The following is a 72,089-nucleotide window of genomic DNA, read 5'->3' on the forward strand; positions in this document are numbered from 1 at the left end:
GCCAAAATTTGGGAGCCACGTAAGAGAATTATATATATTAGATCAGAAACACATCATTAAAAGGCAGAATGCTTTGGTGTTTTCAAAACAAAGCAAGCATTGCCACCGGCGGAAAAGAAATACAGCCAAAATTTGGGAGCCACGTAAGAGAATTATATATAATAGATAGATAATTGTATATTATTTGCATATTTAAGGCCAGGCCTTGGGAAGCATTAGGATTAAGTCCTATTACGCGCAATTCCGACCATTAGATTTAAAGCTATTATTATTATTATTTTGCGCTCACGCTTTACTACCAAAGTCTCTCGATTAATTTTTCTTATGAAAGTTGCAATGTATATATTGATATTTATAGCTTTTATCACTTAAAGTTTTGTTTCGATTCTATGTCGAATAGTTCTTATGCAATAACTGAACGGATAAGAGAAGCATTGTCCAAACTTCTCTAGTTAATCAATATTGATTTGTTTTTACTTAATTCATGACTGAACAATGATATTGTTATCTGAGAGACAAATAAAAGATTATATAATAAGTAGAAGTAATTCCATCTGAAAATCAGTTTTAGTTGATACTGGTTTTTTCGGATATCATAAAAAATCTAAGATTGTCTCACAAGTAAGTTTCATGGATTTTTTATTACTAAAAAAGCAATGGTTGCAATTTCCTATAAAAATTTAAAAAGTTGTATCTTATTTATTTTAAAATAATCAACCAAAATTTTAATTTAACTGAAAGCTAACAAATTACTTAATTTTTAAGTTTCACTTCAATTTGAAAATTGTACTGTATCATAGTCATATAATTGTTCTAGGCTTTTAGGCCTCGTAAGGGCCTTTTACCTCACCATCACGTGTTACTTTATTTTGAAGTTGCTTCAATCATGAATTATTTAAAAGAAAGCAAAGGAAAATAAAGGGGATAAGAGTTGACTGGTAAAATCATAAAATAAGCACCGTATCTAGTTTTCGAGTTCAATATTATATCGTTAATAGTAAAAATGCCATGATGTATAAAATATTTCGTTTAACCAAAAAAATGAGCGAAAAATCTCATAATTATCTTACAACTATTTTTATTAAATAGGATTTGTAATAACCACCGAAATCACTAAATTTCAGTACAGAACGCTTCTAAGATGAATTTAAATTTAATTATTTTATATATGGGTAGGCCTGCCAATTACAACGCTTTTTGTCAAATATTTTATAGAGACATTTAAGAAAACCAAAGCTTAAAAAATTCGTGATAATTTTGCTAACATTTTAAAAGCCTTTTGCGAACGTTATAAAGTTTACAAATTGAGTTATTGGAAATGAGCAAAAGGAAATATTTAATTTAAACACTAGCTGTACTTTGCTTTAATGTAAGCGTATCTAATGTGGTATCTCCCTTGCCACTTCGTCGGATAATATTTGCCAGAGGCAACAAACGAATGGAATCGAAAGTTTGGTTAACTCTACTTTGTGCTTCGCGTCTTTTTAAATACATTTTCTCAAAACTGAGAAAGTGGTAGCATAATGACTTCATTCTTAGAATTTATCTCGCAGAGGTAAGGTATTTCTATCTACTATCAAGACTCAGCACGGTTTTATTGTAGCAAAGTGGCATATTACACAAGCCCTTAAATTATTTAGAAGTAGTAGTGTAGTAAGTCCTATAAATCGAATTTATTATAACAAGAAACATACATTAAAAGACTACCATCCGAAAATATTTATCCGCTGTCCAGAGCAAGTTGGTTAAGGCATGGGTAACGAATGGGTAATAGAAAAAAGTATCTACATGTCATCAAATATGCTTTACGACTTTTTACTTACTGGTGTTTTTCATACGTATATCACTTTTTATACGCCGGTTGTAAATGAGTTAATATACTATCATTTCTTTACATTATAACACTTTTCCCATTCTTGCTGTATAAAAAAAGAGCGTTGTGGATTAACTCTGTGGCTTGCGAGCCTCATATATGTTAGTTTTGTGATTTGGAAGCAACCTGTTTTTGGGATTAAATGTAGCCTATCAATATTTTGCAGCTGAGTTTATTAATTACTGGTTTCACAAATTAGAACTCGTTCTTAAAAACATAAGATGGGTAGTGAAAATAACGTACACTGTTAAAATCTAGACAAAATTTATAAGCACTCTGAAGTATACTGCTACTATCAAGAAATCTTAACTCAGCATCATATTTTAAATCACGAAGTCTTTCTCAACTCCATATTGTTAAACGGTATTGAAAATAGTAAGAGTAAGCTTAAACCTTTGCTTACGGTACCATCACATGTGGTCCACATGTTGCAGCGGCCGTAAGCAAAGGGTTGATTCATTTTGTTTTACCAGTATTTAAAAACTCTCCATGACAATCAGGTCTAGTACATATTAGCTAACTTAAACTAATTCCGAGCATAAATTTTCCAAGTTGTAGGAAAGTGTTTACCGAATTACGATTATAGGTCAACGTGATTATATATTTTGACAGAATTTAAAGAGATAACGTCATCATCATGAAAATTTATCTGGGAAACTGAGGGTGCTGCTGGATATCTTTTTAACTCGGCGTTTGGCGCGAAGCGCTATTTCTTGAGGGCGTTTACGGCGCTTTTCCCATATTTATTTTGAAGTTTTAACTTTAAAGTGGTTCTTTTTGGAAACTAGAATATGAATTGGAGTGAAAAGAAATTGAATATTTTGTATTCTAGATAAAGACGCGCCGCTACAAAAATAAGCAATCATTGACCTAAAGTTTAAAGAGCATTATGTGAGACACAGTGGGAAACAAAAGATGGTTACGAAAAGGTATCGGCCTAGCAGGCAAACCCTCGTACTGATGAAGTTGTAGGTGCATGGAAGATGCTGACTGCACTGATGTGAGATAATTCTGGAGGTGGAATTTTCCAAGAGCATTACCCGAAGGTAAGCAGCTGGAAAGAAGAGTAGAACCTCTGTATTCAGTCTTGTAATTCTGGTATTGAAGAAAAATTAAGGCAGAAGAGATCTAACGATCTCGACTACCTCAGGATTTGAAAAAAATACTTTTTATGTCCTGGCCAGTCTTGAAGCCTTATCCCGAGGAGAATTAGGCTTTTCCCGCAGTTTCTTCAGTTTGAGCTCTCAGCCAGTGAAGTTAGCTCGCAATTCCAGCACAAGGCAGACTCTGATTGACCCTTAATGGAGGTGTAGGAGAGGTGGGCTGGCGCACTTCATGCAACGTGATTGGCCGTTGCAGTTCCTTTGCACATGATCAAAAAGCAGGCAGTGGTAGCATAGAGTTTGCCCGCGGCCACCCCTGTGACTCTCCTTAGTGATGTTGTTTCCCTCGATGTTTCTCGAGGTCGTAGATTCTGCGATGATATTCTTCAAGATGACGCGGAAGATAGGCAAATTCACGTAGAATAATGTTTCGGAAGATTTGCTGACCCTTTTCCTAAATTGGACTAATTTTGTACAGTAAAACCCTGGTAAAATATTTCCCAGATCGTCAGTCTTGAATTCAGCATTTAACCCTTTGAAAATTACTTCCGATTCTCAGGATTTCTGCTCAGAAGTGGCCTTTACTGTAAAAATCTTCACCCACGTCGGTGGCAGAGTATCCTATCAATTATCGTAGAAGTCGCTGACTGGGAAGAAGGAGGCTGCGAATCTATGATGATGTCAGTTGATTCGGTGTTGGCCTTAGATTTCTTCTTCTTCTTACTCTTTCTCGCAGTAGATAATGTTTCAGTAGGCCCAGGTTCAGAATAAAGCTGAGGTTTTTCCTCAGACTTTCTATCAGGATTTTCAGGAATGGGAGTATCACCACTACTAAGCAGTATCCAGGGGTGAACGCGAGACGGAAAAGAGAAGAGGCTGGTAGTAAAACCATTTCACTTATTGATAGTTTCCGGGAGGAGTTCATTTATTCTTTTTTTCAAATTATTCAACAATATCTACTTTATCTAGGAAAAGTAGCTGTTTTATATATACGCTAAAATTATAAATGAAATCTTGATAGTTACAAAAAATTTATTTTTCTCTAAAAAAGTGCTAGAATGAAATGCCTTTCGTACCAGTTTTTTTTTCCATCTTGATGTACAATATAAGGGCTTTCAGCAATGACTGTATTACAGTAATAATTAATACTAAGAGTCCCGTCAGTCATTTCAGTCCCAAATCCTCAAGTCTTGCTTGATGAACCTGTTTCAAATCCTCAATAGAGAAATTCTCGAACAGTATGATAAGAGACCGTGCAACCGAGCTTCATATCTCATCTTTGGGATGGATATGCGGATGCCTCCGTGTCCGAAATATCTAGTCGTCATATCTCCGAGCTTGGTCATTACACAACCTTACCCGATTAAATCTAAGTCAGACTGTGAGGAACATTATGTGATAGTCTCACTCATTTATTTATATACTTTATTTACTTATGCGTAGTGGTGGGCGAAACCTTTTTAAATTAAATTTATAAATTCAAGAATTAAATGAAAAATATCAGATTTGCCACTACATTACGTCTTCCAGAAAATCCGGAAGAATTTGTGGCCAAGAAGATTTGTAGAAATTCGCGATCGCAACGCTCGAGTACGCCGTCTAGCGGGAGCCTGTAAATATCGGACATTAATTTATCACGTTTTCATTTAGTTCCATCGAAAGCATTGACTGAATCAGACGCCATTTTTTAGCAGCAAATAAGGAACAAAATTTCCCTAAGGAAAAGGCTGAGGAACTTGAAAAAAATCTCCAGAATATTAGTAAATCTTTCAGGAACAGAACACGCCAAACATTTGAAGAAAAATTCTTCAATAATTTATAACTTCTATTATCAACAAACTTGCAACTGATGACTTCCGATTTCGGATACTGTTACAGATGTGTGTATTAAGGTAAAATGCATTTCTTCTGTCTTCAATTCATTACGAAATTAAGTGAAGTCAACATTGCTTTCGTCATTCCAGTGAATAAATATGAATTCAGAACATACAGAATTGTAATAGTTATAGCATATTCTTCTTCGTTATAGAATAGTATATATTTCTGTATCCATATAATTCGGAAAACAACAATAAAAAATTATCCAAGTTACTTTAAATAGTGCCATTTGTGCTGATTCTTAATTAATTTTGATCGCTTTCTTGGTAAGTATTTTTTAGTTTTGAAAGAATAAGTTCAACTAGAATTCAGCTATTCTGTTTTTAGCTACATATTCAATTTCATATCTATTATAAAATTTTGCTGTGTAGTATGTTATCTAAAAGTAATGAAGGGATAAACTATGTATCTATTATTTGAGAATAAAGTTTTCAAACAAGGAACTTATCATTTTGGAATTCTCCGGCAATTATAAATCAGGTAAGTGCAATGATTTTTACAATAAAAAATTTGAGTGTAAATATTTTTTTTTCATTTGATGATGGTTCTCTACATAATGGTTTTTTACGTCTGATTAATGCCTCTATCACACGAGAGAAAAATATGTGCAACTGCAAGTGTAACTGCAAGTGTAAGTGAAACTCTAAGCGCAATTCCTCCGTTCGGAGTTGCCGAAAGGGTTGCTTAATTGCCTGAACGGTTGCATGTAATTGGGTTACCATATTTTGTTATTTATCTTTACTTTTGGCTCATATTTTATTTTATCATATTTTATTATATCATAGTTTCTGAACGATGTTCGTAAAGGGAGGAAAAAGAAATCACAGACGCTGTAGAATATTGATTGATTTTGATTTAATTTTTTACATTTGTATTTGTGTTAAGTCTTTTTTTCAGCAGCAAATTAAAATTCTAAAAAACTTTATTTCCCCAATATTTAAGTAGCATAGTATAAAAAGGATTATGATTTCTACCTCATAATATGAGATGATATTAAGATATCATTGAATTTCATGCTGCGTCCCTGAAAGGATAAGGGGGTGAAAGGGAGATGGACTTAAATACAGGCTGCGTCTCTAAAAGGATAAGGGGGTGAAAGGGGGATGGACTTAAATACTATCTAGAATTTTGACAATTTTTTTTATCTTGATTTGAGTGACTGAGGTATAAAACATGGTGCGTAGCGTTTTTAAAAAGTGCTTAAAGGTGCTTATTTTCGATTTTAATTTTTTGAAGACCCTTAAAGGTGCTTTTTTTAATGGATGTTTTTAAAAGGTGCTTTATTTTCCCTTTTCGAAAATGAAATTTATGAAAGGGAATGTCGATTTTCGCCACGTATTATGTAAAAACGTGTTTTTCACATTTTTCTATTTCACGTTTTCAGAATTCATTCAACCACGGTCAATTTCAGCGTACCGTCAGTCCATAGCGTATGAAAGCGCCAATCATTTCACAGGTTTGGTGAAGTACTTGCGAGTCCGCATGTGCGTCTAGTGAGCTGGGTTTGGTGAGATCCTTGCTTTCTCATGTGCAACTCTGCTGTATTTTGCATGATATTCTCAATTTCAGGCTTTATTTTTCACCCTCTGAAATCGAACCGAAAAATCTCTTGATCATTTTTTAATGGATAATATAATCAAGAAACGAGTTCTTTGTCAAATTCTAGTTATTTTATCATGATCATGTGAAGTCTGAGATTTATTTTGCATTTTGTCAATTTACATAGTGCTTAAAAATATTTTTTGAGTGCCTAAAATGTTCTTAAAAGTTGCTTATTTTTTGTTGAATTTGACTCCGCACCCTGTAAAAGCATAGTTTATTTATATATATTTACTATCTAACATGCTAGTTAGGCAAGTGCGGTATCGTTATCTATGTATACGCTAAATCGAATCAGAATAAAAACAAGCTGTCTGATTTAATAGTTTAGCTACTCGAAAATTTATAAAAGTTTCATGTGTAGAAAGGACAATTTTATGACTTATACCATTTTATGCAACTGACATTGCTATCTAAACAAGTAAGGCATTTCTTCAAATTTAATTTTTTAAGCTTAATTAAAAAACATAGTCCTTTGAAATAATTCTTTAGAAGAAATGAGGGTTTAATGTATGAAATATACAATTTTTGACTTTCCTTTTGCTCATAAAATATTTATAACATCAAAACAATTAGTTCTATCAAATCAATTCTATTTTTTTAATTTAATCTAAAAAATACATAATAAATAATGTCTATACTACTAATGTCTATACTTGTCTATACTACAATGTGATAGAACTAATAGTCAGAATTAGTGTGTCAGAATTTTATTGTCATCAAATTAATTTACATTGCATTAAGGAATCATCACGCCCGGTGGCTGAGCGGTAGCTCTTTGCGCTGTCGTGCCACAGGTCCCAGGTTCGATCGTCGGGCCGAGCAAGGTTGACTAAGCCTTTCATTCCTTCAGTGGGTCGATAAATGAGTACCAAGCATACTTGGGAGCTAAACACTGGGGGTTTCACGTATGTCTGACTACCTAACCGGAACAAATGCTCCTGCATTCCAGAGCCCAAAGGTCAAGAAAACTGAGATGGGCACAGAAGGCCTTGGCCCTCTGTGGGCTGTGCCGCTGAGTTTAGTTTAGTTTTTAAGGGATCATCAATTTTATTCATTTACACATTGCATATCAGGAGTATCACTTTTATGAAAATTATTTTTTCCAATTTCTTAGTAAAATTGTTTTTTAAATATTAGAGGATTTTCAATGTCATACTTACAATTTATTATTGCAAAATTTAAAACATTCCTTATTGATATGAGATAGTTTAATTAAAAATTATAAGATTTATTTTAGGACAAATTTATTGTAATATACAGTATATAAATTAAAATTTATTTATAACTATGAGAAAAAAAAACAATATTTTATTAAGAACATACTTTTTATGTATCATATTATTTTGTTACAGACTTTTACATGTTTTGTTTTGCATTTTAAATAATACAAGAATCAATTTAAAAAACAAAACATTTATTGTCAAGTGAAACATTTAGAACATTATTCATTTTCATTTCTTATTTTTTAATTTCTTTCATAAAAACAGTATTGCATCTCTTTCCTTCTTCACCGGACAAACCTTACAGGATTATACGAAATATCTGAAATAAAAGAAAGAAATCACTTTCATGATAAAATTTTACCAACACATTATTAGAATAAGAGAGATTAAATACCATTAATTTGAAATCATTTAAGTCCTGATCTACTGGGGGTAAAGGAGCGAAGGACCAGCTCAAGCCTTGCTAGAGACAAGACGTGTTTTTCTCTGCTCCGCAATTATGCCGTATCACCGAACTGCCCGCGGCGGAAAAGTTTTCCCTTCCGGCCGCATGCCAGCATCAGACTTATATGAGACATCTTCGATCGTCAAAAGGTTTTTACCGGCCAGATCTATGAACTACGCACTTTACTCAAAGTTTCTTCTAGAACAAACTACTGATATCGTGGAACTTCGTAAGCTGCGAGATTCCATTGGAGAGATTTCTACCTCAACACCAAGTAGATATTACAACGAACTCTTTAACGCAGCGGTGTCCGCAATTCAAACTGTTGAGTCGAGTCAAAAGAAGCCAACTGCCTCAACTACAATGGAGACAACTATCACTGAGACAGCGGAAATCCCTGTGACCATCCCAGAAAGTAGTGTTACTAATGAAATAGAGACTGAGCCCGTTTCCGAGCACAGTGTTCCGAATAATATCACAACTCCTTCCAGTAAAGATTTGAATATGGATATAGACGAAGAGACATCAGCCTCTGAACCTGAGATCCAAAATAGAAACAAAGAGCCACCAGCTAAAAAGAGAAAGAAGAGGAAGAAAAAGTCTGCCGCAGCTACAGAAAATGTTGACCCATCCAAGACCCAGAAAAGCTGCACTCCTCCGGAATCTCTTTTCATGCCGGAGCCCACCCCTATTACTGCATCAGAACCTACGGAGGAGACTACCAACAAAGCCACAGAGCCTTCCACTTCAGTAGAAAAAGCTCAGCCAGTTAAAAATGCTAAAGTCCTCATCCGTGGCCTTCTTGATGATTTTAGTACAGATGAAATATCCCTTGAATTAGGGAAGCGGAACATTGAAATCCTGAAAATAGTCCAGTTTAAGAAGAAAGTGGGTGAAGCCTTTAGGCCCCTCCCCCTGTACCTCATCGTTATGTCAATGCTAGCCAATCACGAGATGATCTACCATATTGAGAGCATCAAGCAGATCCCGATCAGCATAGAGAAATACCACGGCGGCCGGCGGCCGCTGCAGTGTTTTCGATGTCAGAGTTTCGGCCACACCCAACGTTCCTGCTCCTCCAGCCCAAGATGCATGAAATGTGCCGAAGGGCACTATTCATTCCAGTGCAGAAAGAGCCGAGACTCCCCAGCTAAATGCTGCAACTGCATGCAAAACCACACCTCAAATTTCACTGGGTGCGAGGCCCGTCCCAGTCGAAAGAGAAAAACGACCAAGGACACGACTACTTCTACAGCCCACAGACTTGTTAGCCTCATCAGTGAACTTAAAGACTTGCTGAAGGACCAAGACGTACTGCATCTTCTCACAACTTTAATCCAGGGGAATTCCCCATACAACTGATGTACTACTGAATCAACTCATGCCTCACCTCATCATGGACTTATTATCTGATCCTAACTTAGAACTATGAACTGTATATGACCTCTGGACTAAATGCCAAAACAGTATAGATGAATCGGTTAGAAGCGCTTCGCGCTTAACACCGAGATTCCACTCATATCAATCAATCAATCAATCATTTAAGTCCTTAGGTATCCCCTTTAAACTTATTTTAAGTTTGACAGATATTTTGATTAGAGTTCTAAGATTATTCTATACACTAATGAAAGATGGCAGGTATATTTGGTTTTGTAGTTCTTATGTTTGGATTGAAATTTGTTTTAAGAAAAATAGATTGTATTTATGATCGAAGACTATTAAAAATTTATGTATATTGAAAAATTAGTAAGGTACACTTACATACTTACTGTCATTGTAGAAAAGCTAAGTATCAAAATATAAATGTGAAGTATAAATAAAAAGTAAAGTATCATTAGTAAATCATCACACACACAAAAAAAAAAAGAATTGAGGGGATGAATGTAGAAACAGACAAGGTGATTGGAAATTTGCATTTTAGATTTTCAAAAATTAAAAGAATTCTTAGGGAAGAATAAAATAATTAATTCACAAATAATTATAATAATAAAAAAATTTCAAATAATCGGACACATGCTTTTACAATCAACAGTAATAAAGTTTAAAATTTGAAAATAAAGAAATATAATCATTATTATATTTTATGTTATAATAATGTAACAAAGTTTGGCGAGTTGCTTGGCGAATATTTCAAAGTAAAGCTTTTCGCCAGTATAAATCTTTACATATATAAAAATAGAAATTATTTCTATTTAAAGTAATTAAAACTTTGATCGGAACAAATTATAATAAGTTTTAATTTTATTAGCTTAAAATAAATAAATATTTTAAAAGAAAATTTATTTAGAAAAGAGTGTACTATACTCACCGATACTAAAATGATGTGCAGGTTCCTGTTATGGTAGTACATCAACTGCATTGAGATGATTGAGATGGTTATTTCATCGTGTGAAAGTATTTTTAATGCTTTGATTTTAAAGAAAATGTTATTATTAAACTAAAAAACTGTTCCTTTTCGTCTATAAAAAAATTTCATCCGATCATTCTTCACCAACGTCGCCGCCATTTTTATTTACATTTGTATACGTCATCACATAAAATTGAAACGTCATAAAAGCAAACGATCTGATTGGTTCATGAAAGAAATTGCCTGAACGGTTGCAGATATTTCGTGCAACCGTGATTTCTATATCACACGAGCAATTTTTGGAGAAATTTCACTTACAGTTGCACTTACACTTGCAGTTGCACATATTTTCTCTCGTGTGATATAGCCATAAGAACTATAAGAATAATAAAAAAAGAAACAATATGAAAGTTTTTATTTCAATGTAAAGAATTCTTGAAATCGTTTTTTTATCCTAAGAATTCTTTATTTTCCGTTTTTTAGTTTATAATTTTTTGATAAAAATTGTTCTCAAAATACTTTTTTTGAAAAATTAAATGGTATAACATTATGTGTTTATGTATACTTCTTGTATATTCCAATGTTTGAAGTAATATGATTCAGAAAAGTAAGGAATAAAAATTCGGTACTTACTTATTAACGCCACCGCCGCTACAGATTTGGCGGTTTTTAAGTGCCGCTAATCTACACTTAAAATTTTTGCGACAATTCATAAAATAAAACACTTTATTTAAAATCGAAATAGTCAATCGGATTTCGGTGGAAAATGAGCCGATATAGAGTTTAGCATAGATTCAAAACAATCATATCGCCATATGAACTCTGATAAATAAGATTCCAAATGAAATAACATTTCCACAACGTACGTTTACCAAGATAAAGTTTCATGTTGTGGGAATTGGTACATTTTCGTTTTTTCGGTAAAATATTTCCCTCCTAAAAAAATACAATTGCATCTTGTTTTGTTTTTGGCAAATCCCAAAGACGAATTTTTGTAGCACTAAAAATGGCGACAAAAAAGAATTGTTCATTTGTTTTTGTTTCGTCAGCATTCTTTATTTTACATTTCTTAGTTTCTAAATAATGATTTTTATTGAAACTTGAAATTTTTTGATAAAAATTGTTGTCTAAAAACTTTGTTTACAAAATTGAATTTCATAAAATTATGAGGCTTATGTATACTTTTTGTTCATTTTAATTTTTGAAGTAATATGATTCTTAAAACTATAGAATGTAAAGTTTAAATGGGCCTTTCATGTTATATCATTAAATTTAGTAAAACTATTTCTCGGGCATTAGGATTTAACTCTTATAAGAATATACATATTTTTTTCCGTTAATGTACAAATATTTTTCCGATGTGTTTTGGATATTCCTTCTCTAATAAAAAGAGATACCATTTTGTTTTCGTTTGCATAAGAAAGAATACCAAACATTTTTCTTTTTTAAATTTAATTAGCCACAATAAAGAAGGAACGTTGCAATGCTACGTGCTACATTAAAGACGTCTCTAGAGTAACTTAATCTCTGTTCATATGGAAATCGCAGGTATCCGTCTCATACAACAACGCCCCCTATAGTTCGTTGCGATCGCGAATTGTTTGTATAGTTGTAGTTAAAATTAGTGTTAATCAGATTTATAAAATATGAAAATTGGTAAACCATAAAAAATGTCGCATGCTGCACTAATATAGTGCTTGAATTAGCCTCAAAAAATTAGTTCAGGGGATTTTCACACTCCAATTTACGATATACTAAAAATTCAAAAAATATAAAAAAATTATTAATTCATCAATATGTTTAACCCTTTCGTGCCGACTGTCACAAATATGTGCCAGCATAAAACCGTATCAATCAGGGTAAAAAGATAAAACTGGTAATCAAAGTATTTCTTTAGCAGTTTATTTGTGGGCGGAGTTATAATTGTTTGATTTATTTAATTCACCATTACTTTGTTCAAAATAAAACTATTTAGTTATACTTTGAATTAACATTAATTATATATATGATTAAACTAACAATAATTAATGCAAAAGCAAAGTAAGTCTGTCAAATTAGCAACGACTACATTTAAATTACCGTTTTTTATTGAATTACAACTTGATTCTGATTTTGTACGAATGCTTTTCTGAATCACCCGTCTCCAAGGGGTTAAAATAAATTTTAAAAAGTTTTAGTTTATCATATAAACATAGAACAATTTTAACAGTGATGTTATCTGACCTAATTGTAAATTTCGAATATTATAACTTTATGCCTCGTTTAGGAATTCAGTTGGACAGTTGTGACGCAGATATTTAATTTGTTTTTTCGATCTTTTTCTACCAGTTGTTAAATCTTTCCGGAATGGGGTTAACCTGAAATCTACAAAAATTTTATAAAAAACTCTTATGATTCATGAAAATTGCACAATTTGTGTACAGCTTTGAAATTTTAAAATTTAACAGAGGGAATTTGAAAGAGTTATCGTCTGTGAGTATGATTATTTTTAATTTAGTATTTTTCATTTCAAGAAATTTTTCCATCACTAAATATTAAAAATACAAAGTATAATATGGAATGCAATTACTCTATTGTGTTGTTAGCTCTGATATCTTATTGGTCCAGCGATTCAGCCAATGAGGTTGCAATTTCAGCAAATTGTAACGGTATTGAAAAAGGGAATCATTTTTTAACTTCCTACACTCATTTAGGACAATGCAAATTTTGCATAGTTCAGGGATTTCCCAGAAGACTAAAAACGCTAAAAGTGGTAGAAATTTAATTAATTTTTGTTTATTTATTATGTTTTAAATTATTTATAATCTTTTTAATTATTCTAACGCAGCTACCATTACGACTTGCATTTCAAACTATTGATACTTAAAAACAGTCTTTGCATTTACTTTCCGCCAAAAGTTCCAGTCACCCTAGGGCATAATTTAGATTAAGAGGTCTAGTACCCGCTGAAGGGGGCAGGTACCTTACCAAGTGCAGATCGTCGTCGTCGCATTTACTTTCCAACGTAAACTGAAAAAATATGCAAGAAAAGTTATAATTTCTTTCAAATTTTTTTTTTTTGCATTAGTAACCATTTTTTGTATTTTTAGTCATTCGTGTTAACTCTGATAGTTACGAAGGACACCATTTCTAAAAGTTTTGAAGTCTGTTTCTAATTATACCAACAGTTTTGCTATGTGAAATCTTTCGAAAGATTTGTTGCTATAAAAAATAATTTCCATAGACTTATTATTGAAGTATTACCCTTATTTTGGTCAACTCCTGTTGCAACTTAATAATCAACGAGAATTAATTAAAGTAATTCCTTTTGGGCGCAACCACGTGTATTACATTTTTATAAGGTCACAAATTGCACTGTTTGTTACCTGCAATCCAGACCGATAATAACGCAAATAAAAAGAATTTAGTCAAACTAGCAAAAGATTGATTATAAAATGAGTAAATTAATAACTTAATTCTTTTTAAAAGCACCGGTTTTGTTTATACTTTATACGAGGTCGCATTCTCTTCATCTGATATTGCAATAACTTTCTGTAAAAAAGTTTAATTGTTAAAGAACTGCAGAGGTATTGTATTGAGATTTGACAAATATTAGTAACGATAATAATTAACACAATATAATCTCTAGATACATAATGTTATATAAAGAGATATAATGGAGAAGATAAACTACAGATAAGCAACAGAAATAATGCAAATTTAAATATCTCTTATCTCAAGCATGCAATTTTGTAAACAGACTGACTTCTAACGAAACAATCGATGCAGATTACGATTCATTGTCTTTGAAAGAAAAAATAAACTGGAAGTAATATGATTTGAGAAGTGGATATATTTTCATAGTTTTTACTGCTTCAGTAAAGAAACGGCACGTGGCAATAAGACAGATAAAATCATACTTTAACAGGCATTTTTATAATTAATGCGCTGTGATAATAACGGAAGTGTCATGCGGCTTCATTTGTTTCAGAAATTATCTGAACGCAATGTGATTTTACTACCCTTTTTTTATTTTCTTAATGACTTTGCGAAACCTGAAAAAATAAGAGGAATCAAACGACAGTGAAACCTCTCAGGAGCGACCACTCTCTGTTCCAGAGTAGAATGGCCGTTAATGAAGGTTGGTCGTTCTTCACTATCTCCAAAATGGCATCGAAGGTGCATGATTTTTAGAAAGCAATTTTAATCTTATTGAGTGCCTTTTTATTGGTGGGGAAATGCTACTTCTGTTGGCGTCATGAAAACCGGATGGATGAATTTAGCGTCAATAAAAATGACCTTTACTGATATAATTAAGCTAAAAACAAGTTTACCAATTACGAATGATAGAACAATTTTAAATAAATAAACAATTATGTTTTTCGTTTAAGTTTGCATTTAATTTTATTTCATAAAAGCTAAGTTAGCTTTAAAAAAAGAGAAGAGGTTCGTCTGTTTGAAATGCTTAGTTTTTTTCTGAATTTGGAGGCATAACCCGCCAAACGCTTTTCAAAGCGTGGAGGTAGTGGGTTCGAATCCCACTGTCACCCTGGATGTATCTTCGTGCAGTCCTTATATTTGATAAAGGTTTATGAGTCTAAATTGAGCACACAAGCCTTTAAATAAATGTAATTTCAGTAAACCAATTAAACAATCACTTTAAATTGTATGCTGGAAATATAAGCAATGAAATGTTGCTAAATTTAAGTTCTTTTTAATAAAATTTTGAATTTTAACAGTCATCACTTTTTTTAATTTTAGTCAGCCGTGACAAGCCTGTAAAAATAACTCCCCCTGCTTGAAATGTAGCGACTAGTTTTTGACGGAAGGGGAATATGCTTAAAAAAAAAGAGAACGCAAAATATTTTACTCAAGCTTCACTCTACGATAATAATTTCGGCAGATTACTAAGCGTCACGCATTGATAGCTCAATCCCATTCATCATGGAATTTTAGTCCAGTTTTAGATTGGACATTGAAGATAGCAGGCAGCGAGGTTGCTTTTAAAATGATTGCTCAAACAAAATAAATCGATCAGCTTTACCTTAAAACATTTATATCTTGAAGTGGTGGACTAAAAATTGCATAGTTTAAATGTTATAACTGTTTGAATTTAATTGGTTTAAATAACTGCCACAAACGAGTGGGGCAAATGTTTTGTCGCCACTTTTGAAAAGGTTGAAAGGATCGTACGCACATACTAAAAAGACAAAACTACGGCACAAGTCTTTTCAACTTTTGTTGCTGTTTGAAAAAAAAACTTCCGTAGTTGCTGTTAAAATTTACGAGCAGTTGAAAACTATACATAGCTCATAAGTAAACAAGCTATCTTTTTCATCCCAAAATCAACATTACCTTCCAAAAAAATAAAATGAATTTGTTTAATAATTCTTATCAGTAAAAGATACATTTAGAGCAAAGATTCACAACATTCATAAGTCAAAATTAAATTTTGTTGTTTTAGGAAATGGCACCAACAGCAGAAGCCAAAAAACCTACGCCACTCTATCAGGATGTAGATGGTTTTCGAATTCCAGGCATGTTTTCAGCCGATGCCTACAGATCAGCCATTGCTTATAAACCCCGCTCGGATGATCTGTTCATCGTAACCTACCCAAAATGTGGGACAACTTGGGTTCAACACATCATCGGCTGCATTTTCAGGAAGGGACAGACATTCACTTCATTTACTGAGTTTCTGATGGAGACCCCCTTTCTTGAGATGACGGGAGCTGAAGCTGCACATACCATGAAGAGACCAGGAGCCATAAAATTTCACCTGCCCTTTTATTTAACACCCTACTCACCAGAAGCGAAGTACATTTTCGTAGCGAGGAATCCGAAGGTATGACATTTGTAATGATGCGATGTGATTTCTTGATCATAAGTCAGACACGATTTAATTGAAACTGTAAATATGATTTTTTTTATTGTTTTATTTATTTTACATTAAAAGAGTCCAAAAAAGTATGAAAATAGTCAGACATCTCAAAAAAATGAGAATTGGATAAAAATATAGAAAAATAAGCGCGAAATATTTTCAAAAGCTGAACTCAGTGATTTTATTTAATTTTTTAACGCAATTTTACGCTGCTCGTTCTACGAAATAATGATATAAAAACGTAAATTAACGTTGCCCGTCCGTGAAGTAGTTTGATAGTCTGAGCTACCCACTGGTATAACCATTAGATTCTAACAGATTTCCACTTTTTTATAAGTATACTTGTATTACTAAGTATACTTGTATTCTCTTATCAACAGTAAGGTTCACTTATGGTTTTACATGTTTATTCAGTCAAAGCTGATTACTTAAAAAGCCGTTTAATAAAAATGCAGACATTTTTTCTTTTATAAAACGTCGTTTTCTTATCACTTCAAAACTTTAATCTAATAAATGAATATTTAATCCTAGATAGAGATGGCAGGCAGGTTACAGTTTATATATAGGAGTAATACAAGAACAACTTGGTGGGAATTTAACCAGAAAAGTTCACTTTTTATAGAGGAAGAATATGAAAGAGAGTGAAATTTGTGCGTATTTCTATTGACGAAAATTCCAAACTGGCATATCATTCTGACCCTTTGGTTTACTACGATAGATAGGTAGGTATTTTATTTTACGTCGCACTAGCGCTTGCCAATTGGTTATTGACGATGACCTGGGAAACATGTCTGAGGATGATCCGAAAACATGCCATCACAATTTTTGTGAGGTCATTTCTTCAATTTAGTCATACATCTGAAGGGGAAGGAAATTTTCTCCAGATCCCCGTATCTCTGGTACTGCTCCGTGACCATAGGACTTTCGATTCTACAGATTTTGCGAGCACGCATCTTCTCGGTAGGTCTTAGCGAAGCTGAGGATTGAACTCCTGCCCTTTCAGCCCGGAGTCCGATTCTCTATCCACTGTACTACCACGGCACCCACTACGATAGAAAGGTCTTTAAATAGGTTTTAGATTTTTTATTCATTTCTCTCCTGCAATTCGTAATATAAGTTGTCCGTATGTTTCATCCCCTATATCTCAGGAATTCGTTAACCGGTTTTCTTTAGGCTCACTTCGAAAGCATCAGATTGACGTCGTTAAATAATATAACTTATAACATTGAAAAAAATTAAAAAAAAAACAAACTCTCCTAGGATTGTCTAGTCTCATTCTATCACCACACGGAAAATATTCCTGGTTATCAGTTCACGGGTGGAGATTTTGATGATTTCTTTGAGCTTTTCATAGAAGGCAAAACAGATTTTGGTGATTACTTCGACACTCTGCTATCTTGGTACGAGCACCGAAATGATCCAAATGTCCTATTCATCACTTATGAACAACTGAAGAAGGACACAAAAACATACATTTTGAAAATTGCCGAATTCATGGGCTCCAATTACAAGGTAAGTTCAGTAAATATTTTCCACTTTGAAAACGTACAGTTCTCGACGATAATCGTTTTTTTTAACTACGAAAGATATATTTCAAATTTCAATGATGTGTACAAAGAAACTACTATAATTAACTAGCAATAACTAATCTATTACTGAAATTAACCAAGGTTGCCAATTTTTTTACTCTTTTTATTAATGTTTCTTCTAGTGGTAGCTAAGTTTAGGTTCTTAATATATGATTCTTTGTTTTGTAAATATGATTTAGTTTTGTAAATATGATTAAGTTATTTTCTTCACCACTGTATGAAAATGATACAAAAGTTAATATGAAACTCCACTTTGTTATAACTCTCTAGTGGCAAAACTTTTAAAATATTGACAAAATTAGCAAAAAATCAGAAGGCTTCAGTTTTTAATTGTCTATTGCTCTATAAAATAATTTTCATAAAGCAGAGTAGTTGACAGGCTAGAAATAAACTAATAATTGACGCTATGTTTGCCTTTAAATGACCGAAATGAGAATGATCATCTTCATGTGTGATACAAATTACATTTAAGTTCTTCTCATTGCAATAAATAGGAGAGGTAGTTGTTTATTAATGATATCTTAATGTTTGAATTGACCATTCGTTGAACATATGAGATTTATAAATGATATCTAAAGTGCCGAGGTTGTGCGTTAAAGACCTTTAGAAGGAACCATGAAAATAGGTACAAGTTGTGAATGAGGCTGTCAAATTTAAAAAGTTTAGTGGATCGGAATCTTTAGTTTATTTATTGGATTTTATTGAATCTTATTAAATGAATTTTGAAGGTCAAGCTTGAAGAAAGATATTCTTCATACCCATGTAAAATATGAATCGACCAAAATAAGGAAAATAAGTCAATAACTTTTTTCTAGTTTTAATACCAGAAATTAATTATTGTATAGAATTGTAATATTTATATAAGAATGTTTTGTTTCCGACATTGAAAATGGAAAGAAAGTTTTAACTTCCTACGCCTTAACTTCTTTTCACATTTTGGTCGATGCAAACTTTACATAAAAAAGATCCCGTTTCTAAAAGCTTCAAGCATGATCTTTTAAATTATGCAAACATTTTTGCCATTCGAAATTCATTTTGCTTCTAAGAGAAAAATTGTTTACATAGAGTTAGTATAGAAGTTTTTTAATATTTTTTCCAAACCCTTATATATATGCTATGAAAAATTTTATTTATAAACATTTAATTTGACTTAAAATTTTATTTACAACGCTACTTGGAAATCATAGAAATTCCCAACATGCACATTAAAAAATTTCAGTGCTTAGAGCTACAACAATTTTCAGTCCTTCATTCTAAAGCTAATCCATAAAATGAATAAAAACCGAAGCCAAAGGTAAGAAAAAATGCATAGTAACGAATAATAATTAGAAAAAAATATAGAACAGTTCGTTTACATGAACAGTTTTTAACCTTCCATTTTTGCCCACTTTATAGTTCACATGGTGTTATTAGTTGGTGTTCAGTGAGTTTCACTGGTTTGAGGCTATAAATGCATTAGTGTTTAATATAATAAAGATTGTGTCCTTACAGGAAATGCTAGAGAGTGACGAACAGATATTGAAGGATGTCATTCACCATTCTAGCTTTAAGTACATGAAAGAGACATCAAACAAATCCATGGCAGAAATGAGCTCACTCCCCAAAGAGTTCATTGAAAATAATCCCGACATTCCACCTGGTTTGAGAGATCTGCTTTTAAAACCCATTTTCCACACCGAACCTACAAATGTCAATTTTGTGAGGAAAGGTATGTTAGAAATCTATACAAGAATTGTTTAAAAAAATTACCATGAACAATATACAGGAGGGTTGATTTATTTTGTTAATTTTTTAAAACTTTCCTTCTGTATTTTCTTTTTTTTTTTTTTAAAAATGGTGTGTTTGAAATTTTAGCTTATTCGGACAAAATTCAGACAAACGGCTCTAGACTTTTGGTATTTTCAATGAGGGTTACTTCAAAATTATCTAATTGGGAATAATTTCTGCCCATATCGTTTTCTTTTTTCTTCTTCATTGTTTAAAACAAGATAGGAGATGGAAGCGAAACTTTTAAAAAGCTGACGAAGTAAGGGCCACCCTAAACAGGTATTTTAAACATTTAGCGCCGTTTGCCACCTATCATCATTAAAGGCTATGTAAAATTTCAACTTTCTGATTTGATAAAAACTTGTTCTTAAAAATTAAAAGAAAAAAAATAAACAAATTACGGAAAAATCTTATTTTATTGATTAGAGTGGTATTTCTAACAAGAATATCTAGGCCGGGATAGCATAATTGGTAAGGCACTGGGCCCATGTCCGATCCCAGTCGTCCGAAGTCGTCCCCGTGTAGTAAACGGGGACCGAAGCACGTTAAATCTGTCGAGTCGCAAAGACCTCCATGTTCCCATAACAAATCAATATTTCTGTGGGTACTGATCCTGGAGTTTCCTTGTCTTCTGGATTGGTTCAAAATTACAAGGCTACGGAGTTGAACATTAGTGGTCGTAAACCCACAAATTGGGTCGGCTGTTCAACGACGGATGCATAACAAGAATATCTATGCAAAAACTAAGTAACAAATTTTTGCGAATTCGACGGTAATAGAGTTTTTTTATGGTCCATTGTTACAATATACGTATGTACTATTGCCAGATATAAAAAGGACGGATTGTACATTAATTCAGAAAAAGACGACACGAAGATTCATCCTGGGTTAGGACGGGACCCAATACCGACACCTGCACGCAACAGAGTATTTGGCAGACGATACCACACGGCCAGGGAGGATCCGTAACAAAGTTAGGACATTAATAATCATATTTCGATTACCATAAAATTATGTAATAGAGGTATGCATTTATTTAATTTTATCACATTTATTTCATCATCAAATCAATCCAACCGTGTAATAACACCGCAATTTAACTTGATATCTCTCAAGGTCCGGATGATAAAAGCGAAAAGTGCAGATCCTCTTCATTATCATCAACTCAGTAATTATGTAACTAGCTTATATAAGTAATGGTGAAATTAAAAAAGAATAATTCTGCATGATTTAGTTAATTAATATATACCTGTGAATTCTGTGACAGAAAGAGGGACTGTTTGGTTTCCCTAAAATATTAATGCTTTTAAGAAATATTAACTTTTAAAACGCCTCAAATGGTTAACAAATTAATAAAAGCAGTCGGATATTTTTAGCATTATTTTTAACTTTCTGCCCCCCCCCAATTTTCGGCCCATTAGAGTAGAAGAATGTATCAATTTAGAGACATTAGATGTTGCATAACACGTTGAATGCCATGGGGGTCACCGGGGACCGGCACTGAGTTTGTTCGTCGCTCCACGGGGGGTCACCGGTGACCGGCGAAGCTTAGATTAGTAGAGCTCATAGTTTGAGTAAATTTTTAATTTTTTTTAATGTTATTATCATTACTGAAATGGTTTGAAGAAATTAATGCAATATAGAACACACAAAAATAGTTTTATTTATATACACAGCGATGCCAACTTGCTCCAAACAGCGAATAAATATTTTCAAGTGATAGTTTATTAATTGTGATTCTTGGTTTAATAAATTCAATTTAGTAGATTTTTATCCACCACTATTTCTAAACAATTCGTAGGCTTATATAATTCACCACTTTTTTCAGATATGTCATGCTAAACCTCTTAAAAAATTAGCAAAATCTGGCTACATTTGCAAATTTAGTTTGTAGTTATTTACCGCTTGGACAGGCTTGCAAGTCATGTAAAATTAGCATGGCTTTCAACGTGTTACTAATGTTAGGATGGCTACAAACTCTAAGATACTTTGACTTTTTAAACCCACTTTAATACTCATAGATGCCAGTTAACACTTATATACGCAAGACTTTTTTTCAGTAATAGGCATACTAGAGTCCTGGGTAAAATAAAACGCTAGTGTTAGTTCTTTGCGTAGACACTACGACAGCTATCATATCTGCATAATGATGGTCCCCATGGTGTCTCACACGTTCAACCAATCATATTTACTCCATCGTTGTTCAATTTCCGGGGAAACTTTTTTTCTCCCTAATTTCCCGTCGTAGTTCTGGACATAATGGGTCATACGAAAAATGTAAAATTAGCATATAGAGGCACAAAATTTCGAACGTTCTCATGATTGGCATGTTTAATCTTTACTTTTTAAAAGCGAAATCTTTTCGGATTATAGACACTGGTTTATCAGTCCAGGTTCAAATGAAACTTTCGTGACCAGGTCACTTTCGTAAACTGAGTAGAAAATAAATTTGAACGTAAAAGAATGCAATAAGTTTATTTTTACATGGTATATTATATCATTTTTTATATTTTAGGTATTGTTGGAGATTGGAAGAATTATTTGTCCCCCATGCAGAACGCGAGACTGGAGCGAAAATACAGAGAAAGAACAATGGGAACGGATATACCTAGCCTCTGGAAAGATGATATGTAATTATTACGTTAAACATTCCGATGTTAAGAGGAATAAAATTGAAATACCAATCAAAGAAATTAGATATTTTTGTTACTTTATTCTGTTTAATTCATTTTCATGACGCACGTTAAATCTGTCGAGTCGCAAAAGTCCTCCATGTTCCCATAACAAATCAACACCTCTGGGGGTACTGGATTGCAGATCGATCGTTCTCTGAGTCAGGCCAAAATTACAATCTGTGGATGAATGAATGGATGCATGAATGGGTCCGCCCTATTAGCGGGTGTGACAGAAGTCGAATTCTCGGCCATAGATGGCGCCACTGGAAAACAAGAACAATCGCATCCCCTCTGCCTAAAACAGGCATACGTCAACAACAACAATTCATTTTCATACACCAATTACTGTCTATCAGGCGTAATTATGTAAGACAATGGGGATCCTAAAACTTTGGGTTGTGAACCCGAGAGGGTGCGGTCATTTAGAGCGGCTTTCATACGTTTGTTACGGAAGAATTTACCCCGACCCGCCCTTATTTAGGACATACGGGTAAATGTTTATTAAAATCAAAAAAAAAAAAAAAAATCCAGAGAACAGTACAAACATAAATTACATAAAATACACACCCATGAACATGGCGGGCGTAGAACAGCTAAAATCATGTAAGGTGATAAACATTAAAACAGCAATATATTAAAAGTGTCAATTAAAAGAATAATTTAAAAGAGCAATTTAAAAGATAAACGTGCAAAAATTACAAGAGAACAATATTGTAAAACAATTAAAAACATTACTATTAAAACCAATTAAATAGTACAAAAGTAAATAACAATAAAATTAGAGCAAGTAAAAGAAGAATAGTTAATAAAAGACATAGTAAAAAAAATGAGACACCAAAGCTGGAAGGAACAAGTTCCGAGACATTAAAAACCGTCCCCCAATACATCCTCTAAAGTTTGTTTAATAATCTTTTTTATGATATTTCTACAAGTCAGGTTAGCATAGCATTGATGTTGGCCAATAGTATTAAAGTTATTGCCCCGGATTGTCTGGAATTGAAAACAATTTATTAACAAGTGATCAATAGATTGATATTCACCACAGTAATTGCATTCTGGAGTTTTGTGAAATAATTTATATTGGTGTTCTCCAAACACTCCGTGGCCTGTTAAAAATTGATTTAGATAGAAGTTTGCTTGTAGTCTATTTAATTTCGGGTCTTTAAAAAATTTGAATGTCTGTCTCCCTTTCTCGGAACTCCGCCATTCCAGCCCCCAGCGCTTCATGCTATATAATTTAACCTGAGTTTTAATTTGGGCGATGGAGCTTGGGACCTCAAGGGCAACCTGGCAGAGATCGGTGGCTTTCTTAGCTGCTCGATCCGCCTCCTCGTTGCCTTGAGTACCTATATGAGCTTTAACCCAATTGCAGAGTATATTGGATCGCCATAATTGTTTAGTGTTTTCAAAAATTTTTGAGCTTGATACTGGGTTTTCATACGTTTGTTATGAAATTATTTTACAAAAGTATTAAAGGGTTTTGAGCTATACCGTCAATAAATTTATAAAATTATGTCCTAACACAGTCACAATTTATAATTTAATTACTCACCATTTATAATTGTGGATTTAACTCACAAAGCAGAGTATGCTAAAAATCATGAAGTACACAAATAAACTGGAACACATTTATTATTACTTTCAATGGTTAACTTAAATCTAAAATTCTAATTGAATATACAAATATATATATAGGACCATCATCTACAATCGGCCAAAGACTCAAAAGATGAGTTGGCGGCTCATCCCTCTCCACCGGGATGAAAGAAGAAATTGTTCGTTCTTTTATAGATAACGATTTCGTACGTCACATTGATTGAATGCTTGTTTCTTGAATTCCCTTTACTTCCATCCTGGAAACGAATCTAGAAGAAAAAAACTCGAACACTAAAGTTTATAACTGGAAACTACTTATTTCCACAATATATATTCAGGTTTTTATTGGGATTTATAATTATCCGAGGCTTTTAGGATACATAAATATTCAAGTGTTTATTAGAATTTCATAATTAATTTGGCTTTTTAAGTGCCGTTTTGGGTTAAAAAAACACCACGAATTTTACGTAAGCAATAAGATATTTAGGTGTGCTGTGCTGATTTCTAATGTAATCAGAGTTTCTAATACCTGGAAGACTTATAGTGGTAGAAAAAGTAACGATTATTACTTTATTCTGTTTAATTATTTTCCTGCGTGATTATTACTTTATTCTGTACGAGTATTACTTTACTGTCTATCCGACGTGATTATGTAAGGCATGGATCCTTAAACTATGGGTTGTGAAAACAAGGGGGCACTGTCATTTAGGGCGACTATCATACCTAGTAAGGGCATAATTAATAATTTAACCCTTTACACTCGAAGTTTTTTAAAAAGCTGTTTGCTCTAATATCAGCACTAAAGCATTTAAAATACACAATACAGTATTATTATACAATTCTTAAAATAATGTGGTTATTAATTATTAAGGTATAACATTTCTTAAATTTAAAATTGTGATTGTTGATGATGCCATAGTGGAGACAGCGGAATGCAAAGAGTTAATTATTCACTATTTATGATTATTGAGGTTTTTATTGGGATTTATAATTATTAGAGTTTCTTTAGGATGCATAGTTATTCAGGTTTTCATTAGAATCTGTTTTTTTAAGTGCCGTTTTGGGTTAAAAAAAACTCCGCTATTTTTCCAGAAATCATTGTGTTTTTTTTTTTTTTTTTAGTGCAATCAAGCTTTATACCATCTGGAAGTTTTAAAGTGGTAGAAAAGTAAAAGAAATGAAATATTTGTGATAATTTTTAAATATCAAAAATTATTTTCAAATTAAAGGATTTATTTAGATGTTAAGGATGTCGTGATGAACTTCTAAAGTTAAAACGAAATTAAAATTTTTACATTTCTAAACTCTTTCTTAAGAAACGTGTCATCACTTTTTGTTTTCTCCTTCTTTAGTTATTCCTTAGTTGGTCAAAAATTTTTGTTTAAATTTATTGAATATTTTGTTAAATGTATTGAAAACTTATGGAAGAAAAAAACGTAAGACAGAAAAAGAAATTGTTTTATTAGTTACCTTACGACTGGGTATCTGTGGCAGTGTAGCGTGAGTAATATTGCTCACCTCCGAGACTCTGGTCACAAGGGCAGCTCAAAATGAGCAACACATCCGACACCAGTCATGGCGAAGAATAATAAATTCAGTGCCTGCCGTTAAAAATGTTGGAGTAGCAGCTATGTACTTTGGAATTTTAAAAAAACATTAATTTTAATCTAAATGATGATTAGAAATTGACTCTTTTGATACAGCAGTACATTTGCACATATGGATGATATTAATTTCCCTCTTTTGAAACAGGAAATAATATTTTTTGAGTAATCCTAGCATGAATTCGTGTGCAGTGCAGCCTGAGTTAGTGAAGATGCAACCCAATTTTTGAATTTTTTTTATTCTTGACTGATTTAAAACAAAGCCGAATGAAATATGTTTAGAGGAAAGCAATTTTGAATACTAAAATTGCTTTCACACAAAATTGATCCGTTTAATAAAACTTTAAGCTAGTTGGTTAATTTTGTTACCAACGTACTAATAAATAAACGAAAGACAATGTTACTGGGGAAAAAAAGAAACAGAAATAATTTTCCATGGCAATTCGGAAATAATTCAATACATAGCTCAATATATTGAAATCTTACCAATTTTTCAGAAATCTTAGAAAATAACTCTTACTTCTTTTTCTAGGTAATCTCTTTCATATTTGATTTTAATACATAAAGAAATCGTTTTATGAATATAACCCGAATTCAGCTAAACTAATTAAGAGTCTGTCAAAATAAAACACAAAGTAGAATAGCAAGAGCCAGATGGTTCTTAATAAACGGCGCAATACACCTCAAAATAGATGCAATAGACAAACACATAGCTATATTAAATATCAAATTTTATGAACTACTTCTTGCTCTGCAGCAAATTTCACTTATATATTACTATATGAAAGTTTAGCCAGAAACAAGAACATCAGATCAATAGCAGCGTACTATAGCAGTTATGCATCATATTCCCGACATCAATAGCATATACATAACCACATTTTCACCATACCAGCTTAGCTCAAGTTACATATCATATTTTTACATTATGCTCTTATCACCCTACTGCATGCAACTACACAGTCAAAACTCAATGATCATCCATCTACATGAATAAATACTCCATCACTTTATTTGTATTCCACCACATCATTGACACACAACAAAGTTCAAGTTAAAGATGAATGGGAAAAGAGCAGCAAGCGGCCACTGGTGCCTAGATGTTTAATACAGTTCAGTTCAAATATTTTTATGAAAATACAATTATTGGTACTTACGTATTAACGCAACCAGACCAAAATTCTCATAAATCGCCAAATATGGCGTAAGTAGAAAAAATAGAAATCAATTTTTTTTTATAAAACAAAGTATTTTATAAACAAAATTATAAGCATATATTTTAATAACCTTTTAGATTACATATTATTTCGACATCACATAGTGCTACTTCTCATAACAAATACAGTTTTTATATTATTTCGTTTTAAAATATAAGATTTAAAATATAAGATTTGCTTTCCAAAATACAGTTTCATTTTATGAGAATTTTCACAAGTACGTTCGTTCGGTATAATTCCATATCCCTGTAACAATTCAACAGCATCTTTTTCACTCGCAGGCAGATCCCAAATACCCATAGTTAAAGTATTTCACGGCATTCAATCTAACCAGTAAGCAAAATAATTTGTTTACGAAAAACACGTATAACACGTAGGGTTGCCGTAAGTAGGGTCGCCAAATTTGGCGATTTATGCGAATTTTGGCCTGGTTGCGTTAATACGTAAGTACCCTTTATTTAGTGAACATGAAAAAAATATGTAAAATCTTACTTATATTTTAATACCAGCCGCCTGAGGCGGTCATCTGTCCGCCACGCTAAAGGTTTTCACAAATAAAGTTTTTTAAAACATAGCAGGAAATCTGAAGATTAGGGGACAATTAAAGTGTTCCTGTCCTGCAATTTTGTCTTCATATCCAGTTCTGCTGCAGTTGTGTTATATTCGGTCATGTTCCATCCTTCTTTGACGTTCCACAGACGTTTCTTGGGCCATTCTTCTTCTTTGAGAATCTCTTAATATCTTTTTCTTTGACAAAATACAGAGTTTTTTGGATGGCGGTTCTGCCATGTCAGTAATCGGGTTTTTAAGAAGTCAACGAATACTTTAGAGCTTGTTTTCGGGAGTCGTAGGGGAGAGTCGAGTAGCCCCGCCCACTCTCAATTTCATATGTATAGAATATTTTTTCTAGTTAATGGAACATCGGACATTAATTGTTATATTAAAAAAAGATTATTTTCAAAGTTTCAAGTATTTATGCAGTTGTTAACATGGTAAACAATAGTTATGAGAATATGTTGATTACAGTAGTCATGAAATTAAAAAAAATTGGTTGAATGTTTCGATTAAGCTTAGTTTTAATACTAAAAAAAAATATTTTTTCTATACAAACAGCATTAAAGTATGTAGTCTTAAGTTTAATTTGCACAAAGAAAGAAGTTTATATGTGAAAAATTGTTCGAGTAATTACAAATTTACAAAAAAATTGGATTTCGGGTAGCCCCGCTAACATGAATGTCGGGTATCACCGCCCAATTTTATTTCGTCGATAAATGTACGGTTGCAAAGATTATTATTTTATTGCTTCAAATTTGAATGTTATATGCATTTTTAACAACAAATATTGTTGTTATTAAATGATAAAATTCACTAAAAGTATGTAATAATCTAATAAATAAAATAATTTTGTGATAAAAATGATAAATGAGGTTTATCTATTGTCAGTACATTAGTCATATTCATTTACACCTGAAAAAACAGTAAAAAAACATAATTTTTGTAACTGGGTGGGGCTACCCGACACATTTTGAAAAGAGCTGAAAAACATGTTTTTTTAAATTTCTATTTTTTCAAGTTAAACTATTCTTTTTTCGGTTTATTCTCTTTGCATTATTTAATTAGATGATAAAACAATAGAAGCATACAAAAATAGTGATTATTACTCAATATTATACAGAAATATAAGCAATACTCCTTAAGTGGGCTGGGCTACCCGACTCTCCCCTATATCTAATTTCATGCTTTTACTAGAGTTTCCAACAGCTATGTTTCTAGAAAATATTTTATAGAATGGCAGATAATTAAAAGCTAAAGGTTTTAGGAAGTTGGTTGAATTTATTAATATTTTAAAAGCTTAATCACCAGAGAACTGATACAATGTGACTTGCCAGATGAAATTTTGAAACATTCACACGTTACGTTTCAATTTCGATATACTGCGCTTTTGGTCCATGGAAAAAGGCTATATTTTATTCTTGAATAAATAAGAGTCATAGCTTACAATACTATGAAGATATCAATAAAACGATTTCTTTTCTTAGCTTTCGCATTGTTATTTTCATTTCTCGATTGTACTTGAGTGTGAAAAATTATAGCAGCATAAAATACAAAGCCGCTCGAATTAACTCGAGCGCACAAGTTAAGGGGTCAATCTGTAATGATTTTGGATTCCATTACAACAGAAACAGAACATAGCAACAGAAACAAATAAATAATAATTGATATTTGTGCAGTAAAAGTTTTAACTGCGAGCAAAATTAAAAAAAAATTTAGCATAATCTTGATTGCCACAACGTTACCCAGTTTTGCATTCTGAAGAGGTATTATTTCCGGGTTGGCTCTTATTTCAGCACAGAAGAAGAGGTTACACTAATTTTTCTGAGCTATCTTCATATAATATAGATACTTATAAGATGTAGTGTACTATCAAAAACTCATTTTTTAGTAGGGGAGAGTGGGGTCAATTGTAACAGGGTACGACTGTAACAGAGCAAAAATTTCGAGCGTCGGTTTCTAGATTTGGTTCCTAGAAGGCGCATAAGGTGTATTTAATAAATCTACATGTACACCCCTGCTGGCAACCATTTTTATGTGCTTTTGAAAGAGTTACATCACAAAAGATATTTTCACGCTACGTAAGTACTTTTTTTGGTTTTAGAATATTATATTGTAACAAAGTAATTTTGTTTAAACAAATGAAAATTATTAACATTATTATATGTAAGTGAACACCTTAATTAACATTTCAATAAAAAAAATTAGTTTTGTTAATTAACTTGGTGACGATTGTAACAATAAGTAAAGGGACGATTGTAACAGCTGAAAATAAATAATCTTATGTTTACAAACCATTACTTAACACTTTAAGAACCACCAATAATTTCCTATACCATTTATATTATGTTGCATGTACATTATTTTATTTGTCGCCTTTTACTGCATAAATTAACATTTTTAACCCCTTAAAGTTAAAAGTTTAACCCTTTAGGTCTCTGCTCATTATTATATTTACTCCTAAAATATCACTACTATTTTGATCAATAAAAAAATATATCACAACTATGATAATATGTATAATTAACTATGTTTTAGTTGAATTTATGAACTGTTACAATTGACCCCGTAAGTGGGGACAATAGTAACAAGTGCACGACTGTTAAAAATTGTTAATAACTAATATAATAACATTTAAAATAAGGTATTTTTTTGCTTCTAGTAGAGGATAGTCTACTTTACTCGTCTGTCAATTAATACTAATAATATATTGGATTTTTTGTTAGTTAAAAATAGTTAAGTAAAAAATGTTACAATTGACCCCACTCTCCCCTACTTTTTGGTTAATAATAGAAATTATACTTAACAGTTGCCCTTTGGTTCACCGACACTTTGTTTATATAAGAGTCGTACCATTTCTCTATTGCAAACCCTATCTTTATTTTCTTCAAAATTGAAATCACTAAAGATAAAAAACAAAATATATTCAAATCTCTTTCATTTGTCAAATTCAGAAAAAAAATTATCTGTTGTAAGTTCAATGTTACATTTATTTTTAGATAAATAGCACAATAATGACATGATATTTGATTTTATGAGAGATAAAATCAAAAGTAACTATAAAAACACAGCATTTAAAGAGAAGATAGCCGAAATTTGTTTTCAAAAAAATTAGTCGCTCTTCTACACCTTATTTTCGACAGAATACGAAAAATGTCGTCGGTTTCCTTTTCTCAAGTTGTCGATGGTTTCCAACTTCCAGGAGTGTTTTCGCCGGATATTTTTCGTGCTGCTACCAAATACAAACCGCGACCAGATGACCTTTTCTTGGTGACCTATCCTAAATGTGGAACCACTTGGACAGGACAGATACTTATCCTAATACTGCAGAAGGGAGAGCCTCTCAAAAATGCATCAGATTTGCATGCAAAAGCTCCGTTTTTAGAAATGTCAGGTAAATGTTTTTTTTTCTTTTTAAAAACTACAAATGAAAATGCTACACAATATCACGCAGTCAAAATTTTGTTTACCGGAGAGTCGGGTAGCCCCGCCCACTTAAGGAGTATTGCTTATATTTCTGTATAATATTGAGTAATGATCAATATTTTTGTATGTTAATATTGTTTTATCATCTAATTAAATAATCCAAGAAGAAAAAACCAAAAAAGAATAGTTTAACTTAAAAAAATAGAAATTTAAAAAAGAACATGTCTATCAGCTCTTTTCAAAATGTGTCTTGTAGCCCAGATACAAAAATTACGTTTTTTAACTGTTTTTTCAGGTGTAAATGAAAATGACCAATGTATTGACAATAGATAAACCTCATTTGTCCTTTTATCACAAAATTCAACCCATTTTTCTTAATTTCATGACTACTGTCGTATTCAACATATTTTCAAAACTATTGTTTACCATGTCACCAGCTGCATAAACACTTGAAACTTTGAAAATAATATTTTTTTAATATAACAATTAATGTCCGATTAATGTTTTCATACAAACGACGCAAATAATATGAAAATGAGGCAAAGTAATTCAGTTAAGTATTTTGACCATGATGATAGTAAAACTTTAAAATAGTATTTATTATTTTAAAAAAATTAGCTGTTTTTTGTTTTTCTGCCCTCAACTGGTATAAAATGATAATTTCCTTGACATATAATTGATGTCCTTTGATAATAATTTTAAAAACCCTTATCAAAAATAAAAGTATACAAGTTGGGAATTGCAAGTTAATATTTAACAGAAGAAATAACAAAGACTCTATGGAAATCAGACAAAAGGAAGGGGATTGCAATAAACAAAACAGGTTTGATGATTGCGAGAAGAAACAATAAAGAGAATTGAAGCATGATTATAGAAACACTTTCAAGTTTCGACCCTTAATTAAACATATTTTAATGTTTGTTATATTCTCCTTCCTCTACTTTAATTAGTCATATTTCAAAGGCTTATATGTTTTGTTTTCTCAATAAAATATAATTTTTGCTTTCATTTTTATGAAGATTTTAAAACTACATATTATGGATGGTCTTTACGGAACACCCTGTATATACAAAATGCGTATGGTAAAGAGCACCAAAGAATTTACTTTTAATAAAAAAAAGCGAAGACAAATAAATATTAAAACTACTGGTATCCACGTCACAACCTAATGTTGCCTTATTTTAAAGGGTATGATTTTTTCTTCTTTTTTCACAGGTTTCTTAATTAAATTATTTTTTTTTGATAATAATTTATTATATTTTTTGTATTTAACTGTATCTTTGATCTTTTACGTCATTTGTAGTCCCTGAAATACATTCACGAAACATTTAGAGGCAGCATGGTGGACTGATGGCGATTTGTTAGCTCCTTCAGATTTTTATTTCACTTTTTGATTTCAATTTTTCAATCCCTTTTTGTATGATTGATTCATGACAAGTTAATTTTTTAAATTAAAACTTGAATCTACCATTGCGATGCTTTCATATAAATAATTCATATTTCAAATATTTCACACAAAAAAATAAAATAATAAGATATCAACAACATTCCTTTAAAATTTTTCCTGAATTTATGAAATATTAAAACAGCAAAGTGTTGCATTTTTTGCGTCAATTCTAAAATAAATTTTTTAATCAAGCAATACTGTATTTTAAATTGCAATAAAAATTAACACGATTCTGTATTTTAATATGTATTTAGTAATTGTATAATTCTTGTATTTATTAATTGTATAATTCTTGAATTTAGTAATTGTATAATTCTTTATTTCTAAAAGGTGTCGATTTCGTCGAGAAAATGATGAGACCAGGTCCTATCAAAACTCATTTACCGTTTCACCTGACCCCTTTTTCGAAGGATGCCAAATACATATACGTAACAAGAAATCCGAAGGACTGCTGTGTTTCATTCTACCATCATATGAGAAATTCACCCGGGTTCAAGTTCAATGGAACCTTCGATGAATTCTTTGAGCTTTTCATATCAGGGAAGATTGATTTTGGAGATTATTTCGACAACTTATTGTCTTGGTACCCTCACAGGTTTGAACCTTACTTCTCTCTGGCATTTCTTTGCTTTTTTTTTTTTTTTTGTTTTTTTTTTTAAACCCGGATATCGTATTTCGCGATCATTATAAATGAATATATCATGATTTTGATGGATAGCAGAATGAAGGTAAATATTTAAAGAAAAATACATATTTTCAAAAAGAAGAATAAATTAATCAAATAAGCAAAATGTATACTTTAATAATTGATTTAAAATTACTTTACCTTTGCTAACAAAATACGTTAAATATATATATATATATATATATATATATATATATATATATATATATATATATATATATATATATATATATATATATATATATATATACAAAGTAGTAAGGAAAAGATATAATCCTCATCAGCTCGCAAGATTATACCCGTAAGATTATAAAGTACTCGCAAGATTATAAAGAGGGCTTTCTAATATTGTATAAATATAGCCAAAGCAAAATATATCATTACAATAGTGTGAGGAGCACCAAAAAAATTGAAGCGAAAATAAAACTTACTACTTGAAAAATGCAAAATAAAACATATCAAGCATATCTGATTTGGATGCTCTCCAACCGTTACACCATAATGAAATGATTTAATAAATACAACTTTGCGTTTCTTACTTTCTGCAGTTTGCATAGATAGAATACTTTATAGTATATATACATAATCAAAGTACGAAAATAGAATTAAACAAAAATTAATAACGGAATTTAATTTTTAAAACAATAAGTCAAAATGGAAAAACGCTAAATATCAGTTAAAAGTAAACTGGCCTAATTAAGCAATATAAATACAAATGTGAGAATTTAAATACAAGCAAAAAGAAATCTAAAGATCAGCATGTTAGCAAAAGAGGCACTTCATCAAGGCACGCACCACTTTGCCAAAATGCCTTTCTGTTATCGGCGGAAAAGTCGAAAACCGACAATGCCACATAATGGAAAATAAAGTAGGACAATAATACAATATTATATATATATATATATATATATATATATATATATATATATATATATATATATATATATATATATATATATATATATATATATATATATATATATATATATATATATATATATATATATATATATATATATATATATATATATATATATATATATATATATATATATATATATATATATATATATATATATATATATATTATATATATATATATATATATATATATATATATATATATATATATATATATATATATATATATATATATATATATATATATATATATATATATATATATATATATATATATATATATATATATATATATATATATATATATATATATATATATATATATATAATAAATAAATAAATACAAGAAAACACGAAGAAAGTTAAGAAAAACAATAAGTTTCATTTATTGCGCTTAAGCTGCAAGTAAACAGAACCCATTAGATAAGTTCAAAATGAAGAATAAAACAAAGAAAAATTATAGACATATGAAAAAAAAGGGGGGGGGGAAATAATAAGTAAAAAAATAACAAACGACAGTTTAAAAAAAATTAAAAAAGAAATAAAAGAATGAAATTTTATTTAAAAAACCAGAAAAGAAAAAACCGGAAACAATGCACAGAATAACAAATCACTTCAGCAGTGCAGTAAGAACGACACTTTTAAACCCTCTTGTTACACTCAATTTGCGCTTTTGTTTTCATATTTTGTAATCTGGCAATCTTTCTGGGAAAACATTTTTAAATCATTCTTGAAAAACTTCCGTCCATGTAAGTTGATCTGATTTTGCTGCTCGCTTTATAGTCCATATTATACTGTTTTTTCGTTTTATTTTATCTTATTTTCTGTTTTTACATGTTATTTTTAGCTTTTGTGTTCGATTTTATTTGCTGTAATTTTTATAAAAAATTTTTTTTGAGTGCTCCTCACACTATTGTATTAATATATATTTTGCTTTGGCTTTATTGATACAATATCAGAAAGCACTCTGTTTTACGGATATAATCGTGTGGGCTGATGAAAAGATTATATCTTTTCTTCCCGGTTTTTTCTTTTCCGGTATTTTAAATAAAATTTTATCCTTGTTTTTTTTTTTAACTATTGTTTGTTATTTTTTACTTATTATTCCCCCCCTTTTTTATATGTCTATAATTTTTCTTTGTTTTATTCTTCATTTTGAACTATATATATGTATATATATATATATATATATATACACTAGTGGGCTGCGCCCCCTGATCGCTAACGCTCGCCAACCCCCGAAAATTACTACGCAATCTAATATGGTTCGCTTCGCAAACCAAGCTCGCTTTGCTCGCTACTACCTTAGGTACATTGCAAATGCACAAAATTCTAAGAATTCAAAACAAACTTTTAAATCAATATAACAATTTTTTCTTTAAAAAAAAATCACATCTTTTTAGTAACATTGTAAGTATTAAAATTAATTTGAATTCAACTAAATGACATGTAATTCGTTAAACATATTAGAAATGTGCTGTAGTATAAAATCTTAGGATAAAATTTTTAAAACTTTAATTTTTAAAAATCTCTTTAAAAAGGTTAAAATTTTGGCTATAATTAAGTCTATTAAAATTAAAATAAGTAAATTGCAATGAAAAAAACCTGCATAAACAAATAAATTCTAGTAAAACAAATAAATTCGTGATATAAATCAAAAATCGTCAAATAAATTCGTAATATATAAATTCGTGAAAAAAAGCACCTTCGACATAATACTAAAATAGAGATCTATCGACAAAGACTACTCATTTCTACCTAACTTATGCTCTCCCTGGTTATTTCAGTTTCCGTCTTTAAAAGCGCTATATGTTGAGCCATCTCAGCTAGATTTGGCATGTGACATTTTTAGCGGCAATCATTGGTCGATTTTCCAGCGTTGCCATTTGGGGAGTTGTAATGAGGATTTTTTTTGTCGCCGTGTAAGAGAAATATATATATATATATATATATATATATATATATATATATATATATATATATATATATATATATATATATATATATATATATATATATATATATATATATATATATATATATATATATATATATATATATATATATATATATATATATATATATATATATATATATATATATATATATATATATATATATATATATATATATATATATATATATATATATATATATATATATAAAATCTACACATGCAATCTTTTCAGAATAATCTTACACATTGCAATATTTTCAGAAATGATCCGAACGTACTGTTTGTCACTTACGAAGAACTCCAAGAAGACATTGACGCCGCCATTTTGAAAATGGCATCCTTTATTGACGATGAAGAATATGCTGAACCAATTCGAAAAGACCCCAAAATCTTAGAAAATATTAAAAAGTACAGCAGTTTAAAAGAGATGAAGGAGTTCATGACAAGAAGTTTTGTAGAAGTGGCAGAGATGTCCAAGGAAGAATTACAAAAATCACATTTGCCAGATATTATGAAGCATGCGCTAGTGCAACAGAAGGATAAATTAAGAGCTTCTTTAGAAGGAAAAAAAGAAGAAGGTCCCAGTATGGCTCAATTTGTAAGAAAAGGTATCGTTGGTGATTGGAAGAACTATTTTTCCGAGGATCAAAGCCGTCGATTGGATGAAAAGTTTGCTGAGCGTACCAAAGGAACGGAAATTTCGAATTTCTGGAAGCAATATATGTAATTAATAAACATATGTTTATCTTGTAGTTCAATTTCTTTTAATTTGTCATCCTCCATGGTTAACTTATTAGGAAGAGATATACTTGTCGCAAAAATTATCGAAAATTTAGAAAATGAATGAAGTTAAAGAAAGAAGAGGAAAACGGAGATTGAGAGTGCGGTACTCTGCGTTCAGCTAAAGAAAAAAACCTAGTTAGTTCTAAGTAAATAACTAAAACTAATTAATTTCTAAGATTAGTTAAAATATTTTTCAACAAAAGGTAAGAACTTTAGGTAGATACTTTATATACGTCGCACTAGAGATGCACAATGGGCCATTGGAAGATCCGAATGCATGCCATTCGAGATCGCAACGAACTATAGGGGGCATTGTTGTATGAGACGGATACCTGCGATTTCCATATGAACAGAGATTAAGTTACTCTAGAGACGTCTTTAATGTAGCACGTAGCATTGCAACGTTCCTTCTTTATTGTGGCTAATTAAATTTAAAAAAGAAAAATGTTTGGTATTCTTTCTTATGCAAACGAAAACAAAATGGTATCTCCTTTTATTAGAGAAGGAATATCCAAAACACATCGGAAAAATATTTGTACATTAACGGAAAAAAATATGTATATTCTTATAAGAGTTAAATCCTAATGCCCGAGAAATAGTTTTACTAAATTTAATGATATAACATGAAAGGCCCATTTAAACTTTACATTCTATAGTTTTAAGAATCATATTACTTCAAAAATTAAAATGAACAAAAAGTATACATAAACCTCATAATTTTATGAAATTTAATTTTGTAAAAAAAGTTTTTTGACAACAATTTTTATCAAAAAATTTCAAGTTTCAATAAAAATCATTATTTAGAAACTAAGAAACGTAAAATGAAGAATGCTGACGAAACAAAAACAAAAAAAAACAATTCTTTTTTGTCGCCATTTTTAGTGCTACTAAAATTCGTCTTTGGGATTTGCCAAAAACAAAACAAGATGCAATTTTATTTTTTCAGGAGGGAAATATTTTACCGAAAAAACGAAAATGTACCAATTCCCACAACATGAAACTTTATCTTGGTAAACGTACGTTTTGGAAATGTTATTTCATTTGGAATCTTATTTATCAGAGTTCATATGGCGATATGATTGTTTTGAATCTATGCTAAACTCTGTATCGGCTCATTTTCCACCGAAATCCGACTGACTACTTTAATTTTAAATAAAGTGTTTTATTTTATGATTTGTCGCAAAAATTTTAAGTGTAGATTGGAGGCACTTAACCGCCAAATCTGTAGCGGCGGTGGCGTTAATACGTAAGTACCGAATTTTTATTCCATACTTTTCTGAATCATATTACTTCAAACATTAGAATATACAAGAAGTATACATAAACACATAATGTTATACCATTTAATTTTTCAAAAAAAGTGTTTTGACAACAATTTTTATCAAAAAATTATAAACTAAAAAACGGAAAATAAAGAATTCTTAGGATAAAAAACGATTTTAAGAATTCTTTACTTTGAAATAAAAACTTTCATATTGTTTCTTTTTTTTATTATTCTTATAGTTCTTAATCAGACGTAAAAAACCATTCTGTAGAGAACTATCATCAAATAAGAAAAAAAATATTTACAAGCAAATTTTTTGTTGTAAAAATCATAACACTCACCTGTTTTATAAATCCGCAGAATTCCAAATGAAATGTTCTTTGTTTGAAAAGTTTATTTTCAAATAATATATGCATAGATTATCCCTTCATTACTTTTAGATAACATACCACGCATCAAAATTTTATAAATGTAAGATCTCGATATGAATTTGAATATGTAGCTTAAAAACAGAATAGCTAAATTCTAGTTGAAGTTATTCCTTAAAAACAAAAAAATATATACCAAGAAAACGATACAAATTTATTAATAATCAGCACAAATGAATCTATTTCAAGTAGTTCGGATGATTCTTTACTGTTGTTTTACGAATAATATAGATACAGAAATATATACTATTCTATAAAGAAGAACAATAATCTATAACTATATATAATACAGTTCTGTGCATATTCTGAATTCTTATTTATCCATTGGAATGACGAAAGCAATGCTGATTTCACTTTAATTTGTAATGAATTGAAGACAGAAAAAATTATTTTACCGTAATACACACAATCTGTAACAGCAAGTGATCATGAAATTGGAAGTTATGTTGTTGGTAATAGAAAGGTAAAAATTATTGAGAAATTGTTCTCCATATGCTTGACGTGTTCTGCTTCAATGTTTGGCGTGTTCTGGTTAGTTTTTTCAAGAAGTTCTACCTTCTCCTTAGGGAAATTTTGCTTCTTATTTGCTGCTAATGAAATGGCGTCCGTCATTGCCAATGGCTTTGTGGGAACTAATGTCCGATATTTTCATTCTCCCGCTAGATGGCGTACTCGAGCGTTGCGATCGCGAATCGCAATTTTGATCCTCTGCAGAGGAGATGGCTCCTTGCCTTGGTAGCTAAATGACCTGCTCACGAGAGCGAGCATTTTATGACAGAACAATTTAACGAGGACTGATACCTCTCATCCTCGGTTCTTAAGCAGGCTAATCAAAGTGGTCATTCATCCACTTACTGATCGCAGCCAGTGAGATGCTTGACTTCGGTGTTCTACTGGGAACTGTGTTTATATGATCAGTCTACTGAGGGATTTTTCTGAAAAAGAGCGCTGATGAGTAGAAAAACTGTTAAGCTTTGATTTCTGCAGCATTTCAAGCCTTTAAAAATGTTTAAACATCTGTTAATGATTTTCTTGAACTGTGCCACATCTTGCTGAAAGTAGTACTTATTTTCGTTATTAAATTTTTTATAGAACAAACGATATGGCATAGGGTAAGCTGACCAGTGAAGGAACACTTAAGCTTCGCTTGCCTCTTAAAAAATCATATAAATTTCAAAATTCGTAATTTTAGTTAAATGACAGTGTCAACATATTTGTTACTAATTGCAAGTTATGTAAAAAATTGTAGAGAACTTACATAATATTGTTTTAAAGTTTTGGAGGTTCAAATAACAAGTAGTAAGAAGACCCAGTGAAGGAACAGCTCTTACCAGTGAAGGAACACAAAATTGCCCAGTAAAGGAACACTTAATTTTGGTTATATTTTAATGCTCTTTATGAATTCATTAGCCATACAAATATATAAAAACAAGACTATTTATGAAATTATAACATACAAGTACTCGTAAAATGCTAACTTTATTCTGTAATCATGAACTAGAAATTAAAGTGATGTTAAATACAAAATAAATTTAAAAAAATCATTCTTTCTTATAATTTGACAGTCAAATCTGAATCATTGTGTCATCCGATGCTGTTTATTATCATTATTATTTTATCACCTTTTTGTTTACTCTTTTTCCTCTTATTTCTTGAAGCCTTTTTTTTTTTTAAGTATTTTTTCTTTCTTTTTCTTCTCCATATTCTCTTGTTTTAACTTTTTTTTAGATCTTTCAGCCTCTTGAAATTTTTGCCATTTCTCTGAAGTTAGTGCAAAAGGTAATTTATTCAGTTTTCTTCTTATTTGACCTTTCTTTTTATTATCAATATTTGGCCAATGTAAATGGTTCTTCCAAATTTCTTCTGATTTTTTAGCAACATTTCTAGAATGCCTTTCTCGAAAATAGACGGGGGAAAGCTGTCTTGAAGTTTGAGGAAAATCCATCTCTTGTTGACTTGTATCTAGAGGATCTTTAGAAGTACTGATTTTACTTATAGAATCATTTCTTTTTTCAACTAAGAGAGGATCAGCATGAGGACTCATTTCAAATTCGATATCTAAGATGCATTCATTATCAATACTAGCTTCAGTTCCTAAGTTTGACTTAACCAAGTGGTCTTCCTTTAATACGTACTTCTTCCATATTGAAAAAAGTATTGGACATTTTCGATATAAGACTCTACAGTCAATGCTGCGTTAAAAATTTCCAACATATCTTGAGGGATTTCCCTCTTAAGTTTCTGAAGAAATTGAGTATCGTTTCTGTTTAACTCTGTTTTTTGTTGAGGAGCTTGCTTCTAAAATCTAACATAGTAAATTAGTTTTTATAAATTATATAATCACGTTGCTATCCTATAATGATAACTTATTATCAGTTCTTGGATCAAAAGCCAGCGAAAAAATGTTCAATTCAAATTTTTATGATTATATTTAATTAGTTTTCGATTTCTAAACATAGTTTATTAAGTTGCCTAACATTTGATGTAACTACTCACCCCATTAATAAATATAAATTATAATTTTTTCATAAATTAAGCGATTAAATTAACATTTTGAACTGAAATTATTTCAGGAATTATTCATACAATTTTTAACAAAATTTCGGTTGTCCTCTATATAGCAGAAGTACTTATCCTAGAGTCATGTAAAATCATATTTCACACATTACTGTTCATTCACTGGAAGTATTCCTAGTGAAGGAGCATGCCTGTTTCTTCACTGGTTAGAAGTCGTTTTTCGTTTTTGAAACAGAATTTTAATGTATAATATGACTAAAAGTACAAGAAAATTAAAAAATTTCTTTTATTTTCATTAACTGGGAAAAGAACCTAGTAAAGAAACACTTGTTCCTTCACTGGTGTTTCATCGTTTGGTGATCCAGTGAATAAACACCCCCTTATCTCAGTACTTGATTATGCTATGGTGCTTTAAAAAAAATAAAACGTAACTTCAATAACTATATTTTGAATTCTCTTTTTCTCAGTGAGAAAAATAAGACTATTACATGCAATTAATTCCACTTCAAACACATAAATACAAACACTCACCTTATAATTTCTTCAACGAAACAAGGTGTTGCAGAGATAATAACAAATTCAAAAATTTTTCCAGAGAAGTATATTTGACCAGGTAATCCAAAATATTGCTAGATGACTTCCTATTGTTTGGCAGTAAGCTATTTTTACCAATCAATCTAAAGAAAAATTTTCAAATTCTTATTTTTAATCAATATATATGAAATGTTCCTTCACTGGTTGGTTTACCCTACTTTAAGTTTTGGAAAAGCATGATAATTAATATTAGTTTTACTTAATAACAAAGAAGATGAAATACAAAACAGTGAATTTAGCATATTCATTGAAATAATAAAGTCCGTGTTAGAAAAGTTTTTTTATTTTATTAAATAAATACGATAACATTTAATAACAATAAAATGACATTTAATAACTTTTATCTTTTGTTAAAGTAATCCAAAGATAAATGTTTACATACGCAAAAATTTAGTGAATAAAAATAGTTTTTAAACGAATCATAAAAAAAGAAAGAAAACCAAATTATAAAGCTTTAGAGCATATATTTTTAGCATGATGTAATGACAGTAATAAGCACTCAGGAAGCGTCAGAATAAATCATTTATGTTATAAGGGCTTATAAACTGTCGCTGCAGTGGGTGAAGAGGTCTTCACATATTTGCGGATATGCCAACTGCTCCGAATAAGACAAAATATTAAAAAAAAAAAAAAGAAAAAAAAAAGGAAAAGAAAAACGGTAATGAACTACAAACTAAAATTTGTAGGTTTTTGGTAACTTTTACCAACTTTTGACCTTTCTAGGACTGGACGGGCGAGTCATTACATATATTCGTATGGAGTCAGGAATAGGATGAAAAAAAATAAAAAGTGGTCGCTTAAGTTTGGGCATGGCTAATTTGTCAACCTTATTTTTGCTTTCACTTTAAATCTAATACATCCAATCTATACTTGTTAAAAGTGTAACAACTGTATAATTTTTAATTTGAACTAAGTCTTGACGATATTAAAAAAGAATACTATTATTAGTCTGCCCACAAATAAACTGCAATAAAAATAGTACTTTTATCTTTTTTATCATGATTGTCGTCACCCTGAAAATGCATATATGCCTGTTTGGAAGTGATTAAAGACGCTCAGCACAGCATAAATTCATTGCTTGAATTACATGCATTTTCAGGCTTGTTTACTAAATTTAGACTTATAAACCTTTGTCAAGTGGAAGAAAATGGGCAATTCCATGAAAAAGGGGAAGAAGCATTGGAAAATTCAAATAAGAATAATGTTATTATTTTGAATGTTTTTTGAATTAAAAAAGTTTAAAATTTGATAATTTAAATTTTTTTTTTGAGAATTTAGTTTTTTAGTGTTTATAGCCCACTGAACATTGGCATTTTCTTGTTTTGATTTGGGTGAGGAACATGGTCAGATTTTGAAAATCAGTAAGTCAACATTATTTCCATTTCAAAATGCTCCAAAGAATAAATATTGTTTATTACACTTAATAGAAATATTGTGCAGCGTTAAAATAAGTTTTTGTTGTTATATTCACTTAATTATATAAATTTCAAATAAACATTAATGCATGTAACGCAAGTTACCAAAAACTAGGAAAAGTTTTTATGCGTAAAAAAGAACAAGTGATACAAAAGTAAGAAAAATATTTTTTCTTTCTTTGAGGCTAACACTAAATAAGCAGCAATAGTTTTCTTTTCAAATATTACTTATTTATTGTTCTGTGTACTATTTAATATGTGTAACGTAAGTTACTGACATGCATGCAATGTAAGTTACCAATGTGAAATGAGTCTATTTCTCTTGAAAATTGGCATATAAGCTAAATAAGATGTATCCAGTTACAATACCAAAGTTTAAATAAATTATCACTGCCTTAAGATATTAATTTTAATGAAAATCTTTGCACTAAGTTATTTAATTGAGTGTCGGCATTCATATGTTTTTAAAATTGAACGAAATTTCTCTACAAGCACCAGGAGTAAAGGATGTAGTTATAATTAGAGATGCTAATTGTAGCAAAAAGAAAGTACAAGCACGGCATCTTCCTCATTCAGTTCGAGAAATGCACCAAATGTTTCTGGAAGAAAATGCAGAATGCAAAATTGGAAAAACTAAGTTCTTTGAGCTCCGTTCAAAGCATGACTCGCCGATTTATCATGTCTTTTTCTACTGGGGTCATATACAGTGTCTCATCTACAAAGATGGTCTCATAGATTCTGCTGAAAACCTTGGGTAGTTAGGTTTTTATTTAAAATGAGGAACAATAAAGCGAAGAATTATAAGTCCCGTCTTCTATTAAATTGGTAATAAAATTGTTCGGATACAAATTTTTTTTTCATTCTGAAAATGTCACTTACCTGCTTCTTCCCCTAAGTTTTTCAATTAATATAGCTAAAATAATTTATTTCTTTAATTTAATACTATTTGTTGCCATTTACGGTAACTTTACGTTATTGAAATAAGTAAAACTTGTTTTTTGTAATTCATCCCATTAGAATAAAGAAGAAACGTATTTAACATCCCTTTTCATGATGCTATTGACGCCCGGTGGCTGAGCAGTAGCGCTTCGCGCTGTCGTGCCACAGGTCCCTGGTTCGATCCTCGGGCCCGGGCAAGGTTCACTCAGCCTTTCATCCCTTCAGTGGGTCGATAAATGAGTACCAAGCATGCTTGGGAACTAAACACTGGGGGTTCCGCGTTCGGCTGACCACCTGACCGGAACATCTGCTCCTGCACCCCAGAGCCCAAGGTCAAGAAAACTGAGATGGGCACATTAGGCCTTGGCCCTCTATGGGCTGTCGCGCCACTGAGTTTAGTTTAGTTCATGATGCTATTACTCTCGGCTAAACCAAATAATAGTCAAAATTTACCATTATCAAATAATTTTCTCCCGTACATATCTTTTAGAAGGGAGTCGTTCTAAAGCATCGGTATATAAACAGCTTAGTATTGGTTCTGTTTTAATCAAAACGAAATATATCATTATAATATTTTATATCTATATTAGCATATTTGGTACTTATTACATAACCCTTCAACATATAAGTTTTGTGAAAAATATATTTGTCAGTGACAGCCAACTAAAGCTGAAATTTAAAAAAAAGATTGAGTTCTTATTAGAACTTGATAGGGATTTTGGAGAATGACCATTTCTCTATCTAACCTTAAATTCACTATTAAAATATTTAGTAGTGGAAGAACAAAGTTCGTTTACTCTGATTCATTAAAATATTAATAAACTATCATTTCTACCACAGAAAAAAATATTTTCTGAAATCACAGAAAACCCGTTGTAGAATTCTTATCAAAGGTGCACTAATATACCGGTATAATACCGGTAGTATATATTACAGACAAGGATACAGATAAATTAAGCGTCATTTGTAAATGGTGATTTTCCACGATTTTCCTAAGCAAATTTTTGATTAATCTTTTCTCCTTTAACTTTGCTTTTTAGCGCATAGCTTATATTATTTTATTTCAATGAATACATATTATCAATATTAATAAAGCAATGTGGATTCAAAATGAATAAGTATCTTTTCTCCATTATTTTTGCTATAATTTTGATCAGCTTTTATGTCAATTAACAAATTACCAACATTAATTAAGCGTCATTGTGGTCCTTGATAATATGACGATTTCTTGCGCTTCTTTTAGACAAACAAATAGATTAACTCTATTACTTTTGCTTCCTAGTACAAATCTTATTTCTTTTATTTAAATATACATATATTATTTAAACTAATTAAGCATTATTGCCATCAATAATAATGTGGCTATTTTTTACATTTCACCTAAGCAAATAAATACAACATTCTCATTAATTTTACCTTTAAATGCATACATATTTTTTCTATTCAATTACCGTTGATTTTAAATTAAAATTGTTTTAGAAAAATGTTTTTAAAGAAACATAAATAAGAAAATGCGTGGTATCAGAAAACTTTAAAAGTGTAAATTTGGTGACACAGCCCTCGCGTGTTACCACATCATATCGCTCATTGAGCTTATCTGGCATAGCGAATATAAAATAATTCCATATTTAAATTCGTGTAATAAACTATTTTTTTTATCAAATAGAGCTATAAGCTAGAGAGAGAGAGAGAGATTTTCATTTTTTTAGACTAGATAGATTCACATAGATTAGGCAGTGGTAAATAAAATAAGGCAAAGAATTATTAGTCCCACCTTCTAATAAATTGGATACCGGCATGCTTGCCTCTACCTGGCGTGAAATTGACTATCGATTTGATATTCTCCATGCGACGAAGGGAGCACACGTGGAAGTTCATTGGCAAGGGTCATGAAACTTTTTGAGTCTATCCAACCATTTATGTTATTAATTTTAATCTAGCTTTATTATTTTATGAGTTATTAAACATCAAAATGGGTCCGGAACTTTATGAACACCCTCTATTTTAAAGTGGTAGTTTATCAATTGTGATTCTTGGTTTCATAAATTCAATTTAGTAGATTTTTATCCACCACTATTCCTAAATAATTCGCAGGCTTACATAATTCTCCACTTATAATACTTATGTTATGCTATATCTTTTAAAAAGCAAGCAAATATAGCCAAATATTTGAAAAATTTACTTGCGATTATATACCGTTTTTTTAATTATTTTTGCGTGTCCGGAGCAGTTGGCATCTCTGCATATTACCGACATTAATCAAGCATCATTGTCGTCAAAAAATACACCAACAGTCTGTCAGAATAAATGACGAATCAAGTATATACCCGGCTGAGCTGACCGCAATCTACCTGGCTGTTTCTTGGGCAATTGAGGCAGATATACAAGAGTTAGTACTTTTTTCGGACTCCAAATCCTCATTACAGGCCCTAGAGAATCCCACACCAAGGGACATTATAGTCGAAAACATTAAGAGTATTATTCAACACAGGAATTACCGGTTCAACTGGATCAAGGCTCACTCGGGGGAAGCTGGAAATGAGGAAGCGGATGCTCTAGCAAAAGCGGGCACTCTGCTCAGTGGAGTAGATTTTTACTACTCTATTACAAGACCACAGATTAATTATAAACTACGGCAGGTCAGCAGAGATTTATGGCAAGAAAGGTGGGACCGTTCATCAAACGGGAGACATACCAACAAGTTTTTTCCAAAAGTCAGCGATAAACTTTTAAATTGTGACTTTTACATAAACCAATTCTATACCGCCCACGGAGTGTTCGGAGAACACCAATCGAGATTTTTTCAGAAATCATCTAGCTGCAAATACTGCGGCAAAAGCCAAACGGTTCAACATCTAATTGCAGAATGTCCTAAATTCTCGACACTCCGGGGGAATCATATTAACATCAGGGAACCAATCGAAAAGTGGTGCAGAACAAAACAACAGCAACAAATCATTAGAGAAATTATTAAAAGCACACTAGAAGATACCATTACAATGGACGATCCGATGGACCCTATACACTTAGGTTGACTTGATGTCTCCCCTTAATACCTGAACTGCCAATCCACTTCTATTTTAACGCGTCATTCCCCTTTTATATTTTTCAAACTTGAGCATCCTGGGGGACTCCGTTGGTCTTCTGTTCTATTTCCTCAACACTAATTTTAATTCATCTAGTTGTTTTTACACACTTGTATATTCGCTTTTAGCGTTTTTATCAACAAAAATAGACGGAAAGGGAGAAGAGAAGAAGGTTTTTTTTTTTTTTTTTTTTTTAATGTATTCATATTTTTAATTGTCTTGTTTTATTTTGATGTTTATATCTTGTAACTACTAATTATGTATTGTAACACATACTGTATTCTCTGTAACTTTGTTGGGGTCTTCAATACTATTGTAATTTGGCTCAGTATAAGGGTGGGCCGTCGGCTTTAAGCACTATATGGCGGCCCTCCCAGCTGTTGGCATATGACTCTTGTATTTTATGCACCTTTTGCTTTTTATGTTTTTTTCTGTTTTTACTTGGTTTTAATAAACATTTACCCGTATGCCCTGAATTGGGGCAGGTCGGGGTAAATATTTTCATCATTGTTGTCAAAGATAGTAGGAAGACTTCTTGCTATTCTTCTAGACAAATAAATTCCTTTACTCCTTTTCTTTTTCTTTCTAGTATATAGCCTATTACTTTAATTTCGATAATCATGTATTACCTTAATTAATAAAACATCATTGGCGTAATTCAACCTCAGTGGCTGTCGAGTTTATATGTTTCCCTTCTAAACGAATTTGTACCTCTTTCCTATAAAATTTCGCTTTTGAGTAAATAAATATTTTTTTCTATTTCATTACCGTTGATTTCAAATAAGTATTTTTTTAGAAACACGTTTCAAAGAGTTAATATAAAATCGCGTAGCATCAGACAAAGTATAAATTTGATGACGTGAACCACGCGTGCTACCACGTAGTGTTCATTGTATTCCTCTGACATAGGTAGTATAAAGTAACTAAATATTTAAATACGTGCAGTAAACTTCACTCAAGAGCCAAAACATTATGACTACCCCTACATTTTGCAATGAACTCTCCTGGATCATGTGGAGGGTACGTGATCAGGTGGACGTGGTATTTAACTGTTGCTGGAGAGTTTTGAAGAATCATTCTTTCACTTACTTTTGTGTGTGATGGGAAAGGCTGCGGATCTAAGTGACTTTGATAGAGGGCAGATTGTAATGGCTCGAAGGCTCGGAACAAGTATTTCCAAAACTGCACGACTCGTGGGTTGTTCGCGATCTACAGTCGTTAGTACTTATGCAAAGTGGATGAATGACGGTGAAACCAGTAGTTGACGACAAGGTGTTGGACGTCCACACGCTATCAAAGAAAAAGGTAGTCGGAGATTGTCTCGCTTGGTGAAGCAAACTCGGAGCCAGACAGTGGCTCAGCTGACAGCCCAATACAATACAGGGTCAAGTAGAATAGTATCAGAGCACACTGTTCAGCGGACACTGTTGGACATGGGGCCACGCAGCAAACGTCCCACTCGTGTGCCTTTGTTGACCAAGCGTCATCGCCAACTACACCATGGATCAGTGGGAGAGAGTTGCCTGGTCAGATTAATCACGGTTTGTCATTCATCTCGAAGATGGCCGTGTCAGGATACGATATATATATATATATATATATATATATATATATATATATATATATATATACAAGATATATATCAAGACGGAAATGATGAGGGAACTATATTAGTTATAGCTTGCTTCAGGGAAGTACATCTAATTTCATGGTTTTACCAGGGCTCCCAACAGCTACGTTTCTAGAAAATATTTTATTGAGTGACAGATAATTAAAAGCTGAAGCTTTCAGAATATTAGTCAAATTTATTAATATTTTAAAAGCTTAACCACCAGAAAACTGATACAATGTGACTTTGTCAGATGAAATTTTGAATCATTCACACGTAACGTTAAGAAAAATATCATTCATTCATTTTTACTAAATAAAAGAAACATTCGCTTCAACATCTTTTCTACCGCTAAAAGTAATTTTCTGACAGTCTTGTTCAACATATAATTTTTGATTCTGAGAACATATTCTTTAATGATTTTGGATTCTATTATACATAAGCAATGGAAACAAATAAATAAGAATTGGTATTTGTGCAGTAAAAGTTTTAACTGTGAGCAAAATTAAAAAAATTAAGCATAATCTGGATTGCTGCAACGTTATCCAGTTTTGTATTCTAAAGAGGTATTATTTCCGGGTTGGCGCTTATTTCAGCACAGAAGAAAAGGTTTCATTGATTTTCACACCTATCTTCATATTATATAGTTACTTATAAGAAGTAGTGTACTATCAAAAACTCATTTTTGTAGTTCTTGCTGGTAATTAATAGAAATCATACACAACAGTGCCCTTTGGTCCACCGACACTTTGTTTACCATAAGAGTCGTATCATTTCTCTATTTCAAACACTATCTTTATTTTAATCAAAATTGCCATCACTGAAGATAAAAAACAAAATATATTCAAATCTCTTTCATTTGTCAAATTCAGAAAAAAAGGAAATTATCTGTTGTAAGCTCAAGGTTACGTTTATTCTTAGATAAATAGCACAATCATGACATGATTTTTGATTTTATTCGAGATAAAATCAAATGTGACTATAAAAACAAAACATTTAAAGAGAAGATTACTGAAACGAATTTGTTAAAAATCAGTCGTTCTTCTGCACCTTATTTTCGACAGGATACGAAAAATGTCGTCGGTTCCCTTTTCTCAAGTTGTCGATGGTTTCCAACTTCCAGGAGTGTTTCCGGCTGATAATTTTCGTGCGGCTACCAAATACAAACCGCGACCAGATGACCTTTTCTTGGTGACCTATCCTAAATGTGGAACCACTTGGACAGGACAGATACTTATCCTTATACTGCAGAAGGGAGAGCCTCTCAAAAATGCATCAGATTTGCATGCAAAAGCTCCGTTTTTAGAAATGACAGGTAAATGTTTTTTTTTTTTTTTTTTTTTTTTTTGAAAAATTACAAATGAAAATGCTACACTACATCACGCAGTCAAAAGTTTGCTTACATATTATTCAATATTCCATAAGTAAGCTTCTAGGCTCAAATAGCAAGATTGACTCATTGAAATTTATATATTATTTAATAAAAAAAATTCCTCTTAATCTTGCAATTACATATTATTAGCTCCTTCTAAATTTTCCGTTCTCAAAATTTCCATTATGAATTTTCTTTTCAGCTTGATAGTTTTTAGGCTTATTGTAATGCAATTCCTTACACTCAGGCAAATTTTTTATTTTATTTCATATCCCGACCGATCTTTGGATTTGTGGCTATTAATGTTTGATTTCCCAGCTTTGTAATGTTGAACTCAGTGGTCGGAAAAGCGACATTATTTTTGTAGTTTACTACAGCTACAACAAATATGTTACAAATGTACTTAACTACAACTACTTTTTTTAAAGTGCGGTAACTATAAACTACTTTAGAATTGTAGTAACTACTTCAAAGAACTTCAGGAAACTTCAGGAACTTTTGAAAGACGAGAAAATCATCTCATTACTCATCTCCCTGCTCCCAGCCCTAAAGACGTAGATGAGGAGCCTCACCATCAAGCCTACCACATCTTTCATGATGCCATCTTTCATTATTTTATCGCATTTCAGATTCTTTTCCGAACCACCAATACAACTTTCCTATGTATGTCCTTTTGGGATATTTCAGGATGAATGGGATAAGGGCCATTTAGGCCTCAGATGCCCTGTTATAAAACAGCGAGCGAACGAATAGTAACTACTTCATTACTTTAAGGAGATGAACTTGCATTAAATTTAAGGGAATAATTGAGAAATGTTTATTCATATTTACAGTTTGTTATTCTAGAACATTTTCTTAGAATTTATTCGTTTCACCTTAAACTTTTTGTGCCTTTCTCGACAGCGACTATTTAATTGAAGAAATCCGAACTTATCAAATACTTAAATTTTTTTAATTGTTTAATGTTTCTTTTTTTATTTCCTCTAAGAAATTAAGTACGTCGAAAGTATTTTGAAAATACGTCGAAAGTACTTTGAAGTACGTTGAAACTCCTTTGAAATAACATCCATGTTTCACGAGAGTACATTCGCATGTGAAAGTGTGACCAAAATAATTAATTATCTATTTTTCGAATTGGCTGGTTTAAATATTAGTTATACGTAATTCCTGTTAACGGTCAGCTGCAACCACAGAGTCATTTTCTTTGCATCCATTGTTCCGCTAAGATTTGTATCCAACAAATTCGAAAAATTAGCTACATTAGTGTCGTGTTTCTTTATTAATGCTAAAACTAGTGGTTGGGAATGGCTACAAACTACTGTTTTTTTGGGTACTGCATTACTCACTACACTACTTTTAAAAAAAAGTAGCACACTGCACACACGAAAAATAAGTAGCGACTACAGTAGTTACACTACTTGTAGAACGCTACTGCTGACCACTGGTTGAACTGAAGTGGTTGATAAAAAATAACAAGAGGAAGGAAATTTCCTGGAGACAAGGAATCTCCTGGATCAAGCATAAGGACCATAGCCACCTAGAGCCCCTGAATTAGACCAAGCCATTATAGCCCCCAAGAGTCAAAACCACTTGTGACGTCATCCTCAGAAGTGCTAAGGAACGCGGTAATCAGATTTGTATTAAGAGAAAACTGTAATAAAAAGGTCAAAATATTTTTTTGAGCGAAGTAAAATATTTTTTATTTAGCTAATTCATTGTTGCTTAACTCTTTCACGCAGACTGTCACAAATACGAGCTAGCATAAAACCGTATCAACCGGAGTAAAAGGATAAAACTGGTAATCAAAGTAATTCTTTAGCAGTTTATTTGTGGGCGGAGTTATAATTGTTTAATTTATTTAATTCACCATTACTTTGTTCAAAATAAAACTATTTAGTTATACTTCGAGCTAACATTGATTATATATATGACTAAACTAACAATAATTAAAGTAAAAGCAAAGTAAGTCTGTCAAAATAGCAACGACTGCATTTAATTTACCGTTTTATATTTAATTACATCCTGATTCTGATTTTGTACAAATGCTTTTCTGAATCCCCCGTCCCCAAGGGGTTCAATGTTCAAGATCACACAGTGGTGAAGTTTAAGTTTTTTTGTTGGAATAACTCAATATTATTTATCACGTTATAACTCATTAACACGTTGAATGCCATGCTAATTTTGCATGGCTTGCCCGTCTGGCCACACGGTAGATAATTACAAACTAAATTTGCAAATATTAGACAGATTTTGATAGTTTTTTAAAAGGTTTAGCATGACATATCTGTTCGTTGTAGTGGAACTGAGTGTCTGAGGCCTTCTGACATATCTGCTTGCTTGCTTTATTTAAACAACTGGGTGCCTAGGCCACGCAGCTGCCCCTAACCCATCCATCTTAAAAATATTATTACAGTGAATATAACATTTTGATTTATGTAACAGTGTGGTAACATACAAATAACCATGATTAGAAATTTGTACAACTTGATCGATGAGCTGACATATCTGAAAAAATTGGAGAATCATATAAGCCTATGAATTGTTTAGAAATAGTGGTGGAATTTATTAAACCAGGAATCACAATTAATAAACAACCACTTGAAAAATATTTATTCGCTGTCCGGAACAAGTTGGCACCTCTATGTATATAAATAAAACTATTTTTGTGTGTTCCATATTGCATTAATTTCTTCAAACCATTTTAGTAACGATAATAATACAAAAAAACTGAAAATTTACTCGAATTATGTGTTTCCAATCTTAGCTTTGTCGGTCACTGGTGACCCCCGTTGCCCTACGAACAAACTCAGTGCCGGCCACCTGTGACCCCATGGCATTCAACGTGTTAAAATAAACGTGTAGGACTATTTGATGTTATTATGGAACAATATTATTTGTATACATTATGCAAGTTGGGAGTTGCAAATTAATATATAACAAAAGAAATGACAAAGACTCTATGGAAATCAGACAAAAGGAAGGGGATTGCAATAAACAAGACAGGTTTATTGATTGCGAGAAGAAACAATAAAGAGAATTGAAGCACGATTATAGAAACACTTTCAAGTTTCGACCCTTAATTAAATAATTGTCATATTCGCCTTCCTCTACTTCAACTAGTAATATTTCGAAGATGAATTTTTTTTTTCTTTCTAAAATATTAGTTCGTGACTTTCAAAATGTATTCTTTTTGCTTTAATTTTTATAAACATTTTAAAAATGCATTTTGAGGATGCTCTTTACGGAACAACCTGTAGATTACGTATGGTAGAGCTTACCAAAGAATTTAATTTTAATAAAAAAAGTTAAGATAAGTAAATAAATATTAAAACTACTCATATCCACGTAAAATCCATATGTAGCCTTATTTTAAATGGTATGATTTTTTCTCGCCTTTCTTAATTAAATTATTTTTCTTTATTATAATTTATTACATATTTTTTGTATTCAACAGAATCTTTAATGTTTTCCGTCATTTGTAGTTACTGAAATACGTTCGCAAAACATTTAGAGGCAGCATGGTAGACTGATGGCGATTTGTTGGCTCTTTTAGACTTTCATTTCACTTTCTTATTTCAATTGCTTAATGTATGGTTGAATCATGACACGTTAATTTTTTAAATTAAAACTTGAATCTACCATTGCGATGCTTTCATATAAATAATTATCTCAAAAACATAAGAAAAAAAATAATAAGATATCAACAACATTTTTTTAAAAATTTTTCCTGAATTTATGAAGTATTAAAGGAGTAAAGTGTTGTTTTTTTTGCGTCAATTGTGAAATAAATTTTTTAATCAAGCAATATTGTATTTTTATTTGCAATCAATATTAACACAATTCTGTATTTTAATATGGACTCACTCATTGCATAACTTAGCATTTTAACTAGCAATCACTAATTGAGTTGCTCAGCATTTTTCTGTGATCACTAATTACTAAATCTGTATTTTAATCTGCAACCCAATCACTATAATTGTGCATAACTTTTTTTTTCAATCTGCAATCACTAGTTATATTAATCGGTATTTTAACCTGCATTTAGTAATTGTATAATTCTTTATTTCTGATAGGCGTCGATTTCGTCGAGAAAATGATGAGGCCAGGTCCTATCAAAACTCATTTACCGTTTCACCTGACCCCTTTTTCGAAGGATGCCAAATACATATACGTAACAAGAAATCCAAAGGACTGCTGTGTTTCCTATTTCCATCATATGAGAAATTTACCCGGGCATAACTTCAATGGAACATTCGATGAATTCTTCGAGCTTTTCGTATCGGGGAAGATTGATTTTGGAGATTATTTCGACAACTTATTGTCTTGGTACCCTCACAGGTTTGAACCTTACTTCTCTCTGTATTTTCTTTCTCTTTTTTTTGAACCCGAATACTATTATTTTCGTGATCACATGGCAGAGGGGGGATCCTGCCTTCACTATTGCAGGCCACACCGGCCCTCAGCAAGGCATTATGGCCTGGGGTGCCATTTCCTTATACAGCCGGACCCCTTTGGTCGTCATTAGAGGTACACTTACTGCACAGCGGTACGTCGACGACATTTGCTACCGTTCCTTTTGCATTGCCCTGGGCTGGTTTTTCAGCAGGCAATGCCAGACCACATACGCCACTTGTTGCTGTGAACTGTCTGCAAGCTTGTCAAACTCTTCCTTGGCCTGCCAGATCACCAGATCTCTCTCCCATCGAACATGCCCGGGATATGATGGGGAGGCGATTGCATCTGGCATGGAATGTTGATGACCTCGTACGACAATTGGATCGAATTTGGTAGGAAATACAGCAAAAGACCATCCGGGAGCTTTATCGGTCTATGCCACGCCGTGTGGCAGCTTGTATCCAGGCTAGAGGCGGGTCAACACCTTATTGAACTTGTTACTGTAACTCTGCAATAAATTATTCAATTGTTCTGAAATTTTAATCATTTACTATTCTGTACATTGTCTTCCTATCCACCAATTTCCGTTTCAATTGGACAACTCCCTCTTGGTGCGTCGATTTTTTTGTTATAGAGAGTATGTATATATATATATATATATATATATATATATATATATATATATATATATATATATATATATATATATATATATATATATATATATATATATATATATATATATATATACTATATATATATGATAAAGGCAAGCAGTTATTTTTTATAATTATTTAGTACTTCATTAAGGCTATTAATTACAGATATTAATGCTTGAATAATCCTATATATTGCAATATTTTCAGAAATGATCCGAACGTATTGTTTGTCACTTACGAAGAACTCAAAGAAGACATTGACGCCGCCATTTTGAAAATGGCATCTTTTATTGACGATGAAGAGTATGCTGAACCCATTCGAAAAGACCCCAAAATCTTAGAAAATATTAAGAAGTACAGCAGTTTAAAAGAAACGAAGCAGTTCATGACAAGAAGCTTCACAGAAGTAGCAGAGATGTCCCCAGAAGCATTAGAAAAATCAAATTTACCAGATGCTATGAAGCATATGTTAGTGCAGCAGAAGGATAAATTAAAAGCTTCTTTAGAAGGAAAAGAAGAAGAAGGTCCCAGTATGGCTCAATTTGTAAGAAAAGGAATCATTGGTGATTGGAAGAACTATTTTTCCGAGGATCAAAGTCGTCGATTGGAGGAAAAGTTTGCTGAGCGTACCAAGGGAACCGAAATTGCGAATTTCTGGAAGCAATACATGTAATTAATGTTTATTACATGTAAATATGTAATACATGTAAATATGTATATGAAGCAATACATGTAAATATGTTTATCTTGTTGTTCAATTTCTTTTCAATTTGCAATCGTCCATGGTTAATTTGTTCGGAGGAGATATACGCAAAAATTATCGAAAATTTGGAAAATGAATGAAGAAATAAAAAAGGAAGACCCTAGATTGAGAGTGTGGTTTGCTGCTTTCTGATAAATAAAAAAAAATAATAATGTTAATTCTAACTAAATAACTAAAATTAATTAAATTCTAAAATTAGTTAAAATATTTTTCAACAAAAGGTAGGAACTTTATGTATGTACTTTATATACGTCGGAAGTCTTATATACGTCGGTTAATCAAAGTGGTCACCCACCCTCTTACTGACCGCAGATAGTGATGCTTGACTTCGGTGTTCTATTGGGAAAGGCAATCTTTACTATCAGTTAACTGCGGTATTTTTCTGCAAAAGAGCACTGATGATCGAGTAGAAAAACTATTAAGCTATGTTTTCGGTAGCATTTCAAGCCTTTAAAAAATGTTTAAACACCTGTTAATTTTTTTTCTTAAACTGCGCCACATCTTGCTGAAAGTAGAACTTGTTTTCAAAATTTTTTAGAGCATAGGATATGGTATACTTTAAGTTTCGGAAAAACATGATGAATAATATTAGCTTTACTTAATAACAAAGAAGATGAAATACAAAACAGTGAATTTAGCATATTCATTAAAATGATAATAAAGTCCGTGTTAGAAAAGTTTTACCTTTCAAAATAACGTTTATTTTATTAAAAAAATACGATAACATTTAATAACAACAAAATGACATTTAATAATATTTATCTTTTGTTAAAGTAAAACAAAGATAAATGTTTAAATAAACAAAATTTTAATGAATGATTTATAAATATTTTATAGAGTGGCAGATAATTAAAAGCTAAAGCTTTCAGAATATTGGTTAAATTTATTAATATTTTCAAAGCTTAACCACCAGAAAACTGATACAATTTGACTAGTCAGATGAAATTTTGAATCATTCACACGTAACGGTAAGAAAAATATCATTCATTAATTTTTACTACATGAAAGAAACATTCGTTTCAACATCTTTTCTACAGCTAAAAGTAATTTTTTCGAGAAAAAGAGGAAAGTTGGCAGTCTTGTTCAGCATATAATTTTTTAATTCTGAGAATTTAATCTTTAATTGTTTTGGATTCCATTATACATAAGCAATTGTAACAAACAAATAAGAATTGGTATTTGTGCAGTAAAAGTTTTAACTGTGAGCAAAATTAAAAAATTGAGCATAATCTTGATTGCCACAACGTTATCCAGTTTTGTATTCTGAAGAGGTATTATTTCCGGGTTGACGCTTATTTCAGCATAGAAGAAGAGGTTTCGTGAATTTTTCTGACCTATCTTCATATATAGATATTTATAAGAAGTAGTGTACTATCAAAAACTCATTTTTAGTACTTGTTTAATAATAGAAATCATACACAACTGTTGCCCTTTGGTCCACCGACACTTTGTTTACCATAAGAGTCGTATCATTTCTCTATTGCAAACCCTATTTTTATTTTCATCGTAATTGTCATCACTAAAGATAAAAAACAGAAAAAGATATTTTCAAATCTCTTTTATTTGCCAAATTCTGAAAAAAAGAAGAAATAATCTGTTGTAAGTTCAAGGTTACATTTATTCTTAGATAAATAGCGCAATCATGACATGACATTTGATTTCATGAGAGATAAAATCAAATGTAACTATAAAAAAAAACATCATTTAAAGAGAAGATAACTGAAACAAATTTGTTAAAAAATCAGTCGTTCTTCTACACCTTATTTTCGACAGAATACGAAAAATGTCGTCGGTTCCCTTTTCACAAGATATCGATGGCTTTCAAGTTCCTGGAATGTTTTCGGCTGATATTTTTCGTGGGGCTACCAAATACAAACCGCGACCAGATGACCTTTTCTTGGTGACCTATCCTAAATGTGGAACCACTTGGACAGGACAGATACTTCTCCTTATACTGCGGAAGGGAGAGCCTCTCGAAAATCCATCAGATTTGCATGCAAAAGCTCCGTTTTTAGAAATGACAGGTAAATGTTTTTTTTTTCTTTTTTTCTGAACACTACAAATAAAAATTATATACTATATCACACAGTCAAAATTTTGTTTGCATGTTATAGAATATTTCATAAGTAAGTTTCTAGGCTCAAATAGCAAGATTTACTCATTTAAATTTATATATTACTTAATAAGAAACAAACTATTTCCTTTTAATCTTGCAATTACATATTTTTAGCTCCTATAGAATTTTCTAATCTCTATTCAGCTTGATAGTTTTTAGGCTTATTGTAATGCATTTCCTTATACTTAGGCTAATTTTTTATTTAATTTCATATCCCGAATTAAACAGCCGACCGATCTTTGGATTTGTGGCTATTAATGTTTGATTTCCCAGCTTCGTAATGTTGAACCCAGTGGTCGGAAAAGCGACATTATTTTTGTAGTTTACTACAGCTACAACTAATATGTTATAAATGTACTTAACTACAACTACTTTTCTTAAAAGTGTAGTAACTATAAATTACTTTAGAATTGTAGCAACTACTTCATTATTTTAACCCCTTGGGAACGGGTGATTCATAAAAGCATTTGTTCAAAAGCAGGATGTAAATAATTAAGAAACGGTAGCTTAAATGTAGGCGTTGCTAATTTGACGGACTTACTTTGTTTTGACTTTAATTCTTAGTTTAATCATATGTATATATAATCAATGTTAGTTCAAAGAATAACTAAATCATTTTAATTTGAACTAAGTAATGGTGAATTAAATAAATCAAACAATTATAACCCCGCCCACAAATAAACTGTTATAGAATTACTTTGATTACCAGTTTTATCTTTTTCCCTGGTTGGTTGATACCGTTTTATGCTGGCACGCATTTGTGACAGTCGGTGTGAAAGGGTTAAGGAGACAAACTTGCATTTAATGTAAGGGAATAATTAAGAAATGTTTATTCATATTTACAGTTTGTTATTATAAAAAAATTTTTTTTCGAATTTATTCGTTTCACCTTAAACTTTTTATGCCTTTCTCGACAGTGACTATTTAATTTAAAAAAATGCGAAATTATCAAATACTTGAAATTTTTTAATTGTTTAATGCTTTTATTTCCTATAAGAAAATAAGTACGTCGAAAATACTGTGAAGTACGTTGAAACTCCTTTGTAATAACATCTATGTTTCACGAGACATTCTCATTTGAAAGTGTGACCAAAATAATTAACTATCTGTTTTTCGTATTAATAACTCTTTATTACAATCTACAATAACCAGTTAAATAGCTATGCAGTTTAATTTGCAATCACTATTTGCATTAATCTGTATTTTATCCTGCATTTAGTAATTGTATAATTCTTTATTTCTGAAAGGTGTCGATTTCGTCGATAAAATGATGAGGCCAGGTCCTATCAAAACTCATTTACCGTTTCACCTGACACCTTTTTCGAAAGATGCCAAATACATATGCGTAACAAGAAATCCGAAGGACTGCTGTGTTTCCTATTTCCATCATATGAGAAATTTACCCGGGCATAACTTCAATGGAACCTTCGATCAATTCTTTGAGCTTTTCGTATCAGGCAAGATTGATTATGGAGATTATTTTGACCACTTATTGTCTTGGTACCCTCACAGGTTTGAACCTTACTTCTCTCTGTCTTTTCTTTCTTTCTTTTTTTTTTAACACGGATATCGTATTTCATGATCATTGAAAATGAATACATCATGTTTTTGTTAGATAAAAGAATAAAGGTTAATATTGATAAAAAAAATATATTTTCAAAAAAAAATTATTAATCAAATAAGCAAGATGCATACTTTAGAAATTGATTTAAAATTACATAGCAAAATAAGTAAATAATTGATGAGAGAGAAGAGAAAAAAGTATTAGCAAAATTGATTTGAAAAGATATTTTTAAAAAAATAAAAAGCTGGAAAACAAAATAAGGAAAAGACATAATCCTCTTCAGCTCCCACGATTATATCCGCAAAAAGAGTGGTTGCTAATATTATTTAAAAATCTATAAAGCAAAGTGCATAACTAATACAATACTAAATAGACTAAATACAATAGTGTGAGTAGCACCAAAAGAAATTAAACGAAAATAGAACTTACTACGTGAAAAATGCAACATAAAACATACCAAGCATGTTTGATTTGGATTCTCTCCCACCAACTTTGAGTTTCCTACTTTCAATAGATTACATAGATAGAATATTTCATAGTACATCACAGTACACATAACAGTACACATAATCAAGGTATGAAAATAAAATTAAACAAAAATTAATAAAAAAATTTATTTTTAAAACAATAAGTCAAAATGGAAAGGAGCTAAAAAGCAACTAAAACCAAATTGGCTTAATTAAGCAATATAAATAAAAATGTGTGAATTTCAATACAAACAAAAAGAAATAAAAAGATCCGCATGTTAGCAAAAGACGCACACACAGCCTTGCCAACATGCCTCTCTGTTGTCGGTGGTAAATTCAAAAACGACAGTGCCCCATAATGGAAAATAAAGTAAGACAATAATACAATACAATATATATATATATATATATATATATATATATATATATATATATATATATATATATATATATATATATATAATTAAAAAAAATTAAGATTAGGATTAAAAAAAAAACTGTCCAAGGAGGTTTTTTTCTTCCTCCTTTTGAGAATGCTAGAGAAATGAGATAGGCAAATGTCAATAGCTCCGACCAGCTGCAACTTTTTCGGGGTGTTTCTTGTCTCCACGAACAGTGAAATTCTCTCCCACATTCCCAAAAACTCTCTCATCTCACTTGTAAAGTTAACCTCCTCCACCTCTGGCTCTTCTTCGAAACCAATTTCTTGCAGAACCCCTGAATGCTGCTGCGACTGTAACTCTTGTAATTCCTCGGTCGTCAGTTCCTGAGAGTACTCCTCGAAGAGCTCGTTCACGTCTCTGTCACCCATCACCAGGTCCATGGATATCCTTTGAAGATAGAGACTCAGGTTACAGACTCAGGCCACAGCACAATTTTCGGCTACAGACTCACTCAGGCCCCAGCTTCTTCCATGCAGAGGTCAAAGTCCTCGTTGTAACACTCAGCCAGTCCTAATCAATAATTTAGAGGCATATCACGATGTTAAAGTGGTCCTTACAGTACTCTCGAAGGGTGAGGTTTGTGTTTTTCTGTTACCTCAAAGCAGCGCCGGAACAGGTGCTTAGGATACAGCTTTTTAAAATTAGAAATCATCTGCTGAGCCATGGGCTGCAGGATTGGAGTGGTGTCAGGTGGCAGATAGAGAAATTTTATAAACTTGAACTCTTCGAGGATGTCATGTGCGAAATTTGGTGGATGAACAGGAGCATTGTCGAGGACGAGAAGGGCTTACATGGCCGTTCCTCTCGTATCTCGAGGTACCACAGTATACACACACACACACCCATATATATATATATATATATATATATATATATATATATATATATATATATATATATATATATATATATACACGAGACATATACATATATATGGGCGTGTGTGTATATATATGTGTTCTCTTTTTCGCGGATATAATCGTGTGGGCAGATGAAAAGATTATATCTCTTATTTTCCGGATTTTTTAAAAAAATTTAATCCTTTTTTTTCTCAGTTGTCTGTTATTTTTTAATTATTATTTTTCTCTCCCCCCTTTTTTTCATATGTCTGTAATTTTCCTTTGTTTTATCTTCATTTTGAACTTAAATAACAAACAATTTTGAAATAACCATTTTAATAAAAATAACAAACAACTGTTTGAAAAAAAAAGGATGAAATTTTATTTAAAAAGTCAGGAAAAAAAGATATAATCTTTTCATCAGCCCACACGATTATATCTGCGAAAAAGAGCGCTTTCTGATATTGTATCAATATAGCCAAAGTAAAATATATTAAAATAATAGAGTAAGGAGCACACAAAATTTTTTTTTACAAAAATTACAACAAATAAAAGAGAACACAACAAGTTAAAATAACTCGTAAAAACAGAAAATAAAATAAGATAAAATGAAAAAACTGTATAAAACATAGACTATAAAGCGAGTAGCGAAATCAGATGTACTTACACGAACGGGAAATTTTTCAAGAATAATTTAAGAATGTTTTCGCAACAAGATTGCCAGATTACAAAATATGAAAACAAAAGCGCAAATTGAGTGCAACTAGAGGGTTTTGAAGTGCCGTTCTTACTGCACTGCTGAAGTGATTTGTAATTCTGTGCATTGATTTGTTAGTTACCAAGGATGGGGCCGAAATAGATTTGCGCAAGGTAATATTATACTGGATAATTTAAAAAAGTTGACCATAAATAGTTTTAGAAAAAATATGTTTATTTAAGAAAAAATATAAAAAAGAAAAGAGAAACATAAATTGCCTGTTTTGCAAATAATTTTACCCTCGGATTTGCCCGATATGGATTTGCGCATGGAAAAATTGTATAAATTAATAAAGAAATTTTTAGTAGATAATTTTAGCCTCGGATTGACCCGAAATGGATTTGCACATGGAAAAATTATATAGATTAACAAAGGAAATTATTTAGTAAAGGAATTTTTTAGTAAATAATTTTAAGCACGGATTTGCCCGAAATGGATTTGCACATGGAAAAATTATAGAAATTATCAAAGAAATTATTTAGTAAATAATTTTGGCAATGGATTTACCCGAAATGGATTTGCACATGGGAAAATTATATAAATTAATAAAGAAAATGTTAAGTAAATATATCCGCAAAAATATACGATTAATTCAATGATTTTACATAAAACTAGTGGGCTGCACGCCCTGCTCGCCAACCCCCGAAAATTGCTACGCAATCTAATATGGTTTGCTTCGCAAACCAAGCTCGCTTCGCTCGCTACTAACTTAGGTACATTGCAAATATACAAAATTCTAAGAATTCAAAACAATCATTCAAATCCATATAACAACTGTTTTTTAAAGAAAAATTACTTCCAGTAAGTACTAAGTCATTAAAATAAATTTGAATTCAAATAAATGACATGTAATTCGTTTAACCTATTAGAAATGTGCTATAGTATAAAATTTCTAAAACTGATATCTCTTTAAAAGGGTTAAAATTTTGGCTATAATTAAGTCTATTAAAAATTGAAATAAGTGAATTGCAGTGGAAAAACCTGCATAAACAAAACATTACATTACATTTTTGAAAAATAATAACCATGAACAATTCACAACTTTGTTAAAAGCATAAGTATAAGTTTTAGAATAAATTCGTGATAAAACAAATTCGTGATATAAATCAGAAATCGTCAAATAAATTCGTAATATATAAATTCGTGAAAAAAAGCGCTTTCGACAAAATAGTAAAATAGAAATCTATCGACAAATACTACTCACTTCTGCCTAGCTTAATAGTATGAGATTGATTATTTCAGTTCTCTCTTGTTATTTCAGTTTCCGTTTTTAAAAGCGCTATATGTTGAGCCACTTCAGCAAGATTTGGCATGTGACATTTTTAGCTGCAATCATTGGTCGATTTTCTAGCGTTGCCATTCGGGGAGTTGTAATGAGGCTTTTTTTGTCGCCGTGTAAGAGAAATATATATATATATAGAGAGAGATTTTATTACTTTAGTTAGGAATCCATTGTTTTTTTTATAAAATTTTGAAAGAGTTTATCGATTTGTTTTTTGGATAAATAAATATTACTACATATTCTTTTAATTCTGATCATTTCATTAAAAGTGGTATTTAAATAGATGCTCCTAGAAACATTAGAATTCCAAGTATTTAGTTTATTAATATTAAAATTAAAATTATTTCTTTTATCGTATAAATCAACAAAGCAGACATTTTCAACTTTTATAATACCCAAATCCAAAAAAATTTAAATTAATATTATCATCATGATTACGAAGTAAGATTAATTCCTCAGGGTAAATATCATTTAATAAAATAGTAAAATCTTGGAAATTAAAGATAATTAAGTCATCAATATATCTAAAAACAAATTTGATACTAAGAGTATAATTTTTTTCATAATAATGAAAAAATAAGTTAGCTAAGAGAGATGAATAATTAGATCCTTGTGGTATTCCATCAATTTGAAGAAAAATATCCCTTCCATTGTAAAGATAATTATTAATATTATTTAATAAAAAAATAATATTTTTAAAAACCACGTTTTTGTAGTGGAGAATAATAATTTAAAAAAAATTTGAAAAGCGAAAAACGTGGGGCGCATGAAATACATAACAGTAATGTTATATTAGTGTGTGAATAGAGAATATGTGTATGGTATATCTGTAATTGTAATTGTATCTGAATGTGGATGTGGAATATGTTTGTGTATATGCATATGTATGTGGATGTATATGTGGCTGTGCATGTGTATGAGTAAGAAAATGTGTATATGTATGTGTATATATACTGTTATGTATTTCAAGCGCCCCACGTTTTTCGTTTTTCAATTTTTTTTAATTATTATTCTCCACTACAAAAACGTGGTTTTTAAAAATATTATTTTTTATTTTGAATTTTTTTATTTTAAATTATATTTTTTTTAATTTTTAATTTTTATTTTATATTTTTTAAAAGTTATTACTTTTCAATTATTATTCTTCACTACAAAAAACGTGGTTTTTAAAAATATATGTTTTTATTTAGATTCTTTTTCTTAGTCAAGAGTAGTCAAGACTACTACAAGACCACTACTAAAATAATAGAGCTTTCATTTTAAATTAGGGATACAAAAATCTTTATAAAAAAACAATTCGCGATCGCAACGAACTACAGGGGGCGTTGTTGTATGAGACGCATACCTGCGATTTCTATATGAACCGTCATTCAGTTACTCTGGAGACGTCGTTAATGTAGCGTGTAGCATTGCAACGTTCCTTCTTTAATGTGGCTTATTAAATTTAAAAAAGAAAAATGCTTGATCTTCTTTCTTGTACAACCGAAAACAAAATGGTATCTCTTTTTATTAGAGAAGGAACATCCAAAACACATCGGAAAAATATTTGTACATTAACAGAAAAAAATATGTATATTCTTATAAGAGTTAAAACCTAATGCCCGAGAAATAGTATTACTAAATTTAATGATATAACATGAAAGGCCCATTTAAACTTTACATTCTATAGTTTTAAGAATCATATTAGTTCAAAAATTAAAATGAACAAAAAGTATACATAAGCCTCATAATTTTATGAAATTTAATTTTGTAAACAACGTTTTTTGACAACAATTTTTATCAAAAAATTTCAAGTTTCAATAAAAATCATTATTTAGAAACTAAGAAACGTAAAATAAAGAATGCTGACGAAACAAAAAAAAAAAAAAAAAAAAAACAATTCTTTTTTGTCGCCATTTTTAGTGCTACGAATATTCGTCTTTGGGATTTGCCAAAAACAAAACAAGATGCAATTTTATTTTTTCAGGAGGGAAATATTTTACCGAAAAAACGAAAATGTACCAATTCCCACAACATAAAACTTTATCTTGGTAAACGTACGTTTTGGAAATGTTATTTCATTTGGAATCTTATTCATCAGAGTTCATATGGCGATATGATTGTTTTGAATCTATGCTAAACTCTATATCGGCTCATTTTCCACCGAAATCCGATTAACTATTTTGATTTTAAATAAAGTGTTTTATTTTATGAATTTTCGCAAAAATTTTAAGTGTAGATTGGCGGCACTTAAAAACCGCCAAATCTGTAGCGGCGGTGGCGTTAATACGTAAGTACCAAATTTTTATTCCATACTTTTCTGAATCATATTATTTCAAACATTGGAATATACAAGAAGTATGCATAAACACATAATGTTATAAGATTTAATTTTTCAAAAGTATTTTGAGAACAATTTTTATCAAAAAATTATAAACTAAAAAACGGAAAATAAAGAATTCTTAGGATAAAAAAAACGATTTTAAGAATTCTTAACATTGAAATAAAAACTTTCATATTGTTTCTTTTTTTATTATTCTTATAGTTCTTAATCAGACGTAAAAAACCATTCTGTAGAGAACCATCATCAAATGAAAAAAAAAATATTTACAAGCAAATTTTTTATTGTAAAAATCATTGCACTTACCTGATTTATGATTCCCGGAGAATTCCAAAATGATAAGTTCCTTGTTTGAAAACTTTATTCTCAAATAATAGATACATAGTTTATACCTTCATTACTTTTAGATAACATACTACACAGCAAAATTTTATAATTGATATGAATTTGAATATGTAGCTAAAAACAGAATAGCTGAATTCTAGTTGAACTTATTCTTTCAAAATTAAAAAAAACTTACCAAGAAAACGATTTAAATTAATTAAGAATCAGCACAAATGGCACTATTTCAAGTAACTTGGATAATTTTTTATTGTTGTTTTCCGAATTATATGGATACAGAAATATATACTATTCTATAACGAAGAAGAATATGCTATAACTATTACAATTCTGTATGTTCTGAATTCATATTTATTCACTGGAATGACGAAAGCAATATTGACTTCACTTTAATTCGTAATGAATTGAAGACAGAAGAAATGCATTTTACCTTAATACACACATCTGTAACAGTATCCGAAATCGGAAGTCATCAGTTGCAAGTTTGTTGATAATAGAAATTAAAAATTATTGAGGAATTTTTCTTCAAATGTTTGGCGTGTTCTGTTCCTGAAAGATTTACTAATATTCTGGAGATTTTTTTCAAGTTCTTCGTCCTTTTCCTTAGGGAAATTTTGTTTCTTATTTGCTGCTAAAAAATGGCGTCTGATTCAGTCAATGACTTTGATGGAACTAAATGAAAATGTGATAAATTAATGTCCGATATTTACAGGCTCCCGCTAGACGGCGTACTCGAGCGTTGCGATCGCGAATACCTTTACGACTTTCATTAGTTTTATGCTGATGACAACCAAAACAATCTGGAAATGAATGAGGAAAAACTGGATCCTACCACGTGATTTTTCAGCCAATAAAAATACTCCGACAATAAAAGTCTTTTCACCTGACATGTAATACTAATTTGAAATAATGGAATCGACAACAAAAGACAATCTCGAAAATATTTTTTTTTTTAGATTTAAATTTTATTTTACTTTGTATGTCTTTTTTTCTCTTCATTTTCATGCATTGTCATCCAATTCTGAACTATGTGCCAAATTTGAAGTTTGTAGCTAGTCGGGAAGTTAGTTTAAAATCGATTACAAAATTCCACCCGGACAGACATACACGAAGGCAAGTTTATATAAACGTGGTAATAAAAAGACAAAAATTAATCAGAATATCCCAATAATCAAAATCGCAACAAAGAATATTTTTAAAATCATAGTAATAATTCAAAAGGACATCTTTTAGTTTAGAAAAGGGAATGCTATTGAAAAGATCCTGGAAATCAAACTAAAACTAAACCCCTTTCTAAACTTAAAGATGTCCTTTGCAGTAAGCAGTAAAGCAGTGCAGTAAGAACGGCACTTTAAAACCCTCTAGTTACACTCAATTTGCGCTTTTGTTTTCATATTTTGTAATCTGGCAATCTTGCTGCGAAAACATTTTTAAATCATTCTTGAAAAATGTTTCGTTCATGTAAGTACATCTGATTTTGATACTCGCTTTATAGTCTATGTTTTATACTGTTTTTTCTTTTTATCTTATTTTATTTTCTGTTTTTGCGTGTTATTTTTACTTGTTGTGTTCTATTTTATTTGTTGTAATTTCTGTAAAAAAAATTTCTGAGTGTTCAGAAAGCACTCTTTTTTGCGGATATAATCATGTGGACTGATGAAAAGATTATATCTTTTTTTTCCGGACTTTTTAAATAAAATTTCATCATTTTTTTCCCAAACATTTTGTTATTTTTTTAATTATTACTTCCCCCCCCCTTTTTTTTGATATGTTTATAATTTTTCTTTGTTTTATCTTCAATTTGAACTTATCTAATGAGTTCTGTTTACTTGCAGCTTATGCGCAATGCAATATATATATATATATAAATAATATTCTTCTATGTAAAATCTTAATTATCAGTTGATACAATACAGCTTTCGCGATTGAAACAGTTTTGCACTTGTTTAAGTTCGTGTATCAGTTGGTTAACATTGTAATGCAATAAAAATAAATACAAATAGGTAGTATATAAAAAATCTCCTAAATAAAAACCCATTACATGTATATTTAAATATAAAAGTATTGCATATAAACTAGTGCAAAACATATAATTATTAAAAAACTACAGTGTGCCTAATAATGTGATCTAATTATAATAATATACTAATATAATACGTTATATAATAAATATTCTATATATTTATACAATATATCGTCTAATTTAATCAATTGATAAACGAACGTAAAAAAGTGCAAATCGATTTCAGTCTCGCAAAAGCAATAATGCGTATAGTACCACTTGATAATTAAGATTTCAACTAGAATACTGTGTCTAATATTTTTTTTAAAATTCTTTAGTTCTTTCTTAAACCCTATTAATTATTGATATCAATCTAATCTATCTATCTATCTATCTATCTATCTATCTATCTATCTATCTATCTATCTATATATATATATATATATATATATATATATATATATATATGCTGGAATAATCCTACATATTGCAATATTTTCAGAAATGATCCGAACGTATTGTTTGTCACTTACGAAGAGCTCAAAGAAGACATTGACACCGCCATTTTGAAAATGGCATCTTTTATTGATGATGAAAAATATGCTGAACCCATTCGAAAAGACCCCAAAATCTTAGAAAATATTAAAAAGTACAGCAGTTTAAAGGAAATGAAGGAGTTCATGACAAGAAGCTTTACAGACGTAGCAGAGATGTCCCCGGAAGCATTAGAAAAATCTCATTTGCCAGATTTGGTGAAGCGTATGCTATTGCAACAGAAGGATAAATTAAAAGCTTCTTTAGAAGGAAAAGAAGAAGGTCCCAGTATGACTCAATTTGTAAGAAAAGGAATCATTGGTGATTGGAAGAACTATTTTTCCGAGGATCAAAGTCGTCGATTGGAGGAAAAGTTTGCTGAACGTACCAAAGGAACAGAAATTTCGAATTTCTGGAAGCAATACATGTAATTAATAAACATATGTTCATCTTATTGTTCAATTTCTTTTTAATTTGCACTCCTCCATGGTTAACTTATTCGGAAGAGATATACTTGTCGCAAAAATTATCGAAAATTTGGAAAATGAATGAAGAAAATAAAAAAAAGGAAGACGGAGATTGAGAGTGAGGTTTGCTACATTCTACTAAAAAAAAACCTAGTTTATTCTAACTAAATAACGGAAACTAATAAATTCTAAAGTTAGTTAAAATATTTTTCAACAAAAGATCAGAAATTTGGTAGGTACTTATACTTGTGGTAGGTAGGTAATACATACTTATTTTAGGTAAGTAGTACATACTTTATATGCATCGCACTAAAGGTAGGTACTTTATATACGTAGCACTAAAGGTAGGGACTTTATATACGTTGCACTAGAGATGCACAATGGGCCATAGGTAATGGTCTGGGAAACATCCTCCAGGATGATCCGAAGGCATGCCATCGCAATTTTGATCCTCAGCAGAGGGGATGGCTCCCTGATTTGGTAGCCCAATGACCAGCATGCGAAAGCGAGCACTTTAGCATAGTACAATTTAACGAGGACTGATACCACGCATCCTCAGTTTTTAAGCAGGTCACCCACCTTCTTACTGACCACAACCAGTGATGCTTGACTTCGGCATTCTACTTGGAACTGTGTCTTTACGATCATTCTACTGCGGGACGTTTCTGCAAAAGAGCGCTGATGAGTAGAAAAACTATTCAGCTATGTTTTCTGTAGCCTTTCAAGCCTTTAAAAAATGTTTAAACATCTGTTAATTTTTTTTCTTGAACTGTGCCACATCTTGCTGAATGTAGTACTCGTATGGTACAATTTAAGTTTTGGGAAAACATGATAAGTAATATTAGCTTTACTGAATAACAAAGAAGATGATATAAAAAACAGTGAATTTAGCATGTTCATTAAAATGTAATGAAGTCCGTGTTAGAAAAGTTTTACCTTTCAAAATAACATTAAATAAATAAGATAACATTTAATAACATTTATCTTTTGTTAAAGTAAAACAAAGATAAATGTTTAAATAAATAAAAATGCAATAAATGAAAAGAGTTTATAAACAAATCTTGAAAAAAAAAGAAGAAAGGAAACCAAATTATAAAGCTTTTGAGCATATATTTTTATCATGATGTAATGACAGTAATAAGCACTCAGGACTGCCTATGTATGCGTCAGAATAAATCATTTATGTTATAAGGGCTTATAAGCTGTCACTGTAATGGGCGAAGAGGTCTGCACATGCATGCGGAGATGCCAACTGCTCCGAATAAGACAAAATATTAAAAAAAAAAAAAACGGTAAAGAACTACTAACTGAAACGTGGAGACTTTTGGTAACTTTTACCAACTTTTAACCTTTTTTGGACGGGCGAGTCATACATTTATTCGTATGGAATCAGAAGCAGGATGAAAAAAAAATAAAAAGTGGTAGCTTAAGTTTGGGCATGGCTAATTTTCAACCTTATTTTTGCTTTCACTTTAAATTTAATACATCCAATCTATGTTTGTTAAAAGTGAAACAACTATATTATTTTTAATTTGAACTAAGTCATGGTGATATTAATAAAGAAAACTATTATTACCCCGCCCACAAGTAAACCGCAAAAAAAAAAAAAATAGTTAGGTCACCCTGAAAATGCATATATGCCCGTTTCGAAGAGGTTAAAGGTGTTCAACACTGCATGAATGCGTTGCTTAAATTACATACATTTTCAGGCTGGTTTACTCAATTAAGACTTATTAACATTTGTCAAGTAGAAGGAAATAACAAAGAATACATCAAGATTACCGGTGGGATTCGAACCCGCCTCCTCCTTGCTTCACATAGTGTTTAGCAGAAGATACACCACTTGAACGGGAAGGCCTCTGCACACGTGCATTAAAGTGGCATGTTAAATAAGCTTTTTAATTACTTAGATGCAGTGGTAAGTAAAAACCCTACAAATCAAATTTTCTAAATCAACAATCTCACATTAAAAGACTGCCACTCGAAAATATTTATTCGCTGACCGGAGCAAGTTGGCATCGCTCTGTATGTGCAAGAATAAATATAAGATCCCCCTACTACAAAATAGGGCTGAAAGTCCATATATATCAAGCAGGGCTAAAGAGAATAGAAGGGCTGGTTCACTCATTTGAAGTATCTCTCGCCGCGCCGATTCTCCGACGTCACTCTAGTGACGTCACTTTGGCGCAAAGCTCGCACTTTTACTTCAAGAACGGAGCGTTTGGCCTTACTAGCTCTAACTAATATTGGATCATTTCTTTTTGCGAGATATTCTGAGACATTTGTTATTTTCTATAATGACTTTCCTCAGTGTTTGCAGTGAATTTACAAGAATTTAAAACTATTATCGAAATGCCAGTTTGCGCGATTGCAACTTGCAAAAATTCTGATACAAAAACAAAAGGAAAAAGTATAATTTTTCGCGTGTTCCCTAAAGTAAATGAACAACTATGTAAAGAATGGATTCCGAAATGACACAGTTAATATAAAACAGCAATACGCTTATTCTGTCGTAAAGAACTTTTATAAAAATTCATTATCTAAATAGAAACCGCCTCGTTACTTCATAAAGAAAGGCAGGTGAAAAGAATTAAAAATTGGATAAAGTCAAAGAAAATTAAAATGTAAATAAAAAGTATAAATAAAATATATTGTATATGGTTGAAATTCTCCTAATTTCATAACATATTTTTTAATGTAGTTATTCTAAATATTTATGATTTTTTAAAAAAAAAATTATATTCTCTTCAATTTAAATATCTATAAATTATATCATCGTAAATTTAAATGTCTATAAACAATTGTAAAATTTCTAATGTCATTATGAACCTAAATTATTATTTTGTTTCAGTAATTAGCGTTTAAGGTTGATGTTTCCTAATGATTAAGTATGAACAAATTGCTATTAACGACATATTTTAAAATCAGGGATTCTAAATTTAACTTAACTTATCGTTATAAAAGAATATGTAGATAAAAAAAAGTGTCGATATATGCCTTCATTTTTCTTAATAGTTAAAGTTAAAACTGAACTTTTTAAAATAAAGTATTTATCGTGTCATTTTCACCAACTAGCAAAACATTTTTATAAGTTTAAAATGGTATTTTTTTTAATATAATAATCAAGAAAGTTTTTTTTGAACTATGTTTATGAACGGAAATAATGTGTTAATTACGTAAAGTTTGAAGGCTAATAAGCAGAAAAAGTCTAACTTATTTTTACAAAGAGAAAGATGCAAAGTTATCATATCTTTGCTTGCGATCTCCGAGATCTGTGGACACAGTGACGTCATGAGGAGGGAAATCGTAGCTTCAGCTCTAAGAGCGGAGTGAACTAGCCCTTCTATTCTCTTTAGCCCTGTATA

At 31.0% G+C, this 72,089-nt stretch overlaps 4 protein-coding genes across 4 annotated transcripts; all 4 read left to right on the forward strand.

Annotated features, from left to right (window-relative positions):
- The first annotated feature begins 399 nt into the window (after positions 1-399).
- Positions 400-22,380, forward strand: LOC107438502 (sulfotransferase ssu-1). The gene is made up of 5 exons (XM_071177257.2): positions 400-621; positions 15,915-16,295; positions 17,592-17,843; positions 19,412-19,628; positions 22,203-22,380. Exons 2-5 carry the CDS (start codon positions 15,918-15,920, stop codon positions 22,319-22,321), a joined length of 966 nt encoding a protein of 321 aa, XP_071033358.2. The 5' UTR covers positions 400-621; positions 15,915-15,917; the 3' UTR covers positions 22,322-22,380.
- Positions 22,381-30,364: 7,984 nt separating this feature from the next.
- On the forward strand, positions 30,365-36,519 carry LOC122268226 (sulfotransferase ssu-1). Its single transcript, XM_087156976.1, has 3 exons — positions 30,365-30,725; positions 32,535-32,799; positions 36,029-36,519. Exons 1-3 carry the CDS (start codon positions 30,485-30,487, stop codon positions 36,492-36,494), a joined length of 972 nt encoding a protein of 323 aa, XP_087013102.1. The 5' UTR covers positions 30,365-30,484; the 3' UTR covers positions 36,495-36,519.
- Positions 36,520-49,274: 12,755 nt separating this feature from the next.
- On the forward strand, positions 49,275-55,573 carry LOC107445123 (sulfotransferase ssu-1). The gene is made up of 3 exons (XM_071177032.2): positions 49,275-49,717; positions 53,848-54,112; positions 55,036-55,573. The coding sequence occupies exons 1-3, from the start codon at positions 49,477-49,479 to the stop codon at positions 55,499-55,501; spliced, it is 972 nt and encodes a 323-aa protein (XP_071033133.2). The 5' UTR covers positions 49,275-49,476; the 3' UTR covers positions 55,502-55,573.
- Positions 55,574-56,687: 1,114 nt separating this feature from the next.
- LOC147814836 (sulfotransferase ssu-1-like) lies at positions 56,688-68,710 on the forward strand. Its single transcript, XM_087156977.1, has 3 exons — positions 56,688-57,615; positions 58,955-59,219; positions 68,226-68,710. Exons 1-3 carry the CDS (start codon positions 57,375-57,377, stop codon positions 68,686-68,688), a joined length of 969 nt encoding a protein of 322 aa, XP_087013103.1. The 5' UTR covers positions 56,688-57,374; the 3' UTR covers positions 68,689-68,710.
- The last annotated feature ends 3,379 nt before the right edge of the window (positions 68,711-72,089 follow it).

This window comes from Parasteatoda tepidariorum, chromosome 2, assembly GCF_982258835.1.
Source record: "Parasteatoda tepidariorum strain Cologne lab strain chromosome 2, Ptep-v5.0, whole genome shotgun sequence".
Classification (NCBI taxonomy): domain Eukaryota; kingdom Metazoa; phylum Arthropoda; class Arachnida; order Araneae; family Theridiidae; genus Parasteatoda; species Parasteatoda tepidariorum.

Coding starts and splice junctions, on each gene's coding strand:
- LOC107438502 (XM_071177257.2), top strand. CDS start 15,918: ATGGCACCAACAGCAGAAGCCAAAAAACCTACGCCACTCTATCAGGAT. Junction 16,296..17,591: donor TCGTAGCGAGGAATCCGAAG/GTATGACATTTG, acceptor AAACTCTCCTAG/GATTGTCTAGTCTCATTCTA. Junction 19,629..22,202: donor TGTCAATTTTGTGAGGAAAG/GTATGTTAGAAA, acceptor TTTATATTTTAG/GTATTGTTGGAGATTGGAAG.
- LOC147814836 (XM_087156977.1), top strand. CDS start 57,375: ATGTCGTCGGTTCCCTTTTCACAAGATATCGATGGCTTTCAAGTTCCT. Junction 57,616..58,954: donor TCCGTTTTTAGAAATGACAG/GTAAATGTTTTT, acceptor TATTTCTGAAAG/GTGTCGATTTCGTCGATAAA. Junction 59,220..68,225: donor TTGTCTTGGTACCCTCACAG/GTTTGAACCTTA, acceptor CAATATTTTCAG/AAATGATCCGAACGTATTGT.
- LOC107445123 (XM_071177032.2), top strand. CDS start 49,477: ATGTCGTCGGTTCCCTTTTCTCAAGTTGTCGATGGTTTCCAACTTCCA. Junction 49,718..53,847: donor TCCGTTTTTAGAAATGACAG/GTAAATGTTTTT, acceptor TATTTCTGATAG/GCGTCGATTTCGTCGAGAAA. Junction 54,113..55,035: donor TTGTCTTGGTACCCTCACAG/GTTTGAACCTTA, acceptor CAATATTTTCAG/AAATGATCCGAACGTATTGT.
- LOC122268226 (XM_087156976.1), top strand. CDS start 30,485: ATGTCGTCGGTTTCCTTTTCTCAAGTTGTCGATGGTTTCCAACTTCCA. Junction 30,726..32,534: donor TCCGTTTTTAGAAATGTCAG/GTAAATGTTTTT, acceptor TATTTCTAAAAG/GTGTCGATTTCGTCGAGAAA. Junction 32,800..36,028: donor TTGTCTTGGTACCCTCACAG/GTTTGAACCTTA, acceptor CAATATTTTCAG/AAATGATCCGAACGTACTGT.